The sequence below is a fragment of the Diplotaxodon limnothrissa genome, linkage group LG16, assembly GCF_057381915.1.
Source record: "Diplotaxodon limnothrissa isolate DT_005_m linkage group LG16, D_limnothrissa_male_GT1.1, whole genome shotgun sequence".
Classification (NCBI taxonomy): domain Eukaryota; kingdom Metazoa; phylum Chordata; class Actinopteri; order Cichliformes; family Cichlidae; genus Diplotaxodon; species Diplotaxodon limnothrissa.
The window spans coordinates 21212812-21274136 of NC_140611.1; the positions used below are offsets into that span (position 1 = coordinate 21212812).

The following is a 61325-nucleotide window of genomic DNA, read 5'->3' on the forward strand; positions in this document are numbered from 1 at the left end:
ACTGGTGAGAAGAAAGAGAAGCAGACAAATAATGAAAAAAAGAAAAGAAACAAACACACACGCAAAAGGAAAACCTGAAAATGTAGATTATTGTCAGACCTCATGCTCTTTCTCTTTCTGTCCTGCTGACTCTGTTCAGTTGATCCCCTACTGGGAGAAGACCTTCAAGGTGGATCTGTTCAGACCACAGATCGGAGTTGTCAATGTTACTGATGTAAGTCCCCGACTGTCACCACTAACACCGACGACACATGCTGTGCTCAGTTTTTACTGGCACTGTCTGATCTCTCTCTCTCTCTCTGTGTGTGTGTGTGTGTGTGTGTGTGTGTGTGTGTGTGTGTGTGTGTGTGTGTGTGTGAGCAGGCAGACAGTGTGTGGTTGGAAATGGATGATGAGGAGGATCTACCCACAGCTGAGGAGCTGGAGGACTGGATTGAAGATGTGCTCTCTGGCAAAGTTAACACTGAGGATGATGATGATGATGATGATGATGATGATGATGACGACGATGATGATGAGGATAATGATGAAGATGATGAGGATAATGAAGATGATAATGAAGATGATAACGAGGAGGAAGATGATGATAATGATGACGATGATGAGTAATTTACAGTGTTATCTGAGTATCCACTGTTTCCTCTTCAGAGTGTCTAATGTGGATATCAGTGCATCAGCTTTATGCTACAATAAGTTAATTTTTTAAAAAAGGTAATTTTTGCACTTAATGTGTGCCTGCTATTAATATTAAAAAGAAATAATATCAATAAAGGTCATTTTTGACTGAGAAAATAACTTTCCCAGTGTCTGGGTTCTATGTGAGGATCTTAGAAAAGAATCTAGAAGAGACAAAGAAACAAAGGGGTGAAGGCTAAAAAACAGACACACATATACAGTGGCTTGCAAAAGTATTCGACCCCCTTGAACTTTTTGTCACATTACAGCCACAAACATGAATCGATTCCATTGGAATTCCACGTGAAAGACCAATACAAAGTGGTGTACACGAGAGAAGTGGAACGAAAATCATACATGACTCCAAACATTTTTTACAAATAAATAACTGCAAAGTGGGGTGTGTGTAGTTATTCAGCCCCCTGAGTCAATGCTTTGTAGAACCACCTTTTGCTGCAATTACAGCTGCCAGTCTCTTAGGGCAGCGGTCCCCAACCCCCGGGCCTCGGACCGGTACCGGTCCGTGAGTCGTTTGGTACCGGGCCGCGAGAGTTGCGGCTCAGGTGTGAAATATATGGTTTCAGGGTTTTTATCGGTTTTCAGCGTTATTTTATTATCGTTTTTATCGTTTACTCGGTTTTCCTGGGCCTTTTCATGTGTGTTATGAATAAATCTTTTTTTTTTCAGTACCGGTACTAGTTTTATTTTGTTGTATTTATCCGCGACACCTTAAAGGCCGGTCCATGAAAATATTGTCGGGCATAAACCGGTCCGTGGCGCAAAAAAGGTTGGGGACCGCTGCTTTAGGGTATGTCTCTACCAGCTTTGCACATCTAGAGACTGAAATTCTTGCCCATTCTTCTTTGCAAAACAGCTCCACAACTGCCCTGTGATGGCCTCAGAGGTTGTCTAAGAGAATATTGGGAGCAACAACACCATGAAGTCCAAAGAACACACCAGACAGGTCAGGGATAAAGTTAATGAGAAATTTAAAGCAGGCTTAGGCTACAAAAAGATTTCCCAAGCCTTGAACATCCTACGGAGCACTGTTCAAGCGATCATTCAGAAATGGAAGGAGTATGGCACAACTGTAAACCTACCAAGACAAGGCCGTCCACCTAAACTCACAGGCCGAACAAGGAGAGCGCTGATCAGAAATGCAGTCAAGAGGCCCATGGTGACTCTGAACGAGCTGCAGAGATCTACAGCTCAGGTGGGGAATCTGTCCATAGGGCAACTATTAGTCGTGCACTGCAAAAAGTTGGCCTTTATGGAAGAGTGGCAAGAAGAAAGCCATTGTTAACATAAGAAGTCCCATTTGAAGTTTTCCACAAGCCATGTGGGGGACACAGCAAACATGTGGAAGAAGGTGCTCTGGTCAGATGAGACCAACATGGAACTTTTTGGCCAAAATGCAAAACGCTATGTGTGGCAGAAAACTAACACTGCACATCACTCTGAACACACCATCCCCACTGTCAAATATGGTGGTGGCAGCATCATGCTCTGGGGGTGCTTCTCTTCAGCAGGGACAGGGAAGCTGGTCAGAGTTGATGGGAAGATGGATGGAGCCAAATAAAGGGCAATCTTGGAAGAAAACCTCTTGGAGTCTGCAAAAGACTTGAGACTGGGGCGGAGGTTCACCTTCCAGCAGGACAACGACCCTAAACATAAAGCCAGGGCAACAGTGGAATGGTTTAAAACAAAACATATCCATGTGTTAGAACGGCCCAGTCAAAGTCCAGATCTAAATCCAATCTGTGGCAAGATCTGAAAACTGCTGTTCACAAACGCTGTCCATCTAATCTGACTGAGCTGGAGCTGTTTTGCAAAGAAGAATGGGCAAGGATTTCAGTCTCTAGATGTGCAAAGCTGGTAGAGACATACCCTAAAAGACTGGCAGCTATAATTGCAGCAAAAGGTGGTTCTACAAAGTATTGACTCAGGGGGCTGAATAATTACGCACACCCCACTTTTCAGTTATTTATTTGTCAAAAATGTTTGGAATCAGTGTGATTTTCGTTCCACTTCTCTCGTGTACACCACTTTGTGTTGGTCTTTCACATGGAATTCCAATAAAATTGATTCATGTTTGTGGCTGTAATGTGACAAAATGTGGAAAAGTTCAAGGGGGCCGAATACTTTTGCAAGCCACTGTATACAGCAGGTAAAATAAGTACAGAACAATCCATCCAACCCACAGATGCAATGAAATCAAACCATAGATGTCCATAAAATAAAGTTATGTGTAGCAATGAGCAGAGATGGGCAGTAACGCGTTACTTGTAACGCGTTACTGTAATCTGATTACTTTTTTCGAGTAACGAGTAAAGTAAGGGATTACTATTGCAAAAACGGTAATTAGATTACTGTTACTTTCCCGTAGGAACGCTGCGTTACTGCGTTACTAAAACCGTGATTTTTTGCGAGAATGTCTCATGACAGTGACGTAAGCGAGTGCGCCGTTAGTGACAACAGCTGTGTGCAGATCAACAATGGATCATATATCGAGTGCAGAGAGAGTATGAGCGTGCAGCGTGGAAGTACTTACCTTACTTTGATTCCATAAAAAGTGACAAAAACATTAGCGTCCATTGTGCGTGGGAAGAAAACTTCTTTTTACAGCGAAAAAAACCCCTAAACTTCCAAGCAAGCACCGAGAGCGCAACGATGTAATGGGAAACTCACAGAGACACTGCCATATCCTTCCACTGACCGCTGCACACCTGCACCAGGGTAAACCTCCGCCTACCGCAGTCCTGCTTTACAGGTGAAAATAGAGCAACAGGACCGCTGAGTCTTTGACTTTATTTATTTTCTGCTGTGTTTTACTTGCATCTATTTGAAAGAGTGAGTGTAAACAAAAAAAATATTTTATTTTATGTGCTGGAATGTGCAGAAAATAGGTTTAAATGTTAAACTCATTTATTCAACTCAGAGAATGTTGCATATAATTAAATTTTTGCTTGATGCATAAAGTTAAAAGATTAAAACTGATAAAACAAGTTAAAAAAAGAGACTTTTCCATTTGATTACATTTTGTATGATGGATTATGTAGAAAAAGTAGAATTGGGCTGAGAGATATATCACTTTATCACCTCTTCAGGTTGTAAATCGTGTTTTTAAAAAGTAACTAAGTAATTAATTACTTTTGAAAATAAGTAATCAGTAAAGTAACGGGATTACTTTTTGGGGGAAGTAATCAGTAATTAGTTACTGATTACTTTTTTCAAGTAACTTGACCAACACTGGCAATGAGTAAGGAATTATGGTATTGCAAACATATTATGTTAATTGTGCCAAAAATACACTTTACATGAAAGCAAATTACATGAAATTTGCTTATTTACATATAATAAGTGCTACTATTGTATGTAAATATGTATGGTTAACAAGTTTGTTAGACCAACTGTCATAAAAGAAGAAATATTTTGGAAATCTCAAAAAAGCAATTTATTAGGCAGATACCTGATCATAACTAATAATAAAGTTTTTATAGCCAAACGTCTCCTAGAAGAATATACACAGCTTGCTGCATAATTAATATAATATGAAATCAAAGTAACTGTAAGCCTTAGACGCCACATAAAGGAGCCACAAATGTCCCTTCTAGTAGCAGCCATAACTAAGTAACCGTAAATGTAGTTAAATCTTTAAAAACTTCTCCACAACATGGAAGTAGAACAACAATCAAATTCCCTGAAAACATCAGTACAAATATTTATTTCTTCATTTTTATTTTATTTTATTTTTTGTACAAATGTGACTTTGACACCGCTGCATTAATGTTCAATGTTATGCTGTATAAAAGGAGACGGGGGCAACTCACGACCTGTCAGCTGCATCACATTTGGACATTTGGGAAAGCGATCTCTGTGTTTTCTTCTTTTCTGTTTTACTCAGTTTCTTTCTCACACACATATGCTGAAACACACAAACTTGAAAAACCGCACATGTATGCTGAGCACATCCTAAATATGTCAAACCAGGCACGTGTGTAGTCGTACAAGAGAAGGTATTTACAACCACCAACACCCCTAAAGAGTCCAAAACAAAACTACACCCTCTGTAAGCACAGTAACACTCTTGTAAATATAAACTTACAACACATCAAGCCTTATAAGTAGAAAAAGTTTAAAAAATACACATCAAATATCCTCACTCATTAACAGCTGATGCCTAGAACAGTGTTCCAGTAGTTGTAGGCAGGTGGCAGTAGTGAGACACCCTGATGTCCAATACTGGCAGCACAAATACTGATACTGAGTTGAGTTGTTCACAGTAAGTTATTACTATTGTTTTTTTTGTTTGTTTTTTTAATTCTTGAATGCTTGCAGCATGAAATAATGCAATATGAATTTTGGAGTGAGCGATTCATTTTGTACATAAAGTACTTAATGTTTTGAAATTCTTCAGAAATCTGATTTTAGGTAATCCTTTAGGTTGTGTGTTGCATTAAGCTTGTGGCTGATTATAGGACACTGGCCAACAAGATTTACATTACATGGAGCCATAATAAAAAACACAAATCGAGATGAAAATCAGGGCCATATGTTCTGAAATAATACAGCAGTGGGTAAAATTTTACTTTACCAACTGGACCATCCCAGCCTTGCCGTATTGGTCTATTTGATTCACCTTTGCTTTTATTGTTTATTTTATTTTCATTTGCTGAACACGGGACAGACTTGACTGGGGAAAAGAAAAGGGAGAAAGAAAGAGGGAAAGATGAAACATGAAATATCCTAACAGTATTCAGGTGTAGCCATCCGCACAACTCTGGATTGGATAAGTGGTAAAACATTTTTTTAATGGATATTAGTTTCTTTATTTAGGTATTGGAGCTGGGACAGGCTCCATCGCTCCCACAGTAGGACAATCAGGTTTCTATATTTATCTGCTTTAATTCTTTTTATAATTTCTGCTTCACTGTGCAAATACATGGCCCATCCGATTGGCCAGGACACAACAAACCTAGCTGTCTCTCATCAGCTAAGTACAGAAATTCTAATTTATGACACCTTTTTATAAATGAAGGCCTATTTTAATGTTTTTTTAATATTTATTACTATGTTTAACAAATCAATTTATTTATGATTTTTCAGTCTTCTTCCTCTGCTTTTTTTAGTACATGAGACTTCTTTGAATGATCTGACAACTACAAACACGTCTATCTACAGTCCAATTATCGTAACAAGTACAGCGCAGACAGACAGGGTAAAAAAAAATGTTTGAAATGATAAAAAAAAATCATTCAAGTGATACATGATTTTGGTATAAAAAGTCTGTAGGGATAAAGTATTATTCACGTATAAATACTGTACATACATTTCCAATACAAGACAATTAAATAATAACTGCTTAGACTGAAAAAAGAGAGGTTCAGTTTATATTAAATGTCTTGGAGAGAGACAGACCCCAGTGTACACTACGATAAAAACCACACTAACGCACACATTTGCATTCTTAAAATCTCAAACGCTCCTATGCAGGCACGCACCGGCACATGCACGTAAAGGAAGCTAAACGTTTGTGAGGGTCATCTGTAGTGCATAGAGACATAACTGAACTGTGTTCTGCAAATGTCACGACAGAGGACATTTCAGTGCATTTCTCCTCATTTTGTGTCTTTTATCATCTTTCAAGACTCCTGGGACAAAGACAAAGACATAAATACTCTATATGTGAGAAAACTACATAAACATAGGTACAAAAAACAGTACAAAAAGATATTTCTTGAAAAAATTCAGTTGGATAACTGCAACAGTTCTGCAAGTCCAGAGCAGCAGCGCTCGTCCACTCTGCCACTGTTAAACTGAAGTTTCTGATTGGAGCAACAGTAAAAACTTGTGCGACTTGGGATCGATGTACTCTTCGGTCAGTCGGATATAAGGGATGCTCTTGATGGTGATGGCTAAGCTAAAGTCGAGACACTTCAGAAGGAACTCTGTCCCCTGTTTAATGCCGCTGGTCACAGACGCTTCGCTCACTAAGGTCCACTGATCAGCCATCCAGCGCTCGGGGCCGTACTGCAGGGTTGGACCAGGCATGAGATAAGCCTCAAGGAAGGCCTACGCACACAGAGAAGCAGCTGATTATATCAAAGTACCCACAGTGAAAAACAAAACAAAATTGATGTGTAAAGACAAAACTTGGGATAACATCTATATGGCAAGATTAACTCAATTTATTAATCTCCTGACCGATGAAACCATTTCTAATGTCAGTGAACCAATAAAAGTTGACCTCATGGCCCTTCTTGAATGACAGCTTGCCCCTCTTTTAGTTTCATCATATGATAATAAATTAATTAATCAATAAAACTGAAATTAAATGGACGCACAAGGGGGATTTAGCAAAGAATGCATACAAAACTAATAAAACCTCTTTTCACTGATGTGACACGATTAAGTAATGCTTCCATTTACTTTCTGTCTGATAGCTGATGTTATTTACTCAGTTTGAGTCACAGCTTGTTAGACATAAAAATAAATGTCATTACAGCCTTTCTTCCACCTCATATCACCCATACCCATATCACCCCATCCTTTGCATTCTCCTCTGCATTTCCTCCTTCAATACATCCATAAATCTTCTCTGTGAACTTCCTGTTTTCCTCATGATAGCTCAATTTTCAACATCATCTCTGTCCAGTATCCACTATCCCTCCTCTGCACAAGTTTTTGTCTTCAAACCTCTTGATCTCTTGCCTCTAGCTCCAACTCCTGTTTGTTAGTGCCACCATCTCCACCTCATTCATCACAGCAGATCTCATTAACATCTTGTAAACCTTCCCTTTCACTCTTTCTGCTATCCTTTTGTCATAAGTTACACCTCTTGGTAAACACCGCCTTAGTGCAAAGCTATTGACAACAAATCTGACCTTAGGACTCATGTTATTGACCAGGCAGAAAGCAAGATGCTTCTGGATGCTCTCCATGCTGTGGCAGTGTTGCCTCCTGGTGGTGCGGAGGTACTTCTGCAGGGCCCGAGCCATAGAAGGAAATATAGCCAGAGCTGCCTCTCGCACATCCATGATGTCAGACGGTGTTGCACGCTCATCTTCTTTCTTCATGCGGCGGACATGTGTGAAGGCCTCCTCAACAGCAACTACCAGCCTGACAGAGAAATACCACATTGTATTTGGCTATATACAGTTGTTTTTACTGATCATTGAGCAGCACCCTAATGTTAAGACAGATTAAACGAAACTGCAGACGTATATATCTGTTAAAGTAAAGGTATTTAAACGTACTGTGGAGGACTTTCCATGCAGTTTTTTAGTCATCAAGTTTACATAATAACGTGCATAGCTAAGTGCTTTCTCACAAGCCTAGTCCTCTTGACAGTTTTTTTTTAACTACACATGTGCATGCACCAGCCATCCCAGTATGTGCAGCTTCCCAAGTTTGATTTCTACTTCTGTGCAGAATCTATGTGGAACCTACGACAAACCATGTGCAAGTGGCTAACACTAGATTTATAACAGTCCTGTTGTGCCTCTGTCGCTTCCAAAACAGGAGTTGGCGGTAGGGTTTTTCTCTTCAAGTTGATTTATTTTCTTCCCAAGAAGAAGTAGCCAGAAACACATAGAGGTAAACGGGCCATTAAAGTTTGTAATGGGCTGGCATTAACATGTGCTGTGGTTGCATTTCTAGGGATGTGGATATGTGGCTACAGCGTAAGTTACAGAATAACTGTGGTACAGATTTAATGCAGAATTATTAAGCCACTGTAACAGTGTGACACTTTGCTCCCATGACTCACCTGGCTCTACGTTTACGGACTCTTCTTTCATAGTCGGCTTCCTCGTAGTACAGCTCATTGTGGGCGCTGTCTTTACGTTTGCCGGCAGCTGTAACCATAGCCCGTGACTGATTTCCATTACTTGGCTGAGCCCCTGCTGCATTCCCTGGGGCTGTATCAGAAAGAAAGGACAGTAGTAAATTGGTTAAATCAGCCTGACCTGGGAGGGCAGTCTTTAACGGGCCAGTCCCCCACCAGTGATTAATGGACAGTATCTCAATCTGAATGATTGAGGGAAAACTCATATTGAAGGACAAATTCAGATCTTATTATTAGTGGTGTAAAACAGCTGTAAATCAACCTTCCCAGCCAGTATTATTCCCATTTTATCCTCCACTTAACTGTGAGAAAGGTTTGATAGTTATCTGGGTAGTGTCGCCAGTCTGAATCACAAAACATTCTTAATTTTAGTACTGAGAAAAGAGGCAATTTCCACTGGAAGCATCCACATTTCTACACACACTCTGTGATGCAGAAACCTTTTTATTGGGGGTCTGGATTAAATATTCATTATTTTACACATCAAAGACCATGTGTGAATTTACTGGTTTGTGTGGCAAACCCATAAAACTAATGGGGCTTATATAGCAGTATATTAGAGATCCTGTGGTGTCACTGAGGCGGAGTAAGATCTGGTCCATATTCATGAAGATCACTAAATCTGGGGGTGGTTATAGATGGTAAATGCTGCAGGTCAGACAAGGATATAAATTATTAATCTGATCTGCATGGGCGTATGTTTACGCTTGTGCATGCAGGTGAGAAAGAGAAACTGAATTTAGTGATGAAATATGGATGAAAAATCCTCCCAGTGCGAGTACTGTGGAGCAAATGCAGTCGGATCATTTGCAGAAGAAGCACTGTAGACACTTTCCAATGAAAATAAGAGTAAACATCCTTATACATCCTGCCCTACATATTTGTACTGTTTGTACAATGAGAAGAGTGACTGACTGGTATAGCGTGAGGGAGATGTGTGGGAGTTGACGACGGAAAAGAAAGGGGAAAGAACGAGCTGGAGACAGTGTGAGCAGGAGGAAGGAGAGATGTGGGAGTATTTGAGAAATGAGCGTTACACTGATGAATTATTTAAGGCTTGGAATTCCACGGCCGCCTAGAGACCCTTCCATTGCACTTTGATAGGAGAGGGGGTGGGGTGGATGAAAAGCACTGTGAGGTATCCAACATTGCTTCCCTGCTTTATACATCAACAAATCCAGCGCTGCGCAGCCAGTGGGAGATTAATAGGTGTTAAGTGGAAGACCCTTTTAACTCCAGGAAAGAGTGTGATATGTGGCATTACAGGATGTGTGCAAGAAAGTAATATATCAAGAAAATTGTAGCATTTAGAAGAGTGCTTTTTTCCCCTGCAAATTCAATATATGCATTATGTCAGAGAGGGACGCTTCAGAGTGACGCTTCACGACTGAAGCGTGAAATTAGTGTCTCCCTGTGATGGTGAGGGCTTTTATCTGTATTTACTGTCAAAACGGTATGTTCTCAGTTTGTTTTTCAAAGCTGCTCATTGAAACCAGAGTATCACAGCAAGCAGAACGAGGAGAAGACAGTTAAAACAAGGGAAAGTAACGGTATAAACTAAGGGACATCAGCAGAAATATTACATGCGGTGCACAAATAAATTAAAGGAACACTTTTTATGCGAGTGTAGCATCAAGTCTAGTTGATTAGCAGGGCGGGTTGTTAATCAGTTTGAGCTGCTTTGGTGTTAATGAAATTAATAACAGGTGCACCTGTTGTTAATTTCTTCTCCTCTTTTTAAGAAGGAACAGGATGAACACTGCCAGAGCTGCAAAATGATCTCCAGCAGGGTATGGTGTGAAAATGTCCAAACAATGTGTCTGACCAATCAGAAACAGACTTCAGAAGGGTATCCTGAGGACCCGATGTTTCTACGTGAAAAACCCAATATATTTTTAAGCAATTTTAAAAAACAGCCAGATGTAGCAAATATGACACAAATGAAAATTCATATATGGAAATTAAAATGTAATTATTATTTGATGGTTCAATAAGCTCTCCAACATAAAAAACGTATCTTACAGGCTAGGCAATGGGCCATGACTGCTACCAGTGAAATCCTCGGACCCACTGTCAAACCCTGTGCTGGTGCAGTGGTTGCTGGATTCCTCCTGGAGCACTACAATGTCAAGCCCCATGTGCCAAGAGTATGCGGGCATTTCCTGGACAATGAAGAAATTTATACCGTTGACTGGCCCCCATGCTACCCTGACCTAAAGGACACAATAGAGCACCTCTGTGACATCATATTTCAGTCCATCAAACATCACCAGGTTGCACCTCACTGTCCAAGAGCTCAGTGATGCTATGGTCCAGATCTGGGAGGAAATGCCCAGGACATCATCTCTTTCCTCTCATTAGGAACATGCCCCAGTGTTATCAGGCATGCAGGGGACAAACAAACTACTGAGTTCCATTCTGCAATGTCATTTTGGCAAAAGGACTAGCCTGCAGCATGCTTTTCTTTGAAACTTTTATTCTGGGGTGACATAGAATTCAGCCTTCTGTAGGTTGATCATTTTCATTTTCATCAAACGATGTGTTATCTTTTATTTCCTAACACATTACCCAGTCCATGTCAGTATAGCTTCCCCCCCCCCCCCATTGAGATCTGATGTATTTCCAGAGTGTTTCATTAATTTATTTGAGAAGTGTAGTACAGGAAAAAAATAAATAATTGGGACATATGAGGCAACTAACCGTCTACATTGTAGACCTTTAACCCAGCCAGGTGTTTGGCAGCTCGGTGTTTAGAAGCAGAGAGAAGGGCCGGGTTATGGAGTGGAAAATCTCTGTAGTAATACTCCAAAATGGACAGAGCGGCCCTTTGAATGCTGTGTGAGGCAAGAGAGAAAAGAGAAAACTTAAAAACAGTACAAGACAGTATAAAATCCCCCTGAATCTGGTGAACGAACAGCCCACTAAACAGTGATTGAATTACAAGATAATGCCGTCATTTAGAAATTCAATTAAACAATTTGAGAACAAACATTAGCACAGATGTGATCTATTTTATTTAATAAAATCCTCTTAATGGCCAAACTTTTGCATCTACATTACCAACGATGCACCTCAATCGCCGACAGTTCAGTGGGAGAATCTGTTGTTTTATGCCTCAGTGCAAGCATCTGACAAAAGATGAGCAGGCTACTGAGGTCTGGTGAGCTCACTACTTTATAATCCCTGATCCCTGGCTTCTTATTTTAAAGATTTTATTTTGACTTTATTTGACAGAGAAAGATTTTAATTCTTTCCCCCCATAAAGACATTTAGCGACCTCTCTTGTAAAGTTAAAGACACCTCAATATATGTAAAAAAAGACGTGGTTCGACTGTCAGAACAGGTTTCAGTAGCTCTCAGTTCACTCAGTTCAGCAAAGAGAAAAAAAGGCTTACTGCTAGTAGGCATCCAAGTGGGGGGTAAAGAGTTAAGAGGGACTCAGCCCTTATACAAGCTGCAGCACTGTACCACGTGAGCTGCTGAGAATTGAGTCATCGACAATTCAATTTTCACATTTGTCCTCTTCAACCAATGAAGACTCAACTGACCTGACATGAAGCCATTTACAGTGTCACCATGTAAGCCACCACAACCAAGTAAGCCATATAAACTACTGGAAACAGTTAATGTAGTATGAATCCTTTTCTTTCTCCTCCGCAGGTCCTAACCTCTTGTTTACCATTCCACAAATTAGGAATTGGAAGAACGCCCATTATTAACCCATTAAACTGTTAGCCTCATTACACAAGCATAAATAGTAATGTCTCCTAGTCTTGTCATAGTAATAAACTTGTCCAAAGAAGAAACAAAGACAGTCATATGACGAGTCGCTTTTTCTCATCTCTCCTTTCCGAACTCCTAGAATAGCACACTAGCCGAGGTCACCGTAGAGTAACTCAATTACTGCCTGTGCCTGTCTTCCCTGTGGCCATAAGCTTCCAATTACACAAATACATCAACAAGGAGAGTGTGGCTGAGCACCGTTGTGTACTTACTGTGCACAGTACAGAAAGGTTATATCCGCATGCGAAAGTGTGAAACTTATCTATGTCGGTCAGCCTTGTGTTTGCTTTAGGAAAGACACACAAAGCTAATATGGTGCAACTGCAGCGTGCTCACCTGAGCTGTCCTATGTTGTAGTGACGAGTCTCTCCATCTGTGGAGCGGATGACACACACGCTGTAGCAGGGCTGGAGTTGGCGGAGTTCCAGAAGTACGACTGCCAGGTAGTGAACAAACAGCTGGGAGTCCACGAGGGACACAGCAAACTGGACGATGCCGTGGTAATCCTCATCCTGCTTGGACCACACCATGGGCTTAATGAAACTTTCATTCTCATTAGATAAAAGCTTAAAAAACAAAACAAATTACAGCTTTATTTAAGACTAAATGAATTAGATTGAACTAATACTCGGCTACATGCAAACAACATACCATAAAAAACAAAAACAATATGTCCCAAAAACCGAATCAATCAACCTTTATCTAAGAGCCATTTAACACCATTAAAGCAATAAAGGAAATAAACTCGGAAAAAAATTGTGTATTTGCATGTTAACTATTTGTTAAATGATCTAAAAAGATTGACTGATGAAAAAAAAGTTCACTGCTTAATGTGCAAAATTAAGAAAATACATAAATAAATACATAAATAAATTAAATACATCTCAAACCCACCTGAGCATCAAGGATCCGGACCCCATAGAAGAGCCAATAAGACATAGTGAGCAGGAGTGTGAGTGTGATGAGGAAGGCACGATACACACACACTCTTGGCAGGCAGGCCCGGTTGGGTCGCAGAAACAAGGCCCAAACAGCTACCAGGAGGATGAGGAGCTTGAAGGAAATGGAGAGGAAGAGCCCCTCGCAGGCTGCACCACAGACCTGCAGTCTGTCGGGCCACATTACTGCTGGTAGAAGCAGGAACACCAAGGGCGTGGCGAGCACCAGCAGCCCCACGCATGAGCCCACAGCCAAGGGAAGGTAACGGCGAAAGCCTTGGGTCCGGTCTTGTATTCCTTTCCCCAGGCCTACCACCTCCTCCTGGGAAACACTGAGCTCTGACGTTCCTGTGACAGCGGTGGTGGTTTCTCCCCAGTTATCATCCTGAAAGGATGTAAAGGAATACATGAAGGAAATCTGGGTTTCATGCCACAGATGTACATTTGGGTCTGCTGTATTGTGTATGCTGTCAATTAAAGTATTTACCTATTTCAGGTCATTTATTAAAAGACTGCAAAAGTCTTGGGAAGTTTGCCTCTATACACCAAAACTGGAATTTTAATTAAAGATATGATAAATTTCAGGCCTTCTTTTTTAATTTAAGGGGTTTAACAAAAAGAGTTACAGCCATTTTCACTCATAGTCCACCACTGTCAGAGGTTCAAAAGTAAAAATGATGTATATATGCATAACAATGGCTAAAACTACTAAACAATACTTTTGTTAAACCCCTAAATTTACAACTAAAAGTCTGCACTTTGAACACATCTTGATGATTTGACTTAAAATCCAGTGTGGTGGTGGTGGTACAGAAGCAAAACTCCCCAAAAATATGTCCAAGCTGTATGAATTGATTTGTTTGTGGTGCTAGGTAGATACACTGGGTTCATCAGCTTCATAAACAACATCCCAGCAAACACTAGTAAAACAGCAACATTGTGAAACTGTCAGACTGTCAGTCCCTCTTTTACTGACCTAAGAAATATTTATAATATTGTAAGCGCACGCGTCTTTGTTTGTTATTACACCAACTTTTGATTGACAGTTAGCTGAGACATCAGGTACACAGACTAGTACAACTAATGTTCTTGTTTGTTTTGTCAGTGATAAAAGGATGCATCACTCTCATGTCCACAACTAATGTACACAAAGGACATCAAGCAGACACTGCCACCACATTCACTCTTTTTTTTCAACCATAATAATGGGGTGTCTTCAATATTTGTTCAAACAACAAAATATTGCATATCATCCAACATCAAAATGTTTGATGGATCCTTCCATTGATAGAGCAGAAATGAGCTGAAAGACACTAAAAATGCTGTGGAGGGCCAAAGGGGGAAAACAGATTTGGGTATATGTGGGTTTACTATTTCATAAGATTCACACAATCATTTGGTTCACTGTTTATCCACTGAGTAGATCTTTAAAATGGATTTTGTTTAATGCTTTGGACACCAAACAAATGTATGAGACTAATATGTCAAAACCTGGGCCCATAAAATAACATAAGTTGACAAAGCAGAGTCAAATGATGAATGTGAATCAGACAGACAGTGCTTCCATTTTCTCACTGACTCCTTTCTTGGCCCACAAAGGCCCCACAGAGCCTATGCACCATGAATGCAGCACATCCTTAATTTTTTTTCTTTTTGAGCAAGTCAATATAATGGCAAGCCTTTTAAATTCTGTTTGAAGTAATAAAGGATGACAGGATGTGCATGCAAGCAAAAGCGCACACACACAGCATAAGCCAAAGCTTTCCATGCCCATCATCACAAATTAGTCTGTTTTTTTCTTCTTCTTAACTACCGTGGTCATTTTGAGCATAAATATTTCCGACAAAGAGACACAAAGAGAATAAATTAGTGACAAGTCTACTCTAAAGAGACATTTATTTTTGTTTGCCTGCCATTAATTCATGTAATTAGCCATTCATTGTGCTCCAGAGTGTCACTGCATTGTACCTCCCGACAACCAATCAAAGGAGCAGCAGCTGCAGCGAGAGGGATGACGGCTGGAAAATTGACAGGCTGAACAGATAAGCCACCCTGGCTTCACACACGTGTGCGCACACATCCACCTAAGCACCATCAAACAGTGCTTAGATCCACACTGAAGCCACATGAGCCTCATGGAGCTGCTGTTAGCAGCACAGCTCGTTGTCATATACTCTTCACCTGTCTAGAGCTTGTGATTCCAACTATATGCAAGATCCTTTCCAGTCTATTAAAGTTAAAAGAAGCCTAAGTGAACCCCGCTGGAAATCTGACTTACTTTGCATATTTTACAAATTGTAATATAAATATGAATTTTGCTTCTCCAGCACAGCTCACAGCCAATTAGCTTAGCCTTGCTGGAGGAGGAGGAGGAGGAGGTGGAGGAGGATGCCAACGGGAGCCAGAAGATGAATGAGCATGATCAGAGAAGAGGGGGGCAATGCCGCAGAGGGATGGCAGCAGGTTATGAGCAGAGAGAGGAGAGGTTGGGCTGGCGTCCTGAGTGTGTGTTTGCCAGACTAATGTGAGAAACAAGAGGTCAGCTGTGCACCGTAGGTGTAACATCAGCTTCATTTAGTGCCAGATCTCATTTGTATTCAGCCCACACGTCTTCTTTTTTCCCCCTTAGTTTCTTTCTCAAGCCAACCCCCCACTCACCAACCTGCATCTGTGAACAATCAATTCCACTGTGACAAATGAACAATTAGGAACACAGAAACAACATCTTCCTGTTTGAACACAGATGCTGAGTAGTCACTTAGCTAGTGTCCAATTTTCTCTCATTGTTGTTCTCTAATCTCACTAATCTGGTGTTTTTCTTATAAACCCAAGAATGTTAGTCTTTCAGTCATAATTCTGAAAGTTTCAAAATAAACCTCTTCTGGCACACTTGAGAAATGCTCGGTTGTACAAAAGATGACAATTTTAATGGAATCAAGGGTGGCTAATCACGGGCTTATGGGATTAAGACTTAGCTCAGAATTTGTCATTTTTCATACTTGTGCTGTTTTGTGTTCTGGTGAACAGCCTCTACCTTTAATATTTACAATCAAAAGCAATATATAGAGTAACTTGTGTTAACATTTTGAAAGGAAAAGAACAAATGAGGAAAAGTAAGCATAAAAGAGGTTTGTGCAGTACTTTTTCAACACTGGGTGCTTGACTGATCTTCTCATGCAGCTCTCTGCAAAAACAAGAAAAGAAAAGCTTATTTCCCAAAATGCCAAACAATTTCTTTGAACCCTTTGTGATCACAGAGAACAGGAGGAAACAGATCACAAACAGAGACCAGACTGTCTGGGCACCTCCTCTTCACCAGATGTTGGCTAAGAGGCACAGCTTTGTTTTTATTTGTAGAGATTTACTCTGTTTTATTTTCCACTTATTTAGACATTGAAGTGCAGTTGCGGGTAAGAGATTAAAATGTGTTGGCCAAGTGTGTCTTAGTGCACTAACCACTTAAGCATATACATTTTATATTCTATATGCGAAATGCATGACTGAAACATTTCATTCGTCCTAAGGATCCTACTGCAAATGCTTTAAGGCTAATGTGTCATTTAGAGGGAGAAAACGGAGCATTATTGAGTGAGCTAATATACTGCTAATACCTATCATTAAGTCTCAGTGGATTCATGCAGAAGATTAATGCTAACTAATCAGATCAGAAAGAGAAAGGAACCAGGAGAGACTGACACAAGGAAGGTTATAAAAGCAAGAGTGGAAGGGCATGACTGCCGCCTGCTCCCTTGGCAGTGTTTTAGTCTTTTTATCTGGCAGAGGGTGAATATGGATTATGCCACACAACACAGAAAACAGTCTGCCAGCTACAAAGCCTAATCGCTGAGCAGCACTAGCTTGGGTGAAGGTTAAAATAGGCTTTGTGAGACACACACAAAAAAGCTTCAAACGCCTGCCAGGTTTCCTTAAATTTACTGCATTCCTTTTAGGAGAAGGAGCTTTTGTGTTTTTACCTCACATTACATGCATTGCTGGTGTAGTAGCTGTGAGTAGGTGAGTATTTTAGAAAAAGGGCAAACAAACAAGTTTATAAAGCAAGACTACCATACGCTATGGTGTTGCTACAGCTAACACTGTGAGGAAATTGAAACTGCTCCCTCTTGGCACAGAGTCACAGTGTCTAACAAAGCAGCATGGCCAGTCTCAGTAACAGATTCTCAGTGACTCACTCTTACACACACACACACACACACACACACAAACTGTGCTCCAAGACCGTATCCTTATGTCACAGGCATGCGTGTAAACATGGAGGATTATTCATATCAGCTTTCCTCCAAGTGGCGTTTGGCCGGATGCTAATGCTAATCCCAGTCTGTGAGAATGTTTCCTCTGCACTGGAGACTAGTTAGTGTTAATATGCGGCTCCACCATCTGACAAAGCTGCTCTAAAAAGCATGGGTTGGAGTGCACCGTGGTTGACGGTGTTTGCGGTAATGCTGGTGCTGCCACTGGTGTATGGTGTGCGGACACAACCGTCTGCAGGGGTACTGCAGTACAATGGCAGATTACCTTACACTGCTAACAATGGATGCAGGCTAGGAGCTGACAATCACATGCCAGTGTGGAATGTGCCTTTCCAGCCAAAAGGGGATGCTGAGCAGAGATAGCAAAATAGGTCAGACTTCTCCAACATGGTCAGAAAGTCAGGTTGAACGCACGTTTATTTTCCAGTCACATTAAATGTTGCTAATATTAGGAAAGTATATTTTGTCAAGGTAGCTTGCACTACTGATACAATGCTTTTCTGCAGCTATTTTAAGCATGCAAGTTGCACAATAAGCCAATGAAAAATGCACTCATTTTGGGTTACTATGTATTTCAAGTGGGTCAAAGACACTGTAAAGGCAGCCCCAGGCTAGCAATATCTTTAACTCGTCTTCAGGGAAGAAGGTGCTTTCTTTATCTCTCTCATTTTCTTCGTTTCTGCTTCTACTTTAAGCTCTATTTATCTTTCAGTACAGTTTGTGCGATTCTCTGCATTTAAAGGAACCCTAATATTTTGGAAAATAATTTTATTCAGGTGGCAGTTAGCTTAGCATAAAGACATATTTATATATATTTACATTTTTCTCCTATGTGAAGCTTCTAGAAAAGCTTAAATGTAAAACAAGGAGTTGCAATCTCACAGTGATGATAAGACCACAGGAGGTCACACTCCAGGCTATCACTTGGCTAATAAAAGCACTCTTGTTTTCTGCTAAGCCAAGCCAACCAATTGCTATCTACATGCAGACAGGAGGCAGGTATCAGTCTCCTCATTTATGTCTTGTTCATATTGTGCTTGTTTGGTGAAAGCTGTTGATATATTTCAGAAACCAGTTGGATATAATGCTGTTTATGCTGTTTAGGGATATTCCTAATTATCCCAATCAGTACCACATAACATTGCTGTTTACAGATATGTAGAAGCTGTAACTGAGATCTCTCACTCACTTTAACATAAAACACACAAATCTATAATCCATGCACATCTATATGGAAGCTTTTTTCTGCCACTTAAAAAAATGCCAGGATGGGGAAACCTAAAATTTTGTGATATTAATTGTAAATAACACAATGTAGGGATTAAACTAATATATTCTTTTAAAAGCAGCATTAGCCACATCTGGTTATAGCTTTGGGGCAATATTTCACATATCCATATTGCTAATATACAGTCTGAAACGCAGTTCCAGAAGATGTTTTAATAGTCATTTTTTTGAAATCCTGCTGCTCAGAGACAGGAGGACGCATAAGGTTTAGATGCCTGAGGCGTATTACGCTCACCAGGCACTGTCAGCATGGAAAAAAATCGCATTAACTCATCGTTTGAATACTCCTGTTGTAGCAGCAGAGGGACCGCAATGCATGATGGTCTCAGTGCATGGATCTAGTGTACATTGTGATGATTTTAAAGCACTCTGTGTGGTGGAGGACAGTTCAGAATTAGAACAGCACTACAAAATGGCTAGTAGATGTTCCCAAAATAGCCAATAATTTCTGCAAGAAAGAAATAACTCCTAAATATCCACACAGTATTATACTCTAATGAATCTTTAATCCTTGAAGCCTTAGTTAAATATCTGCCCTGCATTTTAAGCCTCATATCGCATCATTTTGTGTCTACACAAACCTATTTTGCTTGTAGCAGCAAAATCAGCTTTTTGATGCTATACTATGCCTTGATTTCAAAGCCATTAGGCATTACAGTCAGTATGTAGGCACACACACACACTCACACACACAGACACAGTAACGAAACACTGTCTGTACAAATCCAGCCAGGCCTATAAGAGAGATGCTAATCCTCTGACCTATCTGATCCCTTGTCGCCATTGTTAGCCTATCATGTGTCGGTCAGCCAGCTGTGCGAGGGCGAGTTTATAAGGTCGGGACGCAAAGTTCATGCATGGATTAATGGGTCTTGCTTTTTCTGAAGGAAACTGATACTAGCTGCAGTTTTAGTGTGCTTTCCTACAAAACAATGTGCATCTTTCACAGTTTCACTGTTGCTGTCAGTTTTCAGTTTAGAGTTACTCCAATACCTGCGCCTCATCTCCTTGTTCTGCTGCAGGTGTGGGCTCTCCAGGCAGCGGTTCTCCGTTATGAACTGGGGAGTCTTGGGAAGGGGTGTCGGGGGGATTGATGACCACAGATCTCTCCGAGCGGCTGCTGTCTTTACTGCTGCTGGCTTTGTGTCGCTCACGGCTTCGATCTCTGGAAAGTGAGAACAAGCACACATGGTGACCACTGGGATAATACAACAGGAAAAATGTACCGATATATAAGACTGAAACTGGAGCCTAACATATCGTTATTCAATGATTATTCTTTACTAATTAAAATGGAAATGAATACTAATTAAAATTAAAATAATGATCACTATACATGTCTATATAATTTCTTTAACAGAAATGTAAATTAAACAACCATTTCGGGTCCCTATTTTCCATTCATTAAAATGATTCAGCTTGGGATAAGTACCATATCATCAATATACACACAAAATAAGAGCTGAGACAATAAGCTCATTAATTTATATCAATAAAAATAATGAGCCAAAATGTTTTATAGTTTATTCTTGATGATTATTTGTTTAAGGTGAGTCCAAGAAGACAAAAATTCTAGTTTCTAAAATGTGAAAATGTGCTTCTTACTTAATAATTGTTCTTAATATTTGTGAGGTTTGGACTCCTTATTGGACAATCTTTGGCTTCTGGACCTTGTGAGCAGCGTTTTTTATCAGCTCCTGACATTTTATAAAATAACTTGTTAATTCTTTATTAATCAAAAATCAAGAAAATAATTTGACGGTTTCTCATTAATGAAAGCTCGTAAACAGTGAAGTGCATTAATACTCCAGCAGACAATTATAGGCATCAGGAATGAGGGGGGAGATAAACAAATGATTCTCTCGTTTGCAGAGCACACAGACTCAATCACTGAAATAGGTTAGAACCGCTCAGCTGTGACGACCCTAATCCACAAGCTCTGTCTGTCTCAATCTCTCGCTTGTTCTCTCTCTGCAGTTTCTCGCCTCATTATTTCACAACCAACATGTGGCCCACTCAAACGGAAGACAAACAAAGCTACAAAATGTTCACTGAAGGCATTCCAGTAGCCAGGGAGTGGGATACAGCATGTGATCTGGAAGAAACAAATTCCTGTCATGGGAGTGCCGGTTAGACAGATACAGCAGAGAAGTAGACAGTCAGATGGAAAGGCTGACGACAGACAGGAAACATACCCATGCCGGTTTGATCTCCCGGAGCGACTGGAGTGATAGGAGTAGCCAGAGTGGGTCGACTCCGTGTCCATACCGACGCAGTTCAGAGACGGTGATTGGACAGGGGGATGAGGAGAGACTTGCCGTGTGGCAGAGAGGGTAACTTGGCAGCAGCGCTCAGGAGGACAAATGGGTTGCTATAGAGACAGGCTTCAAAAATCCACGACGAATGACAACTATCTTTGATTGCGGCTTCAGTGACCACATTGACCTGAGGGACAGATAAATAGCACAGTATGAAGGATGCACCAAGACATCAAACAAACAGAGCATTAGATATGTGCAAGAAAAGCTTCTGCATCTCTGATTCTCATCATTCGACACATTTACAAAGCAGACAGATTAATATATTAGCCATTGTGCTCTGCTGTGTTGTGGGTATATACTTCAGATTATCTATGATTAATGTATTAACCTGGGATATTTATTCCAATCTAACTTGATATTCAGCACACACACTACATGTGTTACAACATCCCCTTAACAGCAGCGGTCCCGGTTCAATTTTTACAGCATGCCACGCCCTACTATCTCCCCCAATATTTTCCTATCTCTCTAATGTGTCTCAAAGACAAGCAAACATGCAAAAAAACAAAAACCAAAACCCCAAACCAAAAACCTTTCCTCTGCAGTCGTTATAAGTTTGCCCTGAACTTGGAAAAAGTGCATTCTGTACCCTCTGCTTGGAATTATTTACAAGACGCACTTTATTTGGAAACTCTGACTTAAATCCAGCCATTCAAATGCCACATATAAAACATGTTTCATGAAGAAGCTTTTACACAGTCTTTCTGTCTTTTTACAAGTCTTATTTTATTTCTGTTTGGATGCGTGTTTTTATAGCTTGTGCCTAAATACTGCCTTTTTGGCTTAGTCTCGCTTGTAAACCACCCCCCAAAAAACATAATTATGCATCTCAGGAGAAACAAAAACATTAAGGTTGTATAAAAAAATATGGAATGGCACAGACATACATTAAGAGGTGCAGGTAACAAAACAGAAAATAATTAATGTCCCATGTTAATGTTAAAAATGCCCACTTGTATGAGCTCTTAACACTCATTAGGATTAGGTTTTCTTTCAGTTACATTCTTAAAAAAAAAAAAACCCTTCAGTAATAGAAGAGGCTAAAAACCCCCAAAACCCAAGTATTTTAAAATAAAACATTCCCTTTGTCAACGTACAGTTTAGACGTACAATATAGAGAAAACCTGCATATTCACATAAAAAGAGCACATTCAGGTAGATCATTTAGTTCTAATCTGTACTATAATTGATCTCATAATAACTGCATTTTATTTGATAGCCAGTGATTTGGAAAAGAGAACTCTCTCCATCCTGTCATTATTAACAGGAGCTGAATCTGCCAGACTCACTTCCTGTGAAACAAATGTGTGATGTATGCATGACGATCTCTCACCAAGCATTCATTTAGACCTCAATCTCAACCCTGTCTGTCTCCCAGCTGTTGTCCTGACAACCACCTGCCAGTCAACTTCCCCATCACCATCTCAATTTACCAGCTGAGACTATTCTTCCCATCACTTACAGGCCATTTGTTATCTCTACAGCAAATGATGCATACTAACACCAAAACAGCCCATTCAGCATATTAGGATGTGAATGCTCCAGAGATCGTATTCTGAAGGGTTAAGAGAAGACACTGCTGTGCAGCAGATTTCCATTAAGAGGGTTTAAATGGTTTTTATTTCCCTCAGCTGCCTATTCCATTAAAAATGTTATACAGTACATATAAAGTCTGTAAGATTAATATTGCAACCTAAAGAATTACTTTTGTCAGATAAATACAATCTATATTGTTGTTCTTTGGGCTGTAGACTGGCTCCATAGTGTAGTGGGTTACATGTTTGCCTAAATACATAAAAAAAATCCCTAGTTTGATTCTGGGAGAACCCTTTTGGGGCTGCGTGGGGAAGTGCATCCAGTGCAAAAACTCTGCCAAAGCAAACATGTGGAGCTACCTGCTGTGCTAACCCCCTGTGAATAAGGAAACAGTTGAAACTAGTGCAAGACTGTAGTGTCTTTTATTACTTTAGACATCAACCGTGGAAATGTCTGTCTTACATAAAACTACTCGTGGCAAAGTTTTAGGATTATTTTGAGCAGTTGGAAAGAGATAGTGCTTAACAAGTGCTACTCAGTTTCAATTCATTCAAGAACAAGTGGACATTTTATCCACAGCTCCCATAAATCTTGATGACACCACAGCCCAGAGGATTATTATGTAAATTTGATTTTGGGATGAAGTGTCAGTTTAAGTTGGGATGAACCAACCTGATGCAAAATGATGCCCCAGTGACAAAAAAGTGCAATTTCTCAGAGCGTGACTCCATCAGTGGAGGCTGATGAATGCTGAGGGAACATAATGTTGAACAAGGCAGAGCAGCACTTACAGAGAACGTCAATAAATAATGCACTTGAACACACTGTAACATGCTACTCACAGAATCAAAGTCAGTGGTGCAGTATCAAATTTTAAACACAAGCCTGACTTTTAACAGGATTGTCATATGTCTCATCTTCAACCCACATCCGGAGCGTCCGGTGTTACCTTGGCAACACTGGAGGCAGGAGGCTCCATCTAACAGCAGTAATCAATCTGCCCTGCTGGGCCTAAATTTGTGGATGCACTTAAGTGCGTATGTGAGAGTGATGTTGGGGTGAGGCACAGTGAGAGGGCATAAAGAGGAAACAATAGCCTTCCATCACACCCGTCACTCGTGTGGTTAACCGAATCCCGCCTGGTGATTTGAATAAAATCCATTAACCCCCTGAGTGCTGATCTCTGGGCGTGTGGCAGTGGTATGTGGGGCACAGGGATCCCACTGAGAAGCCACTCATCCACAGGACGAGCATGAAGAGGCACAGTGAACCAGGCCATGTGGAAAATCGCAGCCACGGGGTAAGAAAAACTATCAGTTACAAGCCAACGATAACTATGAATGAAACATGCGGGGATAACAACGCGCATTAGAGACGTGCGCCTGTCTGAGCTTCCTCCGAGACTGTCCCAAAAATGCAGTACTCCTCCGAGAGGGAGCCTGTGCGGAAAATTGACTCTGCAGTGAAACACAGTTGCATCACTGCAGACCGTTCTGGTTGGCTGCACCGAGAAGAGATTCACCAAGGCAGAAACTGACACTAATGTAAAGCAAACATTCGTTAGGGTGTTTGTTTAGTGGAACGAGGCTGATGCACAGTGGGAGCTACTGTAATTACAAATGGTCAGGCTCAGGGGTGCACGCACACCCGCTCTTATGCTCCTATTGAGTAATTTTTTACTCCTATTATAAAGACAAGGCATAAGCACACTTTAGTCTTGCAACAAATAAGCATGGGGCTCGTTGAGGAAAAGCTGCAACGTATGATAAGTAAAATGCACTGTAGCATTTTTCCCACTGCTGATTCAGCTTATAAGTATAACGTGAGATTTTGACTGTATAGTAATTTGCCCTCTAAACTGAGCTGAGAAGGAGGGGTGTGGCATTGAGATTCCATTAAGGTATCCAATGCAGTGCTGGCAAATGAAATGGCACAGATGAGTCTCATAGCTCAACCAGGGCACATGCTGAGGCCTGGTTACCATGGCATCTGTGCCCTCCTCACACCTATTAGCTTTCATGCCTTCCTTCCTTGTTGTGCACCCTGCCCCGGTAGCATTATGCCATAATCTTCCAGATACAGCAGCTGGTAATCTGATGAATTTCTTGTATCAGCTGTTTTGCAGCTTCAAGGCAAACAAACTACAAAACTCCCATCTACTGTTCAAATATACAGTGGATAGTAGATTTCTGGATGGATATCAATACAGATGTTCAAAACCGCAGTTTAAGCACATTTAAATGCCAATGTAAATATGTTTTTTGGAAGGTAATCATATGTTTTAAGGTGTTTCAGATATTCATCACGAGATCTTTGCGAAATTAATGTGACACTACAGATAAATATTGGCCACCGGCATGGGTAAATGTCATCTAATTTACTTGTATGAAGACATATGGGTCGATGTCAATGTTGGCTCATTTATGGATCAATACCTAACACACAGTAGGTATATTAGAGCCTCATCTTAGCTTAGTATAAGCTAAACCCATTTCATTATTGATTCACTGTTATATCAGATCACTGGTTTGCCGGAATTGAGAGCAAATGCCAAAAACATTTCATTTACTGCCATATAAAAACAAGCCAAAAGCCACATTTTAGGACCTGAAACAACCAAGGTGTATATTATATTACTGTTTTAAAATGCATTCTTTTAAAATGGCAGCAGAAACAACAAGTCCATACATGCACAGGAATAACACAGTCCACTAGGCTGTGTGAAACCTCTCTGAAATCAAACAAAGGGTGACAGAGTGTGAGCCTGTGTAATATATAGTGGTTAATATCTTAAATCCGTTCGTGGACTACAGATAACCCAGAGGAACTGCTGCTCATTAACATATTACATTACCACTGGGCTAAAATCACATAAAACTGAGTCAAATATGCAAGTCATGACACTCCCTTAGAAACACCCCCTTTTTTTTCTTCTTATTTTGTGCCCCTCACTGCCAGGATATCTGACGTGATCAGGAGTGTGTTCCTGTGTATTTTTCCACAAGTATTTGCAGAAGCAAACCTGTGACCTTTCAGTGACTGGATATAGCTACTCCCACCCTGCTGCCCATTGTAAAAGGAGAAAGTTAAGACCTGACACAGTTCTCTGGAATGCAAACTTTAGTCCCCTCTGATCCGCTCATGTGGAATTAAAGAGAAGTACAGTAGAAGAAGAGAGGGAGGAAGAGGAGGGTAGTGCGGGCTGAGAGGGCTGTTGAAGAGATACCTTTATGTAGTGCAGGGCCTTTATGTCTCCAAATGCACAACTGTAAACTATACTGTAATATATTGCGCACTACCCCATGCTCCTCCATTACCTCTCTTTAGCCTAAAGGTAGCTCCAGTTCTCGTTGCACTTCTGACACACTGCCCTGTCGGGCACATTTAAAGGAGAACAAAGGCCAAAGCCTTGCCAACATCACTTTTGATCATGCATGGGAAGAACTGATAGCTTCCATGGGTTGACTCATCTATTCAGGGAGGGTTCCCAGGCTGGCAGTGTCCTCAAGCTCTCTGCACAGGACCCATCAACACTGCTCAATAATAAATAACTGTAGGTGCTACACGGCTTCACTGCAGCATCATGACTCTGACCGACAGAGAGAGAAGACACGTGAAACTGCTCCAGTCACAGTTAACACCTCATCCAGCTGTGTGCTCTCCAGACAGCTGCTGCTGCTGATGGAGACATCTCCAACCCCGCTTTTAATATAAAGGCTACTAGGTCGCACAGAACAAGGGGAGCCACTTCTCTATTACACAGCTGCAGCTTCTGTTACAGCAGATCTCCTTTCAGTCTCGCCCTGAACCCCATTAACCACACAAGACTAAATCACTTCAAATAAACCATGCAATCTGGATGATCGGCTCAAATAATATGCTTACATAAAAAGCGATACTAATGTAATAGAAAAAGGAAAGTCATGAGCTCCAGATAAATTCGGGTTATGTGGCTGCATCTGTCTGGCGAAAAGGAAACCATTTTCCCACGACGGCAGCATTGAACTTCATCAGTGATTCCTGCGTGCTGGTGTATCTCAGGATTTTTTTTTGGCAAGGGCAGCCAATACCCGGTGTGATGAACATCCGTGGATTCGTCTACCTACCTTTATCTCAGAAGCGTTTCATATTCCTTCACCTGCGTGTCGGTGTCAGCGAATCTGCCGCCGAGGAGCTGCAGCTGTTCCTGCTGCTGTGAGGCGCGTCTGCACGGAGAGGCAGCTCACAGGATCCTGGCCATTGTGGTTCGCAGGACCAGAAAGGGAGGCAGCATGGGTGTACAGCACGCTTTTACAGCGCGTTACAATGAGTATTTTCCGCTCTGGCCCGCAAGAGGTCGTCCTTTACGACTACTGTAGAAGGGTCAGGGCCGTCAGTGAGTGTAACTGATGTCTAAATGTGATTTGCTACTTAACTTGACATTTTTTCACGAAGAAGCTCACGTGGAACTTCTCTAATTAGAAAATGAAAAGATTAAGCCCCGCCCAAACGATCCTATATCTAACCTGTAGACTAAAATAGCAATTATTATTATTTTGTCATTATTGATAGATGCGTTTGAAGCCAGTCATGTTTCGCTGTGCAACTGAACACAGTATATAGTATAGTGTATGCACTTTTTTATACTACACGTCTCTGTGAAAACGTTGTAAATTGAAGACTGAAGATTTTGATGGGGAAACTGACAGATTACTAAGAATAGGACTACATTTTCTGTCTGTTAAGGGTGTCTTTAATAGCATAACAGAATTAAAGAAATATCCAGAAATATCCACCCAGAACCATTTCAGTTATTTTACCTATGATGAGCAACCCGTAAGGATGGCCATTACTCTGAAGATAAGGGTTGGATCTGTTTAACTATGATCATGGTGAGACCTTTGTTAATTCATCTCATACTTTGTCCTTATCTTTAATTAACTTGTATGGACTTGCTTTTGCAACACATCAGCTTAACACATGATATTAATTATAGAAGAAAGAAGGCTTAAAGGTAGGGTTAATAGGGGCTTAACACCTGCACCTGATTGTGCCATCTCATTAGTGTCATACCAGGGATGCAATTTCTATAATAGTTCGAGGTTCTGGTGTCATAGCTGACACTTCCAGGGCCCTGGCGCCTCACCTCTGATCTCTGCAGACAGAAACTGTCTGTGGGCTCTGTAGTGGATAAATTGCCAGAGGAAATTCCATCACAGGTAAGTGACAGAGACTAAATGTAGAAGGGAACGTGCCACTTTTCACTGTTATTAAAAGAACCAACTTTGCAATCTGAAAAAAAGTGAGATTTTCTTGATCCCCTGCACAACAATAGCAGTAATCAATAAAATACAATGGTGCTAGTTTTTACTTAACTCCTGACCTTGAACACAGCAGTTGACAGGAGATACATTTAGTTGTTTCTCTCTTGGGTTTTTAAATGCATCACATCTTCGACAGGCTGAATTTCCCTTATGGCGAGACTTTTTCTGCATGGATTACACGGTAATTAAAGCATATGCTATTGAGGAATCTCCAGATGCTGCAGAACCTCTTGAGATATCTTATTAAACAAACATTTCTCAATAGCTCAAGATACTCAAAACCCGTATGACAACTATGATGTCAAATATGATCTATATAATATGATAACAAAAGATTTATTTGGGCCTGCTCGATAACCATATTTTAAAAACTGACATCACACCACGAAGAAACCGCTTACCGTATATGTAGTTCTCTACAACGCCAGCAGAGGGCGACGTTGCTCCTTTCAAGGAAAAATAAACTGGAATGAATTCTGAAATTTACAAACTCAAATTCGAATACATGTGCAGGAAGAATTGCATTAAACTTATAATTACATTAAATATATTGTATCAAAATTATGTGTGTGATCAATAAGCCCTTGTTTCACCATTTAACCAACATCTCTAAACACACACAAGCTTTATGCTTCTTTGCCCTATTTGCCCCGAAATCTGACATTAAGCTGAGCCCCGTGTTCCCTGTATTCTCAGAAGCATTGTGTTCAGTGTGTAGACCAGTGCGTGTAATGTGCTGCATGCACAAAGGACTCTCGCTCTTGCTGCTGGAGTGGACATGAACAATACCTCGAGCCCCATGGGCCACATTACAGATTCGCATAAATGGACGACAGGAGGAGCGCAGGCAGCCTCAGACTAATGGAGAGGAAAACCACAGGGGCGAGTGAGCTGAAAGCTACATCCTGATGTCATCCGGTATTTGGGCAGAATGTCAGAACCTTGAAATGTTCGGAAATCTGTTTTTGAATGCCCAGAAATTAGACCTGTGTGTTCGTTTACCCATGACTAAGACAGAGGTGTCAACTTCTTTACAAACACAACAAACAACCATCTAAAAGAAAATATAAACTCACATTTATTTCTCAGCATTTTGGTGAAACTTTATTGTTTCTGAACTCTTCCGGATTCAAAAATATTACAAGATGAATTTGAAAAAACAAGATGAGCCTTTTTACTGTTTATTTTAAGCAAATTTGATTTGAAATGAAATTCCAGCTGCCATTAGAAGAAGGAACACAGAGCACACGAGTGTTTTACAGTTACATATTATATTATATAAGTTTCTTTAATACTTGGTGGAATAAGAACCAACCCCAAGCATGATAATGTTTCCATAAGTTAGTGATTAATAAACAAAATGCAATATGTGATATAGAGAAGGTCCCAAAATATTTTCCATTCTTCGGGTGCTTCTACGGATGTTAAGTCTCCAGTGCTGCAGCTCATCCTCATAATGAAACATCATCATGCAATAATAATGTCAGCGTGGTATTCCATTAGGATACAGTCCAGGGATTCCCCATATCCCTTGTTCTTTAGTGGCTGGATACGCACTGCCACACTTGTCCTAAATGTCCAGCACGTGGTCGAGATATGAGATGTAACAAATCGCGAGTCGCAAGATTTCAATCTTGGACAACTTTTTGTCTGGCGGGAGCGTTGGGAGCAGTTTCCTTAGTTCTGCAAAGGCCACATTGAAGGCTACAACACGGACCCGTTCCCTGGTGGCATGCGCAGATCGATATTTGGCTGTGGCGCGCCTCTTGCGCCTCTTCTCCTCCTTGGAACGCACTTTGGCCTCTCCATCGTGGGTTCCGACCGGCATGGACCCACACTGCGCACCGAGGGAGTCCAGAAGGGTGTCCGTGTGTCCCCAGGGGAGATCAGACTCCTGATGATCACCGCTGAGCATCATATCAAAACCTCTGTTAAAAATAGAATAAAAAAAATACTACTAGGCAAATGAAACTGAGGCAATACTGTAATTCTATAAAACATGCACAAATCATGGATGCAAATATGAAAACATTTTATTTTCTTCTGGCTTTTCCTCATTAAATGGCAATTAGGAACAAATGCAGGGATATGAGAGACTCCTGCTGCCCTTCAGTGGAGAATCTGTAGTATTACCACTATAGCGACGCTGTCCGAGGTACTGAAACATCAAGACAAGAAAACAAAGCGAAGCAGCCCTTGTTTGTTTTGCAAAAAACAACTGGTATAATAAGAATAGCACACATTTATGATATATTTCCTGAAGATAATATCTATATGTAGAAGAGTGTGCAAGAGGAACATCGGATTGTTTGTGTTTTTATCTGGTAATGTTTCAACTTTCTTGCAGATTTCGACGAACCAAACAAAAAAACAAAAGAAAAAAACGAAAAACGCGCAGAAGACCTTGGAGTAACGACCGTGGAAACAAAAAACAAGGCTGAACTTACCTTGTGCATTCGAGGAGAAGGTTTCATCTCATTCAGCAATATCAAATATTTAAGCTGCAGGTAAAGTTATCTCGCCAGCAGCCTTCATGGTCTCTGACTCTTGATTTACCCGAGTGGAGAAAAATAGCTGAAAACTGGACTTGAAGTGGAGTAAAAATCAGCCCACCTCGTCTTTCCCTTCCACCACACTGTCACTATTGTATGGCTCCATTCAGCAGCAGCATTTTTTGGTCTTCTTCACCCCCCACCTCCCCTATGCTTCCTCGCCTGTCTGTGCGCAGGATTAGACACTCTCGTCTTACTACACGGAGCTCAGAGACGACAAGCAAGACGGATGACGCTGTCTTCTTTCGCTTTTATTAATCAGCAGGTAAAAATAAAACCTGCCTGAGTCCCCGCCCTGTTTTATGAGATTTGTTTTTGCAGACGGTTCATTTGAAAGGTTAAAATCCAGTCCACTACATTGAAGGTCCACTTGACGAAAACTTCTGCTAGTGACGTCACATTCCCCTGGCTCTTATTAGCAGAAGGTCAAGTGAGCACCTGGGTCTACACAGAAGGAAATCAAAAAGCCGGTGGAATATCTGCTGTAATAGCCTTGACCTGATGCAAGACTGAGTCATATTTGTGAAACTGGAGAATTAGAATGTGACAAGATTGCTGGTAGAAAGCTGTGGATCTGCAAACCAGTGTGCACAACTCTTGCTTTGGACTCAGGAGGGGAAGCGTTTTTACTTATACATATGAAAATCTAATTTCATGCAAGCTATGCATACCATGCATTAATATCTATTTTTATATTGAGGATTAGTTTTTGTTTTTTATACCTCGTCTGGTCCAGTGTGCTAGTTGCAAAGCTGCGGCTATGACATTTTGATCTGCTCATTTCTGGAAATGTCAACGCTAATCATTACTAACATAATCACTGAGAGTAAATCACCACTGAGCCTCCACCTCTGTGGTAGTGGAAAATGTTTCCTCAGACGCTGTCAGAAATGGCACAGTAAATGCTCGACTGGATCGTGTGAAGTTATTGAGATGGCCTTGGCATATGGCTAACATCATTACCGTTCTCTCGAAGCCGCTGCATGACCATTTATGTGTTGTCGATTTGAAAACGGCGTGGATATGATGCTCATCACAGGAAAGAAAGAGGTGCACGTTATGACAATGGCTTCCCAAAGTTGCAGTGTTGGCAAACATGTGGCCTTTTCAAAGAGGACTTGACAGACATGATGGCATCCTTTGCATTTCTTTACACCGCTTAGATCTAATGCCTATGTATCATTGACTTTTTCTTTTTCTTTTTTTTGCAGGACTGTGAGCACTTTAAACATCTGAATGAATTAATTTACCATCATTGCTGGAGCAGTGATGATCAGCTCTGCCTGTATCTGGCTGTAGCTGTAATCTTTCAGCAAGTTTTTATTTATGCTGTGATATCCTATAAAATATAAATGCTGGCCAGTCTGGCCCGCTGGCAAAATCACGCAATCTCTTTTGCCATCATCATGAAAAACCAGTACATGGATAATTTTTATTGATAATGAATAGTAAGAACATTCACAGTAAAGAAGGCATGTAGCAGCCAGAATAAAAGACCATTTTATGAACAGCTACTGTAATTATCAGTGTAAATACGATTTAATCAATCTAAGATAAAACCATACATAGCCTTGTAATGACTTGCTTCTTGATATTGCAGCCCAAAAAATGCTTTTCTCACAGATGTCTTGCAGGGTTACATCAGGCTGCCTTTTGCAGATATATACTATATATGCAAATGCTCTGTTTCTGTGCTAGTTTTTCTATTCTTTTTTACTCGTTGACCTTCATTTGTCTTCTTTGACTGCACAGTTTGGCTTAATGTCAGCAGATTCTGGAGATGCTCAAACAGTTGCTCAGATCTAATGACTGACTATCTATCTATCTATCTATCTATCTATCTATCTATACACACATGTACATATAGAACCTGAGTCAACACCACATTATTCAATTCAAGCAGCTGTGACCATAAAGTCTAACTGGTCTTGTATCATCTCCTCCTTTTCTTATTGGTTCTTCTGGGTTTAGCTTCTCATCTGTCTCAGTCTGGACACCATCTGTTTAAAGGACACAGACACAAACCTCATATTTACATCTCCTTATTCTCATCTGTTCATAACACTCATGCAAACCCGGGCATTATGAAAATGCATTTGCTAAATATTTTTCTTACACACAATAAAATTACAAAAAAACAAAAATCAAACTAAAATTCCTGTTTTTGTCAAAGCTTCTATTTTTACTGTGAAGAAAATATGCCTTAGTATCCCCCCCCCTTTCTTTTTCTTATTTTCCAGAACTTTACCTCCATCATCATTTGTCAGCTTCTATAATGAGTTTGCAGCAAACAGCACAGTAAATGTGAATGAGTTACAGTTTTTCTCAGTCGCTTTGGTGCGTTTCTCAGATCAGAATTGAAATTCTCATAACTATTAGTTCAACCTCCACAACACTCAGTCATTTGTGCACATCATAGTAGCAATTTCTCCTCTCTCTGAACAAGCTGCAAATGATTTTGGACATGAATCAGTTGCTTCCATACATTTCCCTGCTGCTTTCTGACATTTCCATTTGCTTATGTCATGTCAGTCAAAAGTAATCATACCTATGGATGCTGAATAGTCGTTCCCAATAAAACTAATAGTCATACATCCATTGCTTGAGTCATCACACACAAAATTGTTGAACTAGTTATCACATGCCAAATATTGGCCATCTGTCAAGCAAATCCTATACCTTTCTGTATCATTTTTCCTGGAAATGTCTCCGAAATTGAACAATTGATCTCAGGTGAATTACAGCTGTCACTCATGAGGTTGTTCACTGTCAATTATGGATGAATCCTGTGAATCCCCAATTGGCAAGCATATATAAACTGCGCAGGAGCTAGTGTGTAACATTTCTACACTTCTGTGACACAAAATGGAAGGTCAGCACCGTGGAAGAGGGGTGAGGATGCGGGGAGGAAGGGGAAGGGGAAGAGGGAGAAGAGGCAGATATAGGCGGATTCCTAATGAAATAAGGGCTACAATTGTGGACCATGTTGTCAATCACGGCCTCACCATGGAGGAGGCTGGTCGAAGGGTGCAACCCAATATTGGAAGAACTACTGTCAGTTCAATCATTCAAACATTCCGTAGGGAAAACAGGTATGCAAACAGTAATACACTGTACTGTACTGTGCCATCTCAGACAACGGCGTCCTCACCCATATCCCCCTTCTTGGTCCATACAATACCCAACATCTCCTGACATTTTTAGACACTCTTTACAGGGACCTAGTCCCTGAGAATGAGAGAGGTGGAGGCCAACTCAGCAAGTATGTTGTTGTCTGGGATAATGTCCGTTTTCACCACTCCCATCAGGTCAGAGAGTGGTTTGCAGCACATGACAGAATTCTGGTTGAATATCTCCCTCCATATTCCCCATTCCTTAATCCAATAGAGGAGTTTTTCTCTGCCTGGAGGTGGAAAGTTTATGACCGGCATCCACATGAGCAAATGGCCCTGCTAGCAGCCATGGATGCAGCATGTGACGACATCACAGCAGGGTCCTGCAGAGGATGGATTCGCCACTCCAGGAGATACTTTCCTCGCTGCATTGCGAGGGATAACATCTGTTGTGATGTAGATGAAAATATGTGGCCAGACAGACAGGAACGTCTGGATGTGCCAGAATGATTTACTGTACTGTTACATGTGCTGTTTATTGTTCACATTAGTGCACAGCTCTACCAAATGGGTGATTTTATGTTTACATGTATTCTACAGTGCACAAGTGACTGTAGCATATTTTTCTTTTGCACAATTCTGTAGGATTACAAACACTTCTACACAATGGAAATGTGAAACGTACGTATTCAGTGTCTCAGTTACTCCCAAGACTCCCATAACATCTACAGTGACTTTACTGCACATTTCAGATGGCTGTACAGGTAGGCCATAGTGCTGTCGTCAGCATTTTCAGGTGTCACCAATTGTTTTTGCAATGGGAAACACTGAAATTATAAACTGTCATAGTGGAAACATGACAATGCCATTTGACTATCTTGTTCATAAAGATGGTGTCAAGACTTTTCATTTTGATGGCACTGACAGTTTCATTGACATGGATACTTGCTTTTGAGGTATGGATAATCAATTCTGTGCATGTGACGTGCTTTTGCAGGCTATCCACTAGGTTTTGCAGTTTGCACTAATTGTTTTGGGAAATGCACTAACTGCTGTGCAAATGTTAATGGTGTTCTGAGGAACGCACCAAAGCGACTGAGAAAAACTGTAAAGTAGTTAAGGTTTATTGTGTTCCCTATTCCTTCCCCTCAGCCTGGTTAACATCTGCTGTCATATTTCGTTTCTGCTGATTTGGACTTTGGTGGCATCTAATCAATCAGCTCAGTCCTCATGGTGACAGGGAAGGAAACAAAGAGGGCAACGGAGGAGGGGAACGACAACAGTGAACAAAAACAACAGACAGAAAGAACTCTGATGACTGAAGACAACATCAACCTGTGAGCAAATGTTCCGAATTATTATCAAGCTTTGCTGTAAAATTTAAGCTGACATTAAATAATTAGTAAAGTAGAGAGATAATTTTATTCTGTACACTTCCAGTACATAAATTTTACTCACTGCAATGCCAGTTGGCTTGGCACAGCTTCATAAGCTACTATAAATGCTGAGGAGGAGGAGGAATACACGGGCAAAGAATTATATATATATATATATATATATATATAAAAAATTCTTTGCCCGTGTATATATATATATATATATATATATATATATATATATATATATATATATATATATATATATATATATATATATATATACACACATATATATACACATACACACACACACACACACACACACACACACACCAAGGGCTCAGAGAAGAGCTCGAGAGGATGTGGAGGGTGAAGGTAATGGTGGTCCCCGTGGTAATCGGAGCACTAGGTGCGGTGACTCCCAAGCTAGGCGAGTGGCTCCAGCAGATCCCGGGAACAACATCGGAGATCTCTGTCCAGAAGAGCGCAGTCCTGGGAACAGCTAAGATACTGCGCAGGACCCTCAAGCTCCCAGGCCTCTGGTAGAGGACCCGAGCTTGAAGGATAAACCGCCCGCAGGGGCGTGCTGGGTGTTTTTTTTGTTTGTATATATATATATATATATATATATATATATATATATATATATATATATATATATATATATATATATATATATATATATATATATATATATACACATATACATATATACACACACACACACACACACACATACTGTGTAATAATTAATACAGAGAAGGTTCAATAGAAAAGATGAGCTAATTATTTGTCATTTATTAGTTTATTTGTAATTAATACAGAGAAGGTTCAATAGAAAAGATGAGCTAATTATTTGTCATTTATTAGTTTATTTGGGGTTCAACACAGGGTCAAAAATAATGTATTAACAAGTTTTCTACTGTCACACAGAAGTGTGCAACATGTTAGAGATAGAGGGAGACATTAACCATAGAGAACTTTTTCATGCTTGTGCTATAACATCAAACAAATATCCGGGAGGTTTGTGTGTCATCCACTCGACAGAGAACACAGGGCAGTGTTTCCCTGCTAGACACTGCCACAGTTCAGTGAACATCTCTTCATGGTGTTGCCTTCAGGGGCTTTGAATTTGAAAAAATCTATTTGCTTGACAAACATATAATAAGTGACTTATTATCCAGATAAAAAAAAAAAGTACTGAGGGAGGATCAGGAAGGGGCTGGGCGAGCGCGCTGGCACGCACACACTGACTAATGTAGAGAGAGAGCAGAGATGTGCCTTTTAAAAAATGCATCACTTTACAAAGGCACAAAATGTGAAAATATAGATTAAAAATGGCAAATGGCAACATGTACTTGTGAAGAAACTGCATACATACCAGAATCTTGCACTGTTACTAACTCTGTGTTTCTCAGTATGACTCCTTAAAAAGGAATTTTAGGGTTTAAAGTTTCAGAGCCAGTGTAATATTGCTCCAGGACATCCCCATGGATCTTTTCCTAAAGGCTGATGCAGCAAACCCATTTGTTTCGCTGCCAGGCAGCAGTGCTGAGGTGGTGCCAAAAGTCTCCCAGTAAATCCTGGACTTGTGTTTACTTCTGGTCATTGCAGTGATTAAGCCAGTGACATTAATCCGTGAAAGGTTGCAGTATGCATGCTTCAGAATGATTCTGTTCTGTCAGTAGCAACAAATCATGACTCACCATCTGGATGCCCATTACTCACTGTTGATTTTTACAGTTTGTGATTAAACCATAAACTGCATCAAATCAATGTGTTGGGTCCAAGAGAATCAAATAATGTCGCCATCTAGTGGTAAGTCAGAAGTACTCAATAGGAAAAGTGGAGAATGGATAATTATTTGTGTTATTCAAATATTTGTAATTCATATTAAATATATTCAGCAAACGCTTTATATGAAGTATTACCTAAACATGATCCAACAAAACAGTTTTTGAAGGATAGACAGCACAAGTCAGGATGGCCGAGCGGTCTAAGGCGCTGCGTTCAGGTCGCAGTCTCCCCTGGAGGCGTGGGTTCGAATCCCACTTCTGACATTATCTGTTTTGTGTAAAACTGAACAGTTTCCAATATGACATCTGCGACCGAGGCTTTGAACTATGAAAAGTTTATAAATCGTCATATCGGGGTCCTGGTTGATGTCATATTGTTCAAAATGAATCCACTAGAGGGCACATCTGGCTCTTTTCACTCTGTGCATCCAGTAAAGTGCCATAGAAGTCTCAGCGAATAAAGGAAGATTTAAAAAAGAAAATCAAGCTGTTGCTTTTTAAATGAATTCTTCAGACTAAGCTCAGTGCCTCATACAGTGAACCATGAACTGCTTCTTGTTTTAAAATCACAGCTTTTAGAGTGATCGAGTTGCTTGTTATTATTTATCAGTGATGTCAGCGGAAAATAGAATGAATTATTTAGTGAAAACATATCGTATGTATGTCTAGGTAAAAGGTTTCAACACCTCTTACTTCTCAAGCACATACGATTTCCAGTCCAACTTTAAAGGGAAAAAGGTTAATATTAATAAATGAATTAATTTTATATTTTCATTATAACTTTTTTAAATTTTTACATCTTTAGTTGTGACTCCATAGCTGCTGTTACAAAACTTCTCGAATTGTTGGTGGAAACGTGTGGATCTGGTTCCAGATTGGGCACAAGCACCAAATATATTCCCAATAACATTTATTAAGCTATTTATTTACATCTATCTATTCTTTTTTTAATCAATATTTTAATACTGCTATATATCTTTAATTTGTATGTAAGTATTTGTTTTTACTTTAGAGAAATAGTAATACAACTGCAAGACTTTCCATTGTCCACACGATGGCACTGCAACTCACCTTTTTCTATTAATACCCATATAGATAAGATTGATATGTAATTATGTTTGCTTCTTTTAATGCCCATAATTTACATGACCGCAGGCTAAACTACAATCTAACGATGGTTTCATCTGTGTGTAACTATGTGTTTTGAAGCCCCACTGCAACATGTGATCAACCACGAAAACCCACTCCTGGTAATTGTGCAACTGTAGATTGAGAGGATCACTCAACCACCGGACTCACGTAAGCACAGCAGAGCACACAATGCTGCAACAAAACAGCCTGGGATCGAGTAGCTGGATGTATCGCTGTAAAAACATACCCCCCAGCAAAACACATGATCCCTGTCTGTTACAACAAATGTACAAAGGGAGGGAATGCTATGACAAGCTCAGTAAGAAGCACAGTCAAGAGCAGCACACTAGAGTGAAGTTTAAGAAACAGAAGAGCCACAGAGATGACATAAAACGTCTCATAAACACTAAAATGCTCCGCAGTTTTCCAAAAATCTAAGAACTGCTTTGACAAATGTCTGCCAGTCATTAAAGATGAAGTCAGGCTCAATAAACTAGAAAAAAAAGACAGACCACAGAATGAAACATAGCTGACAGTGCTTAGGCTATACTGTATGTCTCATTCAAGTGGCATGCTGCTATGCGTTAATATGCAGCAGTTGCTGGTTACCCACCTCCTCCTCACAGTGGCTGGGATAGAGACACTTAGGACAGCCTTTGGTCCCAGATGTCTGCCAGCTCACGTCTGCCTTTGATGCCTTGTGCTGGCTCTAATTTTTCTTTTCTTTTCTTTTTTACAGGGCAACTTCCATGAGTGGGCTTCACCTCCGGCAACTGTTTCTTTGCAGAAAGCTAATGCAAAGGAAAACAGTGCTGGAGACCAGAAACAGTAGAGTGAGAGGATCACTCAGCCACATCTGTTTCATGTGGCTTGAAGACTTCAGGAGTGGCACACCATACTGAAAAACCCCAAAGACAAAGAAAGAAGCACACACGCTCAAACATCTACAGTTGCTGCACAATAGACCACACATGCAGAAACGCAGACAAACATGGGCTCTGTCTCTCTCAGGATTGGCCCAAATGGGAAAAAACTCACATTGTCTTGAAGCAGAAGAAATACTTGGATTTTTTAAGTTTAAAATAGGCTAAATCTCCAACTTACTTTCAGTGAATCCACATAAAAGTGCTACCCATTCTCAGTAACAGATATATGGAAATAAGAGGCATGAGAATTAATCCTCCAGTGGCAGCTGGCTGATTGATGACCTCGATTGCTAACTGAGAGCACCTTAGTGTGGCAGAGCTAGATGGGCATAGACAAACAGCTTGTTAGGCTTCACACTAGCCTGAGCAGCTTGCACACATTAGTAAGCCATCATTCATAGCTGACACTTTGCCTCAGAAAAAGGAATTTTCTTTGTCTAGTTTTTGCTGGTAATTGTGGAAAGTTTTGCTTCTGATTAGACTTAATCTAATCTAAATATTTCTTTTCTTGGCAGCTTGGAAAGCCTTGACTGTGTATGCTCACTAGCTTATTCAGCGCTGCTGCCAAAGATGCTGCTGTGGAGGTTTTAACAGTTAGGAGCTGCACAGCAGATGTAACAGAGCTGGCATGGCATGACGTTTGAAGTCACTGCTATTGCTGTGGACATCAGCGGTATAACTTTGGGTTGCAGGAAAAGTAAAGAATCACAAACACGTCTGTTATGCAGGGAAAACCTGCATAAGTGGTATGGGAGGAAGGGAAACCAACATGAAAGGGCAGGATTAATTCACAGAGGAAGAGCTTTATTATTTTTCAGGTAGAGCCTGAGTGCCTGAGAGCATTTGTGTTGCCCTGTAAACACATATTAAACCTAGTTGTAAACGTTTTTTATTAAATCCTCAGTTACTCATTCAGTGTTCTTGCAATCATGAAAAACTGGATGGATCAGGCGCTTACACTACTTAAAAGAATCAAATACCACGGGAGCTTTCACAGTAAGGGCTCATAAGAGATTTTTTAAATACTGTCTGGTTATGTGGAATATTTCCCCCCACTGAATCTGTTTACTACTTATACAGAACAAGAAAGCCATTAGGTCTTTAACCTCTGGGAGTTCTGAGTAAGGGTTTAGTGAAGATGGCATTAAAAGAGACTAAAAGTCACACTGTACACACTGCCAGTGTGTTTCACTACAGATAAAAAGGCATTAAACAGGCAGATAATGGTGGACATGATTTACTACATCCTGCACAACTGTGGCACCCAGGTGCTCAGATTTTCTGGGATCCAGCTCATGTTTCTTCCGAGCCCCGCAACGCTATGCAAAAGGGCTTGCGTGCATGACTGCAAACCTTCCAGGGAAAAGAGGCACTCTTCTTTTACTCCCTTGGACTCCTTTGATTAGGAAAAGGATTTCCAGCTGAGGCTCGAGGTCCTTGAGAAACACGATAGCAAAGAGTTTAGACTGACAGTAGAGATCCACCTGCGCAAAAGCTACTAACAGTGTTTGTTTAGTTAATGGCAAATTAAAGCTGCTTCTATTCTGAATTTATAACTGAGTAGAACATTTTATTTTCCTGTTAGACTTCCTAGATGGTAAATATTGTCATTAAGACCTAGAATGTCTACAGCTTGTCTTGTGTTTGGTATATGAGATATAGCCAGGATATCGTAAAAACATCTGTATGATGTAAAATATCATTGGCCAAGTAGAAAATTCTTAAAATTCAGCAAATGTGTTTATATAGTTTGTAATTTCAGCTGTTTTTTTAATGTAAAAAATAGGTTGCAGTATATTTATCAGAGAAAAATCAGACAGCAGATGAAAACTGACTTTATGAAGTAATCCTATTTCCCTTTTACTGGTAAGCCCACTCCCATTTACGCTGCTCATGTGGTGAAGCTTGCGCTTTGTCTCGTTCTGGCGTTTTTGTGTAAAGCTTCGACTCGTGTGTTTGGGTGGCCTGACTGAATGTTGTTTTGAACAAATCAGTCGTCTTGCATGCCATCTGGGTGAAGCTACGGTGCAGTTTGTAAACAAGCGCTCTGGTGAGTTAAGGGTCCGCTTCCATGCAGGAGCGAGGTCTGCGAAGACGCATGAGTGGCTGAGGCCTTTTCCCAGAGAAACAGCTTTTGTTTGGGTATGGAGGAAATGAGATGGGGGGAGGGGGGATGGAGGGGGGGGGGGGGGGGAGGCACACTTAAGGAAATGGCCTTGCACTCAGATGTGCAGACCACAGCCTGTCACATGTAGGGACTGGATGGTGTGCATATTTCACAGCTTAGGTTTCACAAGGTCACTGCGTGTTTGTTTGTCTTAGTCGGGTCCAGCCTCATAATCACCTGTCTTCATAGCAAGAACATTTTCAGATCATATCCTTTTTTTGTTCTAAAATGACAAAATAGAAAAAAAAACTGTTGAGGTAATTACTAAAGACGTCATGCAGGTTAGTGGAAGTTTATCAGCTAACGTGTTTTAGCACATAACATATGTAACTCATTATGGCCTAATAATGAAAAAATATGGCAATCTTCCATGTAAGCAAATCTACACAGCAACCTCTCAATGCCATGAGAAGATTCTGAGGACTTTTTCTGATGACATCATCGTCCCAGACACAAAACTATATAGTGCTGGAGTCTGAAGTGTTTATGTATGTTAGGGCTGTGCCATGCTCTGTGATCTGGTGTCCATCCTGCTCTCCCATTGTCCATATCAGTTCTCCCACCCTGTCTGCATTGAAGGCCATTTTTGGCTGGTTCAATGGCAGGAAGTGGGCACCATCTTATACCAGTGATTGAAAAGTCTCCGGAAAAACAGTGCTGGAAGTCCAAATGCAGATATTCATTCAGTCATAAATAACAATCTAATGTTGTGACCTGAAGGTAGATCTGGTGGACGCAACATTTCCCAGGCCCTCTTTATGTGGAGTATATGGAATATATATATTTTTTAATTGTACAAAAGCAAAAGAGTAAAAACCACCATGTGCAGTCTGATGTTATAAGTTTTCTTTTCTCATCCGTGAGTTCCTGGAATTTTCATTTGCTGCCTTGCAAAAACTTACACATGTAAAACAGAGGAAATAACACATTAATTAAGAGGCATTAAAGGAGCAAGTTCCTTTTTTTTTTGTTTAAAGCAGAGGAAGACTCTAGTGAGATGTTCCATCTTGTTTCCAGACCTAATCAAATGAGCCGAGGTTTCTTTTTCTTTTTTTTTTCTGTAGCCTTCTTTACAATTCAACTTATTTCTACAGCCTAGAGAAAGTCTGTAGATTTAAGACACTTCTTCATTAGCTTTACTTTTTAGACCCAGAAGCTACATAAAATTCTATTTGCAATCCATGACTGGGTACTCATCTAGTGTCATTTTTAAACATACATGGTTTGTGCTCTGCTGTAGCCAGATGTCATATAAAAACTCACAAATGTTTCCAGGAGGTGAGAACAAGCCACACAAACTTCACCCGGTACAAAGGACAACTGCAGAGCTACTTTTTCTTTACTCTTGTTTTTAGGTTTTTGTTTTGATTTACTTTAGGCACAAGAATCTTTTGATTAGGTTTAAGAAAGGATCACGGATTGGGTTAAAATATATGCTTTGACAATGTTAACTGCATGTTAGAACGTAAACTTCTTCCAACTGTAACAAGGTTCTCTCTCATTTTCATTGTAAGTGGCACTGTCAGTGAAGACACCGGCTGAGACCTTTGGCTGGAGTTTCACAGAATCTTTTTCAGACTCTGAAGGACTCACGCCTAAGTAATAAGTAGTACACAAAAGAAGTTCTTCTGAATGTGTTTATTTCAACTGCACACTTCAAGAAATGTGTTTCTCAAAAAGTTAAAAGGTAAATATGAAGAATTTACAGTGTAAAGTAAACACTTTCTTCTACTCTAAATCTCCGAGTAAATCTCTGTGTGCCAGATATGACTGTTTGTTCTTTGTTAACTTTTGGGAGTTTTGATTAGGTCATAAATCGGTGCTTGTGTTTGCACCAGATGTCACAGGGTTAACAACAGGCCAGCCTTTAAATATGATGACTCACAACAGAGTGGGAGAGAGAGAGATGGTAAAACGCTGAAGAAATACGAAGCAAATTATTTATATCATCCATCCTTTCAATCTTTCGAGGGTTACATTAAAATCCAATCGGTTATTCCTTGACAAAGAAAAATGCAGCTTGTCGAAATTTGCTTGCGTGTGAGAGACTGAATCCATGTGTGCTTGTACACAAAGAAAAGCGAGGCGCGCTTCAGACCACTTCTATTAAGATTGGCAGCAGGAAAGGTCTGTAATGAAGAACTACCGGCGTTAACTTTTATGCTTTGACTTTCAGCTGCCCCCTTTACCTTCCCATCACAGAGTGCCCATTGTATGTTCCCCATCATTATGGAACTGAGGTATTTACTCTGACATCTGAGTACAATCCCTGGTCCAAAAGCCACACCAATCAGGCTAGCCTTTTAAACCACGTTTTTCTTGCAGCATGTAGATAATGTTGTTAAAAATGACAAATTCAGATCCTGTGAATAAAAAAATGTAAATCTCTCAGTTCCAAAAGCAATATCACAGCCTGTATGAAAAGAGTCCATTACAACAGCTGTGGAGGAACAGGACCAAAACACTCTATTCAAAGGCCTGAAAAGGAGGGAAAAAACACGGGTGAAAAAATAATAACAAAAACACCACCGCCTTCCTCTTTTCATGAACTTCTGCAGGATGTGTCTTTCATCCCTTGCTCACTTTATCCTCATCCTTTGTGTTAGTCTTCCTCTCACCTATGTTAAAACTCACAGGAAACTTTTACCACAATGGGAAATTTAACACATTTTTTTTACAAATGAGTGATCTGAATGTTCATTGGAGATGTTTTTCTCTGGGGATTTAACCATAGATTACCACATATAAACAGTCCCACAAATTAGGCTCTTGACAGGCATTTTTACTCGGGTCAGCTGGCATTGATAGGGCCCAGGCGAGCCTGCACTTTGCAACTCTGTAACTCTCACACGGAAGGCCTGCCATCGTGTGTTTTGATGAATGGACATGAGGCTATTGGCTACGATTCAGACTCTGATGTATAGGGTGCCTGGTACTGAGAGGCTGACGTGAGGCAGCAAAGCTGTTTTGTATTTACAAGCCAAGGTTGAGTGTGGCTGGGAGGTTCTTGGAGGCTTTTGGTGGTTTGGAGTGTCAGAGTGACAGGGTTAAGGCTCCAGTCAGCCATTACGCTCCCTCTTTAAATGCGTTTCTGTATTCTAATGAGAAGCAGATCTCTCTTGGAGCATCTTCACCTCAAACTGCAGGGTGATGATAAAAACAGACATACGATGAACACAGCACACCCTATTCCTCATTTCTGTTTGGTCCTTTGCACTGATGTTCAGTTTTGTTTCTATTTGACTTGTTTTCTCTCTTTTTTTACTCCCTGGGATCATTCTGTCTCTGTTAAACATCAATAAAAGCAATGAAAGACTGGAAATGGCCTCATATGTTTTTGTCTGAGAGCAAAAGCTGAAACTGGGCTCCGGCTTAGAAATGAGACTATGAGGAAAGGCTAGATGAATGAGGGTGCTAATGCTAGTGCCCCTCTCTAGCAGCCCAAAGCGCAGAGGGTTGGACTCCAGATGAGGCCTGCGTTGCCACATCCTGGCCGTAATCCCCCTGCAGTGCCATGTTCACTTGTGTGCATGAAATCTGTGGGGAGACCAGGAATGGGAACCACCTGGGAGAGAGACAAATGGCTTGAGGTAATTTTCCATCGTATGTTGCTCTTGTGATTTTAATCGATCACTCAGTTTTTTTTCTTTAAAGGACATGATATTTATACTTTACCACCATGTAGATCTTTTTTTTCCTTTTTTCCCTCCATTTAACCGAGTCAGACTTCGTTCTGCTAGCATGTTTACCTACATTATTTATTCCATCATCATGTTTGAGTGCTTTGGAGTCGTGTTTATATCCAATAAAACCCACACTGTTTGGTCTTCTCTCAGTGCCTCACGCTCACATAAAACCTAACATGTGCTATGTTTGCATTGGAAATGTCGCTTTGTGTAGGTCACCTCGGCATGTTGATGCAACGTAAAAGTTTGAAACTTGTTATAACACTGTGAACTTGATCCCAGGGACCGTACGTCAGCACCAAGGCTTTCATGTAAAACCATAAGCTGGCAAAGACACCTATAAGTATTGAAATATTGCTGCAGGCTTCTCCAAAACAACACCGCATTCCAGAAATCCTGATGGTCCATTTTTCATCTAATGTTACAGGACAATAGGGGTGAAAGTTACCTACAATTTCTGTGAACTTTGTCAACAGGATCGAAAGGCAATGTGTTGCATTGCACATGTCAGGATTGTCAGGATAGGATTACCAGATTAGCTGTAAACCCTGGGGTACAAAAAGAGAGGGACACCTTCTCCTGCAGCTTGTGGAGAGATTCTGTCATTCACTAATCCATACTGGACGTTCAGTGTCCCCTGGGGCTAGACTTTTCTTCACCTATTACCTATCTCCTGCATGATCTCAGTGACCTGGCTCATAGTAATGAACATGAGCAGTTTGCTGTGTGTGTGTAAAGGAAAGAAAAAGAGTGTGAGGTGTGTAAACGGCTTGGGGAAAGCAGAATTTGCTTTTTGTTTGAATTACCAGTGCGTGCAGAGATGATGGACAAAGTCAACGGAGTATATGAGCCGCAGCCGGTCATGGCCAACGACTTAGCATGAAGGCACTGACAGATTCAGTGAGGTAAGGGAATGTAGAGCAAAAAGAAAGCTCTTCCAGAGAGCCAGAGGAAAACAATGGGAACAAGTTAAGACTTCAAAGTGACTGCTCTGGTCTCTAATATTAAAAAAAAAAAGGATCAGTTTACTGTCCTGGAAGTGATCAATCCACAGAGAATTATCTTTACAGTTCTGTTTAGGGTTTTTAAGTTTTGTACCATCTTTAAACTGATCCCTCACAAGTATGCTGCTTTGTTTCACTCTTATTGTTCTCTTCAGAGCCATTTTCCTCACAGGAGGAAGCGTTTTTTTCAGCAAAAAAGCTCCGAAAACCCCTCACTGTTTGCTCAGAACACAGATATAGTAACTTACCAGTGAACATAATGGATCTTTTGGCAGCTAAAGACCTATTTCCCCTAAGATCAAAAAGGAGAGTGAATACATTAACCAGATGGCCAGGATTAAAAAAAAAAGCTTACATAATCAATTGTTTCAGGCAATTTTAGGAATATTTTTGCATAAATGTTCAGCACAGAGACTTTTGACATTTTCCTTTTTTTTTTGGACATCTGAGCAGGTCTCAGGTTTCACCTACATTCATGGAGCTGTTGTAAGGTATGCTCGGTCAGTGTGAGGAATGCCTTGATTGCCACATTTCCTGACAGAGACGCACTGTCTCTGCCAGACGCGCACCTGCACGAACAGATCCCGAAAGATCACCTCATCAGAAGCTCCGGTAAAAATATATTATTTTGGCAGAGACGGGTTGCAAAAACCCGAGACAAAGTCCAGCTTAATAAATAACTTCCAATCTTTTGTCCTTTGAATAGCTTTGTAAGGTTCAGTGGTCACCCCTCCCTCATGTTCATGCACTCCCTGACAAGCTCCATCCTTGTGCGAGCTGCTTTCAGCTTCGCTCACGCAGGTCCTTCTCGGCTTGAAAGATAAATTTAAATGAATTAAGTAATTAAGTGAAAAATGAGTGAGGTTGGAGCAGTGGATAAGCTGGAATGTGCGAGTGTAGAGAAGTACACGGGGGAGCCTCTGAGCAGGAGGGGAGGTCGACTGTAACAATGTGGTGGGGAGAAAGTTTGAGAGGTACCCTTTGAATGGACATTTGCAAGAAAAAGAATGTGTCGGTCAAACCCGCCACCGTGAAGCAGGGCTAGACAATGCAAACAGCCGTCATTTGCAATAACTGATGCAGTCTTTCTCCGTTTGGTTCCTACTCACTGTTTTCCCTCTTCAGCATCCCTATCTTTTTCAATCCACTTATCTCATGACAGATTATCCTGCTTCATCTTGATTTAATTGGGCAAATATCTCTCAAAAACTGTGCTTGAATGATTAAAAACAGTAAGCCTTTATCAAAACAGATAACTCAGGATGTCTCTATTTAAGACTGTGCAAATGAAGAGTCAAATGCTGCATCTCAGGAATTTTGGCAAAGACAAGCAGATTTTACTTAACCTTGTTCCTTAGCGAACAAACCTGTCTAAAAGAGTTTTATAGTGTGTATAGCATGAAAAGAAAAGATTAATCGTGGACTCTACGTGTAGCCTGGTACGTGCTAGGTGTGGGATTAGTGAATCAGACGTGGAATAACACAAGCATTAAAGCTGAGTTAAGTAATACTTGACCACTTAAGGGCAGTGGAAAAAATACACATCACTTATAAACTAACAACTACTGTGTCAGTGTATTATTTAAAATATGGCTCCTATTTACTTACTTTAGAGATCCAGAATATTAACCACACATCTTTTTAGATACAGTTTCTCTTAGTTTACCAGGTTTTCTGGACTTGATGACCAAAACTTTATGCTTTCTTCTCAACCGAATGAACTTCTGAAGGAAATTCTCTCAGATGTTTTCTCTCTCTTTCTCTCTCTCGCGACATATATATGCAGTAAACATCATGGCAGCGGCTAAAATGAACCGCATGAAGACGTGAGCTGAAGATGTTTTTAAGTAAATAAAGTCAAAATGTCTCTAATGTTATATAAGTGAATTCTTTACTCATTACACCTTTATTAAGGATGTTTTTGTGGCAGAAAGCATGTTGAAAGCAGAAAGTACACAACACACACTCTCACACACACCCAGCCACCCCTGCTGTTCCCACTCTGGCTTCCCTGTGAATGAGGACAGCAGAACAGAGGTTGGCAGCAGTCTGCGGGGCTACGGATGCTTATCAGAAAGGCTTACAAATCCCCCCCTGATGCTTCTGATATGGAGGACAATGGGTATGCGTGCGTAGTGGGAACTCTCTTTAAAGCCTTATTGAAACTGACTTCACTACTTTGCTCTTTAATGAGGTCAGAGTAGGCTGCTGGCTGTATTTCATTGCTGTATACAAGGCATGCAGTCATAATAAACTTTAGCCCAATTGGTGACCCAAGCAGGTCAACAATATCATTTTCAGAAAGAAAGGCTGGACACTCTGTACCTGGTTAAGTCAATACTTCCCTCATTAAACACAACATCAAAGACATTACTTCCCTCTGCAGAGGCTCATGAGCCCGATCAAAGTATATTATTATGATTTGACAAAGCAAATATCCTTTTGCAGTGGACTCCTTAAATAAATCCCACAGTTTCTGACTCTCTTTGTGGTCCCGTCTTTGTATTGAACTTGGGGTTAATTGCTCCGGTGGTGGCAAAAGCAGCTGCGAGGCCACCAGAGTTGCAGGTGAGCAGAAGCTTTTGACAAACACGCAAACCTCCCACGCTGCTTTGTGGCGCTTTCAAAGAACATTCTTGAAATGAGACAGCGTAAGAGTCAAATAAGAGGATAAAGACTGAAGTGAAACTGAAGAAAACTTTTAAAACGAGCATTGCATTTCATGAATTCTTTAAGAAAAAAAAAAATAGACAACACCCGCAACACCCCTTTGCATCATGATTTGGTCGGATTGTTCAAAATGAACCTGAAACACAGCAAACATTAGACAAAAATGTAACTGTCATTATTCAGAGGATGTTTTCAGTTATCTTTCTGGGGCTGAATGTTGGGTTTAACCCATGTCTTGGTTTTGGGTGGGAGCCAAAAACAGTAAATGTGATTTACTGAATGTCTGCAACTGGTTTCATATTTAGTTGACTAGGGCGGGTGCGGCAGGGAGTTGCCCTCATATGAATATGTCTGCTGAATATAATGATTTTATCCTCAGTACTGGGATGTACTTGTTGTAATTGTTTTATACATAAAAAACAGTGGAATTTATTTTGCTGTATGAATTAGTGTAAAATTGGAGTTTTGAAATAATAGCAAATATGTTTTCATCATTTTTCTGATCATATCATCATGTTTTAATGATTTCTACCAGTTTTCTTTCCATTAGAGACCATTCTTTGTACCAACACAGTCTCACTGCAGTTTGTGATTTTGCTATTAAGACAAGTGAAGGGCTCTTATTTTGAAAGAATTATTAAGTCTACTGTGGGAAGTTGGAAAGTTGGCATAACTCATGGGACTTTAACCTAGGACACTGGGGTTCAAATAGCTTATGATACCATTGTTTTTAGACTTCCTCTGTTATTTTGCCTTCACACCAACAGCCATTATCTTCGTCTCGTTCTTGGGAGCGTGATATCTCTTCTGTCTCTTGAAAGAATTTTTTCAACTTTTGGAACAAATGTTCCCTTTGACTCAAAGAGGAGCAAGTCACACGACACTGTGACCTCAGAAACATATTTTTGGTCATAGTTCAAGAATAATAATGACATAATTTCACACCAGTGAAAACTCAAATTGCAGTATGTGAAACTGTCCTGAAAGAAGAAAGAATCTGGCCATTATCCAACATCATAGCTTATGAGCAGAAGGCTCACTATGGTATGACCATAGTTCACGTTTAAATACCGAATTGAAGACACTGATCTGTGGTGTCCTCCAAAGTCCACACTTTAAAATATTTCAGTACATCTGGCTGATAGAAACATACAAGCTACTTGGTTGAGTTTATCATTGTTTGAGTTAAAAGTATGAGAAAAACCTGTTTGGCAGAAAGCCTTGAAGACAAACTTGTTCCATGTGTCTGTAGGCCTCTGCTGCTGGGAGACCTCCCTGATGCACTGATCACTGCTTCTCTCTTGCACTCTTAGTGCACTTGTATGCTCCTTTGGGGCTATATATAAATATATATTTATTTATTCTTTATTCATTGGACAGTGGGGATATTACATATTCATAAACTTACCGTATTACCAGTACCAGTACTACAAAGTATTTTTTCTAATGGTTTCTTTAAAAATAACATCCTTTGGGTATTATTTAACAGGAACAAAGGATGCTGAAGTAACAGTCAGGACTATAGCAGTATTTGCCAAAATTTCAAATAGTTACAATAACAATATACATACATCTCTGTATTACAAAGTGGAAGAGTTACTGTGACTGCCCTGCCAGTGTCTGTGTCTGTTGTGTCTCAAGACACATTCAGTTCATAGTTTGACAAATGTTTCCATCTGCAATCAGTGCGAGCCTGTGATCTTTTTCATAGATGTATAAGATCAACAACTGCTATCTATTCTTCTTTTGGGTGTGTGTGTGTGTGTGTGTGCGCGCGCAAGGGTGGGGGGGAGCTGGGGGGGGGGGAGTAGGGTGTGTGTGTGTGTGTGTGCGCGCGCAAGGGGGGGGAGTAGGGTGTGTGTGTGTGTGTGTGCACGCGCAAGGGGGGGGGGGAGTAGGGTGTGTGTGTGTGTGTGTGCGCGCGCAAGGGGGGGGGGAGTAGGGTGTGTGTGTGTGTGTGTGTGTGTGTGTGTGCGCGCGCGCAAGGGCCTGGGGGGGGGGGGGAGTAGGGTGTGTGTGTGTGTAACCAAATAGTAACCACTTAGTTATTTTTTAAAGTATCCATATCTGTTCAAATGAAAATCAGTGTTTCCCAACACAAAGGCACTAAGCTGTTAGGGTATGTTAACATTTAGAACCTTTTCCATTCCAGAGCTGTGTAACTGCTTGACCTCCTTTGGATATTATTAACTTAATATCTTCTCTCTCACAGAGTTGTACTGTTGCATTTCTCTCCCTTTCTCTTTCTGCGAGTTCTAGAGCTGGATGTTCCTGATCTACGCTTACTGGCCCCACCAAACTGCCAAGTATTTTTTGTTATCTGTGTTTATCTATTGTTTCTCCGCTCTACTCTCAACCTAACCGGTTGAGGCAGATGGTCTCCTTACCTGAGTCGGGTTCACTTGTAGGCTTCTTCCTGTTTTAAAAAGATTTTTTTTACTCCTCCTGCAGATTACAGATTATTTCTGTTGTGACTTCCTTAAATATAAATAGAGCTCCAGTGAATTGAAGGAAAATAGTGAAGATAAGCCCATAAGCAAAAAAACAAAACAAAAAAACCCCAACAACAACCAAAAATAAAACAACAACAACAACACTTTGACCATCTGCCAATAATGTTGACTCCTATGAGTTCTGTGTGAACCATCTGAACAGGTTGTGTTTATATATCTTAACAGATTTTTCATATATGCCAACTGCTTTCCAAAAATGCCAATCATGGCAAAATATAATGCAGATGCAATACTACAGCTACAGCTAATATACTATGCACAATTACTTAGAAAAACAATGCACATGCAGCACAAAGTTAAGGTAGATGTTGCATGAAGATTTTTAGGACGTTTAATCTAAAATGTAAAAATGATTGTCGTGGTCTACATAAAATAATAATAATACGGTAATATTATTATACATCATATGTTTTGTATTGGCTATGTGATAACGGAATAATTATATTACAGTGCATTGTTACAGTGAAGACGTACAAAAACCTGCATGTCATTTGAAACTTGCAACTGAAATAAAATTTGCCAGTTTTACATATTCTTTTTTAACCGTTTAGCTGAATTAAGGGAACAACAGTGAGGCTAAACCGAAACTCGCTGGGCAGCTGACTGTTGATTGAACGCTTGGCGATGCCATGTCAATACGCATATCTGTTTAGGACCAGCCTTAAAGGCGTAGCTCTTAGGAGTATCAGCAAGTGCAGAACAGGAGGCTCGCATTCATTTGAGGAGGCGGAGGGCAGCGCACGCAAGTTTCCTGCGGTGGATCTGAAGTTATCCTTTTAACATCAGGGGTTATTGCAAATAAACCTGCTCTTCGAGAGAGCTGAAAAGGAAAAGAAAGACAGGTACGGTGCTTAATAAGCAGCTGTGTGGCAGGAAAAGTGTTCTTTTTTTTTCAACTTGTAATACCTCTTAAAAAATTCTTCTGAAATGCGCGACGTAATTTTGACCGCTTACTTCTTATACCAGCAGCTGTTTCTGTTCTATTTCTTACATTTTGACACTTTTATCGACTCTTTATCGTTATAACAAATGCCAGACGAGGGGAAAGTATTGCTTAATTGTTCGTGAAACATAAACAATTTATAATAATAGCCATTTTATTGCTCTCAATCCTTCCAGCCTATCTGTAATCTGTTTGTTTGCTCCCCTATTCAAATCTGGAGTCGGGCTTCTGTATACCAAGCTCAAATCTGATAACAGACGTTTGTTTCTCGTCTGATATAAATCAACAATGACAACACTGACATTGCATGTCTGTCGTCGGAAGCAACTTGGATTTAGTGCTTGTGCGTAATGACGCACAAAATAGCACTTTTACTGTTCATCTACGCGGAATCCTCATGTCCTGTCCTAAACAGCGAATATCTGATTACAGATTGTGAACTGTAAATCGAGCCTGACAGGAGAAACTTGTGACAAACATGCTGCACCTGCACGATCCGTGTGGGCAGCATTTGCACATGAAAATCGTCCTCCCTGTCTTTTATTTTCTGTGTATTGAGATACAAAAGACTTTGAACCTAATTTGTAAGTGGATAGTGGCGAGCTAAATAAAAGAAGAAAAGCTGGAGAAGAAAAGCTGGGGGAGAAGAGGTACGCTGAGCGATACAGCGAGTAAGACAGAGACGGAGAGATAGAGAGGGGTTTCATGCGCTGTCTGCGTTATCTAACGGTGTGGGTGTTGAAAGGTTAATTAGCTTGAAGCCCGCGGAGCTACCTGGCACCTGCAGGTATTTTCCATACAATATAAGGGAATTAGAAACAATTGAGGGGGATTACACTTTGGAAATCCCTCCAGGATGAATGGGTCTCCATGCCATCCCAAACAATTGAAAGTAAAAGTAAATGTGTGATACGTGACATCTTTTTAAACTGTTTTATCCCAGGCCATGCTACAGGTAGTACTTCAATTTATTATAATGTAAAAGCAATAATAGGAATGGATGCTGGAAGTAATGCTGGATCAACCGTCTGCATTCAGTATTACCACAGAACCTTTTATCTGATGTTGATATTAAAACCAAAAATTCTCTACTAGCCCTTTCTGTTACATTTAATTTAACACTACATATAAATTATTATTATTATTATTATTATTTTGATTGGAATTTCCTTTTTAACTCATTCTAATGTATGGTATTGCTTAAAAAATGTATCATGTCATCATACTGATGCAAAATCTTTAAAAAATCAAATATTTTCACAAAGTTTTGCAAAAACGTTGTCACCAGTCCTGCAGCTTAAAAGCAAAATGGTGCAAAGTAAACTGGACTGACCAATATTACCCAAAATTTGTCACAGCAGAGGTGTAAAGTGACATAAAATGAAAATAAATAATCAAACTGACTGCAGGCTTCGAGAGCAGACATAACCTTCCCTAGACAGCTGCACATCTTAATATGTTCCAGCTGTCCTTGTTTAGACTAAAATTCAACTTGTCTTTTTGTTCATCATCGTTTTTGAACTGGTGCCAATTATTATATGTACAGCACCGTTTTCTTACACAGACAGATGTCTGATATGGTCACATTTCACAGCTCTGTGGCGTGCTGTGTCACGCAGTGGTTGGTGACCTCCATGTTTACTGTGGTCGGACCATTCTGAAGGCGTCAAGCCTTCCCGCTGGTCTCCGCACACAATTCACTCTGTGGGCGTACAAGTCAGTCGGGGGCGACGGCGGGGTTAAGCCTCTTGTGTTCTGGTTTTGATGTATCCCCTTTCACCTCTGATCTTTCACACTGTGTCAAGCTGACAGTTAGCTGAGAGAGACATCACAGCAGAATACTGTGAATGAAGACCATGTAAGGGCGAATATTTTGGTGGTCCGCCAGGGTGAACAAAATCACACCGGGTTTTAGACTTGCCAAGGTGATCCAGACTGATACTTCTTTAATCTTACATACTGTTTCAGTCACCTTATTTGCTGCATGTATGAAGCCTCTTTTTTTTTCTTTTTTTAAAAAAAAATGTGTGTGTGGTGTGCCATGTGCTGCTGCATTATAAGATTCAGATGTTGCAGAATGACGTATTCAAAGTTACGAGCTGCCTTTTCTTTGATCATCTGGGGAGTGACAGCTAATCTTTGCCTGCTTTATGAGCAGAAAACAAACAAGACTCTGGCGTCAGGTTTCCCACCCTGACCACTGCTTTATCTTGGAATGCCCGGAACGTCCAGGAAATACACCCTGTTTGGACTTCTCGATCCCACTTCCTTGTGTCTAATCTGCACTCTGAGCCAGTGGAGCTAATGTAAACATTTATTGTGCTGCCCCCTGACTGCACATCAATCATAGTAAATCCTACTGTTTGTGACACGGTAACAGAGAACCTCTATTAAGTCATGAAAGCAGTGTTTTAACAAGTTAACCGCATTAAGATTCTTTGGGATCTGGTGGCATACCACAAGTGGGTTTATGTTTTATTAGTTCATTCAGTGCACATGAGTAAAATAAGCCAGGCTTTATGCAGCAGAACCTCAGATCTTAAATATAATACCCGAAGGTTTGTTGAAAAACCTCTCACATTTGGCAGCTGTGTCATTATCAAAATAAATATATGTTACAAGAAATTATAATTTACTGTCATGTTTTTCAGACTCTGTCCCAATCAGAGGCGGTGTGTGTTACCTCCCAGCGGTCTGTTGTCCTCTCCGAGTGCTGAAAAATGAGTCTAAGCAGCAGTGATATGGAGGTCCTGTGGGACTCTTTGGATGAGCTCAACTTCTCTGACCCATTCAGCAACATAACAAGTGTGGAATCAATGGTGTGTGCAACGGCATTCAACCGTACGGCTCTGCTGAATTCCTTGTGCGTCCTCTACACTTTCATCTTCATCGTCGGCCTGGCCGCCAACGCCCTGGTCCTCTGGGTCAACATCCGCGCACAAAGAGACTCCAGCCCTCGCCACGAGACACACATGTACATCACACACCTGGCAGTTGCGGACCTCTGCGTGTGCGCTACTTTGCCTATATGGGTGAGCTCACTGGCCCAGCATGGCCACTGGCCCTTTGGTGAAGTGGCATGCAAACTCACGCACCTGCTCTACTTCGTCAACCTTTTCGGGAGCATCTTCTTCCTGGCCTGCATGAGTGTGGATCGCTACCTGAGTGTGACGCGGCATGCAGATGAGGGAGGTGCACGCAGGAAGTTGATCCGCCGTGGTGCGTGTGTAGGGGTGTGGCTGCTGGCTCTGATGGCCTCCGTGCCAGACACCTACTTTTTGCATACTGTGAAGTCAGCACACGGGGACATCATGCTGTGCAGGCCTGAGTACCCAGAGGAGAACCCCAAGGAATGGATGGTGGGGGTGCAGCTGAGCTTCATCCTGCTTGGCTTTGTTCTCCCCTTCCCCATCATTGCTGTGTTTTACATCCTGCTGGCCAGAGCTTTTGCTCACTCCTCTTCCTCTTCTTCTACTTCATCGTCTTCCCCAGTGGAGCAGGAGCGCCACGTGAGCCGCAGGGTGATCCTAGCTTACATTGTGGTTTTTCTGGCCTGCTGGGGGCCCTACCACGGTGTCCTTCTGGCTGACGCTCTGTCACAGCTGGGCATAGTGCCGCTGACCTGTGGCCTGGAGAATGTGATCTACGTGGCCTTACATCTCACCCAGTGCCTGTCCTTGCTTCACTGCTGTTTCAACCCCATCCTCTACAACTTCATCAACAGAAACTATCGCTATGACCTCATGAAGGCTTTCATTTTCAAATACTCGACGAGGACGGGTCTGGCACGTCTCATCGAGGCTCCGAACGTGTCTGAGGCCGAGTACTCTGCTGTAGCCGTAGAAAACCCACCACAGATTTAAAAGTTACAAATCTCTGCAAAGCATTTAATGAAGCTTTAATTCAGTGTAAACTTATTTTACAGCTGATTTGTTTCGTCTATTATCAGCATTATGTTTGATATTAGAAGAGGAAATGCTAGAGTCACAGAAAAGCTTGAAGATCGTGACACTTCATCTCTGGTGGACTGATTGAAAAGCACTTAGAAAGCAATGTTATTATAAAATCTGTTACAGAAATCATGGAGCTAGTATCATTGCAAAGCCAAACCAGTGATTGTAAATGTGTTAAATTTTTGCTGTCTATGTAGAATTATATTTGTTGTAAGTTTGTATGTGTATTCAATGTATATATATCTTTGTTTATAGTTGTATTTATATGAGTTTAAATGTGATTTCCTCTTAAATGTCTTCACACACTGATTTCTGCTCAGAGCTCCACGTCATACAGTGCTGCCTCAGTATTTAAGTCCTGCTGTGTTATTGACCACAACCTCTTCTCACATCAGCAAAAAAAGCCTACTAATAAGACAAAAGACTTTTTTTTAGGTTTCTACCTATTAAAGGAACACTTCAACTCTTTTGAAAGACAGACTTTTCACTCTGACTGAATTTATGATATTAATGCTATTCTCATATTTCTAAACTAAACATAAAGACAGCAAGTTGCTGATTAGCTCAGCTCAACTTAACCTACCCTCCTACTTTAACCTTACGGCTCAGTTTTATTTTGGTCGTAAATCTTTCCAGACCATCAGTCTGGAACCATCAGCTGTGACTACTGAGCTCAAAGAGTAGATGCATGTCGCTTCTGACTGTTCTGGAAGGCATTATACAGTATCCATTGCTGTCACTCTTATCTTGTATCTGTGCTAGTGAGATACACATGTCCATGTGGTATTAATCCTGCTGGGTTATCACGCAGGCCGCAGACAGCGCAAACCTTATGACCAAAATAAATGAAAAGCTTTGTTCCTCTCATACAGGCAACACCCAAGTGTTTATTGGCAACCAAATAACAAAAACATCATCATGTTTGCATGTGTGTGTGTATGTGTGTGTGGAGGTGTCTGGGTATTACAGATGCCCTGTGTCTGTGTATGAAAGAGCATGACAGCAAAAGAGGACTTTTACATGTTATAAAATGTAAATAATAACTTTTTCTTTTTTTTATATGCTGACACAGGCAAATCTTCTCATGTGATTGGTTACATATGTAAGCTGTTACACCGAAATGTTTTTTTCATGTTGCAATTCGAACGAAGTTGAGAAGCAAACATGTGTCTACAAGAACAGAGGCATTCCTTTGACACGGTAATGTGTAACACGTGTATTATTCTATATTAAATGCAGACAAAATATTTTGCTTCAGTGATTTCTTCTTCACCCCAAATGATTGTTTATTTTTCTTAAACTTTTTAAAAAAAAAATGGAATGTGGTTCAGAAAAAGCTTTTGCTACACTGTTTGAATAAATCCATCCAAAGAATCATCAAACTTCAGCTAAAAAGACAAGTCAGTATCACTTTTCATTGTTAATCCCAGCTGCCACCTCTAATATATGCTAAACTCTAGGATAGGAGTGGTTCAGCTATAGTTCATGAGATATGGTTTAGTATAAAAAGGAAAACACATTTTCCAGTTATTGACATACTGAAAAACTAAAGGAAAAGGAAACAGACTTTATTTTCAGGGTCAGATGAAAAGCCTTGATTAGTTCACATCTTGCCACCAGATTAATATACAAATGTGGGTTTAATATCTTTTTAGCAGCCGTGCTGCCACCAAATTGCAAAACTGTTCCAAGAAGATACAAACTAAGCACTTTTTTGGATTTTCATGCCCAGTGCTTGACCTGCAAACTTCCATGTGCATGCAATAAATTCTTTAGCCAGTGCACACCCCTCTAATGGGATGACGAGCTCATTAAGGAATATCATCTTGATGGCCAAGAGGGAGGTATCTTGGCCAAAGTCAATGCTCATGTTTGCCTGAGGGCATAAGTGTTGATGCAGTTCCTTCCAGTGTTCCCTCCTATCCTGAGGAAATGGATAATATTTTTTTTTCTCAGGAGTCACTGATAATGTTATCCTCATAATTTAAAGTACCAAAACTCTATTATTTTATCTATAACAATAACTCTGTGTTGCCTTTGTTTCTGAGTATGTGCCTGCTCTTTCTAACGTTTTAAAACAACACATTTTAAAACAGCTCATCAACCCTTGTCTACATATTTTCAGTGTCTTGACCTCCTTTTATAGCGTTAAGTCACACCACCAGCTGTAGTAACCTTGGGACAGTATAGTCTTGCTGACACACTGTGTTGCTGTGTTATATTGGGAGCTGAAGAGCAGATCAGCAGTCTTCGTTGTTGAACCAGGAGTGCATTTATGTCATGACTGCGATAAGAAAGCTGTGCAGGGATATCCAAAGGTCAACCTAGTCAGTGCTCTGCTAATGATACTCTCCCGGCCTCCTTCTTGTCTGAGAGTCTGCCGTGATCTTTCAGCACTCAGCGTGTGGTAGTCGCCTCACCAGAGCTATGGCCTCTCTATCTGTTCTTGTGTGAAGGATTTTCCACACACAAGCCCAAGCTATCTGCCCTGAACTTTGTCAATACATTCCTGATGTTAAAGCCTAGTTACGGCTCATTTCACCCCTGCTAACTTGCTCATCTGCAGTAAAAGAATGAGACAGCTTCTGACTAACTGAGAAATGGATACTTTTGCTCTTGATCCTCCTGCATGCAGGTCCCGATCAAGCATTTATGAGCATGTGTGCTCCCAAATTTCAATGTGTTGTGAGATGTTAAAGTAGAGCAGCGACTGCATCATTCCATGTTTGGCACTGATCACCACCTGCACTCATGTATATATCTATCTACTTAGCACTTTTAATTCTTATTCTTTTTTTTTATTTTCATGTCTATTTTAGCGTAATTTATGACAGTATGTTTGCACTGAAGCACCGCAGCAATTTCCTTATGTTGTAAACCTGCTCAACATTTGGAAATAAAACCCTTTCTGATTCTGATTCTGACTCAAAATAAAAGAGCAGTTGCCTTAAGAAGGAACTGATTTGGCCTCGCAGTCCTGTAACACTGTCAGACTCAGGATCAAGTACTAGATAACTTATCATTTTTTTCTGTTGAGTACTAATAGATTTAGATTAGGAAAATAATTTATGTTGGCAAGGATTGTGCAGTTGCTTGACGGGTTTTACAGGTTTTAAACTGTTGGTGCTTGACAGTTGAGGCCTTTTTGTGTGGTGTTTACATATTCTACCTGCACTTATGTAAGCCTTCTAAGGGTCCTTTAGTTTCCTCACAGTACAAAAACCTGCTTTTTTAAAAAAAATATTAGGTTACATGTTGATTCTGAGTTGGCTGTAGCTGTGGACATGAGCATGAAAGGCTACCTGTTCCTCTGCAACGAGCTCAGGGTGCAGCCGGCCTTTCACATAGAGTTACACACTGCTATTTGCCCGAGCACCGCCTGCAACCTTAGTTGGATACATGTTTAAAAAACTAAGTGCAAATAAATCAAAATTTTTTAGCTGTTCCACTTTAAAACCCATGCCATTTCCAGATCACCATAAAAGTAACTGCTACACAGTGAGTCTGGGGTCCCTGCAGTTGTGTGCCTTCAGGTCCAGCTCATTCTGAGGCTATAAACATCCCATGCGCTGCTTACTTGCATGACGGTAAGCAATCATATTGCTTCGATACTACAATTACACATGGAAGATGGATGTTTGCATAGTTAAGTGCAGTATGTGCAATTCCAGATGAGGCACTAAAATGTACTCTATATATTTCAGTCCAGTTCCTCAAGCCACCCCAGTGAGCAACACAATTGCTGTCTGGTGTTTGTTATAAGAATCTTTTTTTATTTTTTATTTACGGGGTTGCCACATTTATGCACTGTATTGATGCAGAAGAGGTTTTATGGAAGGATACCCACACGTCTGTGGTTAGCTTTTAAGCAACAAAAAGCAGGACGTTCAAGGTTGGAGAAACATTGCGGTTTTGGTTCAATATAGTTGAACATGTTGTCCCAATCAGCCCAAGACTTTTCCATATAAAACTGCACCATAATCATTCTTAAAGAGTGCTGTAACTGCAACCACAAGAAAGTTTAGATTACTTTAAACTGGATATTTAGTGGGGGTGAGCAAAGTGCCTGACGTCTTTTGACATCGTACTGATGTATTCTCATCTAATTAGAGGCAAATACTTAAGCTCACCTTTTCCTCATTATATTGATAGCAACATGCAATCCATCCGAATTACATTTACTTCGTGATTTCTGGCAGTTGGGGCTCCCTTAGAGTCAGAAAAGTAATAATATATATGTAAATTTCCCTTCTAGCACTCTGCAGTAGAGTGTCCTATAATTTACTTGAACTGCACTTATGCTGTGATCTGATGTGCTTCTTCTACTTCTATTAGATGCTGCTTACACAGGATCCGTCAAACATACTGAAACAGTGCTCTATGCAAAGCCAAGCACTGAAAAATGTTAAGAGATTCCCCTCTTAATGCTTCTTTCACAAGATAGAGTGTTTGCAATTTATTGTTATCACCAAAGCACTTAGGGTACCTCAGATTTGTGCAATTCTCACCACCAAACGGAAAGAGTTACAACAAAATTTATGAGCTACAGAAAGCCAATATCCTGTTCAGCCTTTGCTTCTCTTACAGCAGGGTCATATATGAGTTACGGTACTACAGTACAGTGTTAATGGGGGTTATCTGTTTTAGTTTGATTTAATAAAACAGGTAATGGGCCAGAAATGAACACCATTAAGGGAGTGTTTTTCCTATAGCACGATTGTCTCCATCTGATGCTGGAAAGAGATAACATTAATGAATTATGAAACGGCGGGAAGGTGTAGAGGTAGGGAGAAATTTAGAGCATTTAGACATCTTTTTAAAATGCTTTCTATGGGAAACACTTTACAAATATTCATATTTTGTACATATTATTCACACAAACACAAAAAGCTTGTGCCGTCACTGCAACTGTCACATCATTCCTGGATTTCCAGGTATTTAAAGTGGTTTCATATCTTAGTCAAGCCCGAGCTTGTTCCATTCACTCTGGAAGGAATTTTGCATGAGGAGTAAACAACGAGAAGGGGTTTTGAATTATTAATGAAGCAGAATGGGTAAAAAGCAGCTGCTTTTGCTCAGAGGGACTTTTTAGTGCAAACAGAAAGAAAATTAGAAGACCAGGGTCAGTTTAGCACATCATGACTTCACTACTGTCAGGAGAGGGCAAGTGCTGTGCTCAGATGTTGGACAGATGGTAAGTGAAACGACCACTGAATGCGATTTTGGTTCAAGCACCACATTTACAAACTCACAGCTTATATAACCTTTTGTGATAGCAAAAAATTTAAGGCCATATTTTTGTGTGGGCTGGAGTACATCAAAAGAAACTGAAAGATAACAAAAGCTGAAGTTTATGTTGCTTAGATCAGCTGGTCGGTGCACCAGATCATTTTCTGCTTCAGAGCAGAAGAAAATAAATAAAAGTCTGGTAGCATTTCATAGTGTTTACAAAATGTCACTTAATGTTATTAGTATCTGCCCATGAATTGTTTGCTTGTTGCTCTTTTAATCTATGCAGAAATTTCTGACTCAGCC

General features: G+C 40.5%; 4 protein-coding genes and 1 non-coding gene across 7 annotated transcripts in view; 3 read left to right on the forward strand and 2 right to left on the reverse strand.

Moving 5' to 3' along the window:
* Nucleotides 1-733, forward strand: part of casq2 (calsequestrin 2) — a 4826-nt gene extending 4093 nt beyond the window's left edge. The window contains exons 9-11 of the mRNA XM_085375019.1: nt 1-4; nt 140-214; nt 364-733. The exon at nt 1-4 is cut by the window's left edge and continues 97 nt beyond it. Of these exons, the coding sequence (XP_085231145.1) occupies nt 1-4; nt 140-214; nt 364-609 (325 nt within the window). The 3' untranslated portion in view covers nt 610-733. The remainder of the gene's footprint in view (nt 5-139; nt 215-363) is intronic.
* A 5753-nt stretch (nt 734-6486) lies between these two features.
* LOC146616122 (vang-like protein 1) lies at nt 6487-21063 on the reverse strand. 3 transcript variants are annotated; one of them, XM_085375017.1, is made up of 9 exons: nt 20993-21063; nt 19791-19962; nt 13199-13627; nt 12641-12816; nt 11222-11355; nt 9965-10000; nt 8444-8594; nt 7560-7794; nt 6487-6747 (listed from the first exon to the last, which is right to left on the reverse strand). In XM_085375017.1, exons 1-9 carry the CDS (start codon nt 21061-21063, stop codon nt 6487-6489), a joined length of 1665 nt encoding a protein of 554 aa, XP_085231143.1. The 3 variants fall into 3 exon arrangements, with proteins under 3 accessions (XP_085231143.1, XP_085231142.1, XP_085231144.1); XM_085375016.1 differs by having other exon boundaries at nt 9965-10003; XM_085375018.1 differs by lacking the exon at nt 9965-10000.
* Nucleotides 21064-29527: 8464 nt separating this feature from the next.
* On the reverse strand, nt 29528-29875 carry LOC146616123 (helix-loop-helix protein 1-like). The gene has a single exon (XM_085374940.1). The coding sequence runs from the start codon at nt 29873-29875 to the stop codon at nt 29528-29530; it is 348 nt and encodes a 115-aa protein (XP_085231066.1).
* Nucleotides 29876-36978: 7103 nt separating this feature from the next.
* Nucleotides 36979-37061, forward strand: trnal-cag (transfer RNA leucine (anticodon CAG)). The gene has a single exon. It is a non-coding gene; the product is annotated as a tRNA-Leu (tRNA).
* A 14564-nt stretch (nt 37062-51625) lies between these two features.
* ackr3a (atypical chemokine receptor 3a) lies at nt 51626-57025 on the forward strand. The gene is made up of 2 exons (XM_085374340.1): nt 51626-51736; nt 54489-57025. The coding sequence occupies exon 2, from the start codon at nt 54558-54560 to the stop codon at nt 55698-55700; it is 1143 nt and encodes a 380-aa protein (XP_085230466.1). The 5' UTR covers nt 51626-51736; nt 54489-54557; the 3' UTR covers nt 55701-57025.
* Nucleotides 57026-61325: the final 4300 nt, after the last annotated feature.

Excerpts from the sequence above, each read along its gene's own strand:
- LOC146616123 (XM_085374940.1), bottom strand. The coding sequence starts at position 29,875 with ATGATGCTCAGCGGTGATCATCAGGAGTCTGATCTCCCCTGGGGACAC.
- ackr3a (XM_085374340.1), top strand. The coding sequence starts at position 54,558 with ATGAGTCTAAGCAGCAGTGATATGGAGGTCCTGTGGGACTCTTTGGAT.
- LOC146616122 (XM_085375016.1), bottom strand. The coding sequence starts at position 21,063 with ATGGACACGGAGTCGACCCACTCTGGCTACTCCTATCACTCCAGTCGC. Across the intron at positions 13,628-19,790 it reads AACAAGGAGATGAGGCGCAG|GATGATAACTGGGGAGAAAC; the intron begins GTATTGGAGTAA and ends ACATCCTTTCAG. Across the intron at positions 10,004-11,221 it reads AAAGGTCTACAATGTAGACG|CAGCTTTGAAAAACAAACTG; the intron begins GTTAGTTGCCTC and ends GGTTTCAATGAG.